Source organism: Clytia hemisphaerica, unplaced genomic scaffold (assembly GCF_902728285.1).
Source record: "Clytia hemisphaerica strain Z4C2 unplaced genomic scaffold, Clytia hemisphaerica genome assembly, whole genome shotgun sequence".
Lineage (NCBI taxonomy): Eukaryota > Metazoa > Cnidaria > Hydrozoa > Leptothecata > Clytiidae > Clytia > Clytia hemisphaerica.
The window spans coordinates 3,248,463-3,319,940 of NW_027103528.1; the positions used below are offsets into that span (position 1 = coordinate 3,248,463).

The 71,478-nt window shown below is 35.6% G+C and overlaps 4 protein-coding genes and 1 long non-coding RNA gene across 5 annotated transcripts; 3 read left to right on the forward strand and 2 right to left on the reverse strand.

Moving 5' to 3' along the window:
• Positions 1-503: 503 nt before the first annotated feature.
• Positions 504-7,049, reverse strand: LOC136799568 (uncharacterized). The gene is made up of 7 exons (XM_067056291.1): positions 6,496-7,049; positions 6,112-6,295; positions 5,690-5,844; positions 4,773-4,914; positions 3,336-3,535; positions 2,458-2,664; positions 504-2,222 (listed from the first exon to the last, which is right to left on the reverse strand). Exons 1-7 carry the CDS (start codon positions 6,566-6,568, stop codon positions 1,330-1,332), a joined length of 1,854 nt encoding a protein of 617 aa, XP_066912392.1. The 5' UTR covers positions 6,569-7,049; the 3' UTR covers positions 504-1,329.
• A 16,043-nt stretch (positions 7,050-23,092) lies between these two features.
• Positions 23,093-29,136, forward strand: LOC136799569 (trypsin-2-like). The gene is made up of 6 exons (XM_067056292.1): positions 23,093-23,474; positions 26,854-26,973; positions 27,349-27,420; positions 27,627-27,848; positions 28,069-28,319; positions 28,577-29,136. The coding sequence occupies exons 1-6, from the start codon at positions 23,399-23,401 to the stop codon at positions 28,910-28,912; spliced, it is 1,077 nt and encodes a 358-aa protein (XP_066912393.1). The 5' UTR covers positions 23,093-23,398; the 3' UTR covers positions 28,913-29,136.
• A 9,998-nt stretch (positions 29,137-39,134) lies between these two features.
• On the forward strand, positions 39,135-41,988 carry LOC136799570 (uncharacterized). Its single transcript, XM_067056293.1, has 2 exons — positions 39,135-39,203; positions 39,571-41,988. The coding sequence occupies exons 1-2, from the start codon at positions 39,197-39,199 to the stop codon at positions 41,880-41,882; spliced, it is 2,319 nt and encodes a 772-aa protein (XP_066912394.1). The 5' UTR covers positions 39,135-39,196; the 3' UTR covers positions 41,883-41,988.
• Positions 41,989-43,711: 1,723 nt separating this feature from the next.
• On the forward strand, positions 43,712-48,559 carry LOC136799575 (uncharacterized). Its single transcript, XR_010845536.1, has 3 exons — positions 43,712-43,793; positions 44,234-44,386; positions 48,461-48,559. It is a non-coding gene; the product is annotated as an uncharacterized lncRNA (long non-coding RNA).
• A 750-nt stretch (positions 48,560-49,309) lies between these two features.
• LOC136799574 (uncharacterized) lies at positions 49,310-52,473 on the reverse strand. The gene is made up of 6 exons (XM_067056294.1): positions 52,369-52,473; positions 51,938-51,989; positions 51,252-51,398; positions 50,879-50,980; positions 50,299-50,482; positions 49,310-49,634 (listed from the first exon to the last, which is right to left on the reverse strand). The coding sequence occupies exons 2-6, from the start codon at positions 51,980-51,982 to the stop codon at positions 49,342-49,344; spliced, it is 771 nt and encodes a 256-aa protein (XP_066912395.1). The 5' UTR covers positions 51,983-51,989; positions 52,369-52,473; the 3' UTR covers positions 49,310-49,341.
• Between the last annotated feature and the right edge of the window lie 19,005 nt (positions 52,474-71,478).

Here is a 71,478-nt window from a genome sequence, read left to right on the forward strand (position 1 = left end):
ATTTTAAACATAAGTGATGAATTATTAAGTTTTTGATTATACACATGTTTTCGCAAAAATATAAACATTGATGATTCACTCCGTCACGTGTATGTCATACAACAATGGCACAATATTGTAATATACACGTTTTTTTTTTATAAGCAACCTTAACTTTGCTCTGAGCCTGGAGTTCCTTATTTTTACAGAGAATTTCGGCTTCAAAGTTCCTTATTTACATAGCTGCTAAGTTTGGATAACCACCTCTTACTTTTCCTTAAAACTTGTTTTCTTATTCTCAGCCTGAGCAGTTCCTAAACAATTCCTTATTTTTTGGACCATTTTCAGCCTCGAGTTCCTTATAAACGTGTTCCTTATATAAAAAAACGTGCAAATAATCAAACATAAAATCCCATTCCACAAGCTTCTGCACACGAGGGCCTTTTCGTGACAGAAGTCTATTCTAATAGGAAATAGAAAATATATTGGGCCGGATGAAGAAGGTGAAAGCAGCCTAGTGTATATATGTTCAATTCATTTCATTTTTCACTAAATTTCAAAAGGTCATAATTCCATAATTGTATATGATTATTAAAGTTAAATATTTTGAAAGTGCAGATGGGTATATAAGATTCATTAAAAAATTATAGTAGAATCATCTCCTGTACATTTGAACGGGTAAAATTATATTTTGTAGTATAAAATGTCGTCTTTAAATAAATTCAATTATTTCACAAACCTAAACCCCACCTAACTAATATGTAAAAGTCCTCAAACATAAAATGTATATTCGTTTAAAAAATTTAAAAATTAAAACTACAGTAATCAAATTGTAATTCTAATGGTGAATTGACCAAAGGCGGAGGGGGCAATGACTTCGGAGACTGGCTGATTGAGTTGTATTACAGTACAGATCTTCTCTGGTATTGATTTCCAGAAAGACAAAAATGGACTCAAATGACCAAAACTCAACCCCTGAAAAAGAAACCGACAAGCAATACGTGTTGCTGCCTCAAGTTGCTCAGATGGCCACTTCCATTTAAATTACGAGTATGGCATTGGGTTTCAGCCTAGAATCGAAGATATTATCTTTGCCGCTTCATATTTGTGAAGTATTTTCTCTTGATAGCCCCAACTGTTAAAATTGACCATCAGGTCAACAGAACTTTTTAATGAAATATATAAAACTACACATAAAACGTATAAAAATTATTAAAAGTTATGAAAATTAAAAAGTTATATTTTGGCCGCAAAAACCTTCACGAGAAAAAGAAACTCTCGTGATAGGTCGAAAAACGAAAGATCGCGAAATTATATATTTGAAGATTTTTCACGAGCACATTGAATGACTCATGAAGGGGAATTAGTATGATGTACACTATCAACATTAACAGTTTCATTTGCATGAGAAGGTGAAACCCCTTCTTCGCTCCTCAATCTAGTCCTCCGATTACCGCTAAAGTCTGGTGAACTAATAGGTGATCGTGCTATAGAATTACAAATAGCATGTCTTGCCAAATCAGAATAACTTCTCTCTTTCGCAGAGCCATGTCGTCTGATTTCCGGTGATAACCGGTCAAGGTCTCTTTCCGGATAAAAATCAACACCAGGTACCTCTAAGAGACTAGGTGGTCGTTTTCTTCGAGGTGACGTTGACGCTTGTTCACCTTCGGAATCTGAGTTTATGGGAGCGAGTCCGGAAGTTCCGGGTTCCAGACCCGGTATTGTTAACCCCGAACGTTTCCGGCGATTTTCATGATCACTTTCTTCGGTTTCTTCGTCCGAATCAGAATGAGAAAGAGTTCTATGAGCTTTATGTATAGTCGATAATGAAGTCCTTTTAGACCTGGAAGCCCGATTCTTATTACGTGTATCATTTAAAGGAGTTGGAGAGTTTGCTTCAGCAGCATGATTTTCTGCCTCTGAACCTTCTGAAGTCACGGCTAGATAAGAAGGTGGATTCCCGTTTTCTCCGACCAGTTTTGAGCGCGACCGCGACCGTGTGGAAGGTGATGTTTGTACGGGGAACCATTCGTCTTCGCTTTCCGATACCACATCGTAAGAGGGAGTCGTGGGAAGAGGTAAGGTAGCCATTTCTATATTAGCAGAGTTTCGTCTACTTATATCGTGTTCATTGTCCTTCCCAGGGTATTTTGGCGGTAGTACAGTTGGAAGGTGTGGCGAACGAGACATGATGGGAGAAGCTTGAGGTGTTGATGGGTAGTCTTCAGGTGCTGCCAGTACTGATAAAGGAAGAAGAAGATTTTAAACAATCAGTCTTTCTAAACCGTCATCGCTGAAAGGGATATGAAAATGTTTCAAAATCGATCACAAAATTAGTTGTACCGATGAGTGCATACTTCAGGTATAATAATAATGAGAAATTCGGAGACTTAACATTCACATAATGATAACAGAGAAAACTATAAAAACAATAGAGGTCAGATACCTCTCTTCAAAACCTCCTGAAATTCATACCTTTATTATAGGACGGGGGTGCAGCTCTTTGAATGGCATCATCAACGTCATTTTCGTTTCCTTCTTCAATGTTTTCCTCGACGTCATTCGTAGGACGTCCCCTGGACCAGCGTTTGTACAGAACTGAACATAACATCAAACCGACGAAAACACCAAAACTGATGGCTCCAAGAACAGCTGCCACTGACTGTAACCCTTCAAGATCTCCTGGAAATAAGTGAATTTTTCAAAAAGATTTTACGTTGAACTTTCATTATAGTCTAAAGCTAATAAAGCTAGTCTCCAAAACTGGAACAACTTTTCGTTCGCTGTAGCACGTATACTAAAAGTTTGTTAATTGAAGGGGCCAGTTATGGAAAGGTTTTAGTTTTAAAGGAGACTTCACTGTATCTAGGTAGTCGTCATTAGGCTTATTATCAAATAAAACTATGGCATTCAGTCAGCTTGCTATTTGATTTTATATTGTGCACTTTTTACGACGAAGAACCTTTTGTTTGACATTGAACGAATGATGGTTGCTCCATTTCCTGGAGTTGCTTGGCTACTAGCTTAAGGATATAGGGTGTGCTGTACATTTTGTTTATGTATTATAAGAATAACTAAGAACTTCCATCCTTCTAAAAATAACAGTACAGCACAGTCCCTAGACTGGAGTCGTTTATCATAAGTGTTATCCAGTAATATAGGTGTTATTGTATGATGTCACCATAACTGTTATATGGTAATATTAGTCTTCATAAACTGTAATAATGTCCTTAAGTTTTCCTTGTCATACCGATTTTTAGTCATCTAGTATGCTGGAAGAGTCGAAGTCCCAAAAATATTTATTCCTCGTGCGTCCTTATAAGCGTTTATTTATTAAATCAATAAAAAACTACCTTCCTTCTTCTTGCTTGTGAGCAGTATTTCAAAGCCGTTCGTGGTAGCACCATCCCTTGATTTGAATCTGATGATCAATTTATTTTGAGAGGTTGTGTAAGAGGTGAGTTCGGTACCACAGTGTGGACCAGACGTGTCCTGTGACTCTGGGTCCTCAAAATCTATGTAGTCAACGCACGATGGTGGGAGTTTCAATTGCCTAAATTTGTAAATGATGAACAGATATTACAATGTTTGAGCTAAAATATGGGAGAGGTTTGACATTCATTTTGATGTGAAGCTTGTTTGATCTTGTATGATGTTTTGTTAATTGATGCCTAGGGTAGAGATTGAAATATCACGTACTACTGAGAATTGCCGACTTCTCATATTTCTTATACAATATAAACATCTTTAGAGAAGAGAGAAAGAGAAGTGAACCCTCCGAATCATTCGGAATGGGCCCTATCCCTGGATAGATACCTACCCTAGGATAGGGAAATTACCACGCTTACTAGACACCGCTAACCCTGCGCTCGCGACACGTCAGAGTTATTGGTGTATAGACGACGATACTCGAAAAACCCGATAGGACATACATCTTCGCAGGTGTTAAACCTATGAGTATCGTCACCACACCACATGCGATGCCTGACATACTCCCCCATACTCTCTTATCAGAATGATGGTAGCCAGTTCCCCTCACAAGGCATGGGTCGACCCGGGCGAAGGTACATGCACTTGCCAAGTGAATCATACTTTAATGGGATAAAATTTCGCGGGGATTAAATTTCGCGGTTGGGCCTATCCGCGAAATTCAAAAATTTCGCGGGGATTAAATTTCGCGGGCGGCACTATTGGGTGGCAAAATTTTCACAATTTTGTATCTTTATACTGTCAAATCATGCATATTGGTTGTTGAAATACCCATTATTTGCACTTCTTTGATGCAAGTAACCATTCAAAAAGTATTTATTTGACATGTTTTGAGTTTTGATTAGAAATATTCGCGGATGAGGCTTTTCCAAATTTCCATTTGGATTTAATTTCGCGGATGACACCCAAATCCGCGAAACCCGCGAAATTTAATCCCCGCGAAAGTTTATCCCATTAAAGTAGCACCGAGTGAGAATCGAACCCTGACCTCCTAGACAGGAATCAAGGTTGATAACCACTACACTACTACAGTTAATTATTGATAACTCAAGCGATTTTTAAATCGTAATTTCGACTACAAAAATAATCTCCTGAATGTAAATTTTGGAGAGGTAGAATCTTTGTTAAGCATACCTTCAATTATATTCTTTTTATAGAAGAACTATGACCATGAAAATCGGTCATAGAAACAAACAAAGAAAAAAGAATTAAATGACGTCGTCCCAAAATTGATGATGTCGATGCTACCCCCTTCAGGGTAAATAGGGTTAAGGCTTAGCGATAGTTAAGTACAATCTTACAGGAATTCAGCTCTGATGTAGTAATTGTCATCCTCGACAGAAATGTGCCAGTCGCAGTCACAATAATAGTCTTGTAAATCGTTTGGCTTTCGAATGAGCTTCGAACCATCTACCGGTAATCTGATTTCGTTGCCACAATAACCTTCAAAATAGAAGCAAATTAAATTAGAATAAGATTTTTATAAGGAAGATCTATGAAATGATTATAAGGGTTAATCGCACGATGGGTTATTTGGCACGCCCTCAAAGAGAGCAATTAATCGTTAATTGCATCCTGTAGAGAGCTCTCCAATGCCGCGCCAATGTTTACAAAATTGATTTTAATGTTTTTTCTTACGTTTTTTTTTGCATCGAACGTTTTAATTGCATTCGAAATTTATTTTGTGAGAAAGAAAATCAATAAACAACAATAAAAGAAAGACATAATAAAGAAACTCTCAGTGTAATTTCTGTAATTTACTTTCCTAAATGGGAAAAAGCAGTGAAAGCCATTGTGCGATTAGCTCGTAATCACATAATAACTCGTACAATTCGAAAACTGCACTCGTGATTTTTTTGTTTTAAATTTTCCTCGTCCTTTCGGACTCGGAAAATTAATAACAAAAAAATCACTCGTGCAATTATATTCGAATTGCACTCTTTATCATGTGATTACATATACTTAATGGCTAACTGTGTCCAAAGAACTAAAATAAAATAATAGTTATCATTTATTCACAGTTCCTAGCTGTGTTTAAAATGATGTGAATATTTACTTTTCCTTTTCAATGTAAAGATCAACCTAAAATTTGATATAAAACTTTGAATTTGGTTCAGTGGTCAAAAGTTGTAAACTTTTGAAGTTACATAAAATTTTTTGGAATTATAAAAAAACAGGTTTTAGGGTACAGTATCAGTAATCAGACTCATTTCTCTACCTGGTTCACACTGGAGTTGATATTTCATATTCAAATAGAAACCAGGTACATTTTTCGTCCAATCAAGCCTGAGTTCCCAGCTTCCTTTCATCCAAATCGTATATCGTTCCTGTTCATACTTAGGTCCACACAGGTTGAAACATTCGCCACTGTTCCTTTAATAGGGAAATCATAAAAGTTAAACGCACTGAAACATCTTACAGGACGAAAGCAAACAAACAAAGGAGCGTACATTATTATTGGGTGAGAGCTGGTCTTATAAATAACTAAATTGACCCAAATGATAAAGTATGTAAATATATCTGGATTCATTTACATAAATGAGAGAGTGCAGTAGAGAATCAGATTAACTTGAAAGGTTACTCTCTGCCTCAAATTTGGACCCTCTTGTTTATTAAAATTTGCCACGGAAATATACTAACAGTGGAATATTGCATAATTGTAGGGTAATGTCTTTGTTGCATGATAAATTGAAATGGAAGAGTTCTATGAGAGTTTGAAGGGTTCCTTGTCTCTCCAAACGCCAAACTTTTGGTGATGACTCTGTTTTTAGCTTTGTGTCATCAAACTGTATTACATCACTTCGACTGTTGAGGTAAGTTTGGCCTTTAACAAATTAAATACATAAATATAATTATAACTTAAATTAATCTCTTTTCTCTACAAGAATGACTTCAGTGAAACATAGAGTTACCTACAATACTGCATAAAATAACCTTTCGTTTGTATTTTATTGTTGTTGGGATCAAATAAAATAGTGAGTGCTCCAGACTAAAATAAAATAGCATCAAGATAGCAATTTTTACCTCCAGTAACAGCTGTAATAGAAGTCAACAAAAGGAAGCGTAATACAACATTCAATGACATTTTTGTTTGCATTTGATAGTCTGACTGTTCATCAAGAGTTTATGATCGATTACTACACTTTCCATTTAATTAAATCAAATCAACACTGTGATTAAATGGATGCTTGTGATTTCTTTCCGTTAAGTCCTGTTTGTGATTTAAATATGAGAATTGAAATCTTCCTCAATTGTCAGTTTCGATTGTCATTCGTCTACACACAATTTTCAGCAATACACACTTGAAAAGTCTTTATACAGGATGATTTTCTTGTTTTCAATAAAAATGTTTCAAATGTTCTTCGTTCTTTCTTTTAAAAACAGATGGCAGTGTTGTTCTGTAGGCTTTCTCAATTCTCCATCTACATTGTCCAACTGGTCGAGTCTATTTCAGTTGTCACACTATGACTGGGAATTTTCAACAGTTCTTTTTTATTTGTTTCATTTTTTTTTCGTCGAAAAATCGTCTTCTTGTGAGAGTTATTTTTTATTCGTTTTCGTCTAATAAAATTTGAACTGAAAATGAAAAAGATTCAATTTTTGAATTATGTTTATACAAATATGAAATAAAGGTAATTATAAACTTACAAATATCAAAGATAAAATTAACCAAAAAATAAAAATATTTTACTCAACAAAACCTAGAGGATAAATTTGTTAAGCATACCATCATCCAAAAATGGAATTTTCATTTTTCTATTAGTATTTCCCTGTACTATCCCAGCAAAAAGATTTTGGAATAATCTTACCTTTATTTTCACTCCAAAATGTCCCTTTCAACAAAATGTAATGTCGATTTCATTCACAAATATTCTATATAGTATTATATATAGACTTGGAAGATTAAATTAAAGATAAGGTTGTTCTTAAAACGCTAAATGAGACTGTTTAAGTAACCCACAAATTTCGAGCCGCCATGTCAACTCTTTCTTTAATTCGAACTAAAATGTTCCTTGGTCCCATCCATAGGCGGTTACACCATGTCAAACTCATCAGAGGAAGAGATTTGTAATTTCATTGTCTTTTAACGAGCGTTGCACTCCTTCGCATGTTTCCGACGTACTGGCTCTATTTCCTTAAATCCACCAGTGCCATCAGCTAGAAAGTGGTTTAAATTACTCTCTGTAACCCGAATCTTTCTCTTATTCAAGGAAAATTTTTGTTCCAATGAAGATCGAATTAGAGAGAGAGTTGGCTGCAGTATTTATTTATGGCTGCAGTCAGTAAAAATCAAAAACATAACCCTTTATTGGGGATAAACACATGTCGTGTATAATAACTTATAAATCATTTTAGCAAATCAGGTAGTTGCATATCAAATTGATCTCAAAATAGAAATTTTAAACTTCTTCTTATAAAATTAATCTAATGCACATTTCTCTTAATAAAAATATTGCATTGTATCATTCATTAGAACCATAAACTGGGATAAAACTTGTAGCAGTGGCTTCTCTTATTGAATAAAAAATTTAAAGTTAAGCTTTAAAATTCCCCAACTTTTTATACCAAAGTCCCCCAACTGTCCATACTGTCCCATAGATTTTTATGCGCCTTCTATTTTTGGGCCTCCAATTTTCGGGCCTATAATTGTCCCACATCTTGTCATTTCCGGAATATTTTTTGATGAAAATGATTGTTTTTGGTGAAAAATATATTTAATAAAGAGGGTAAAAAAAAGACAGAAGTTTTAATCATTTTTAGTACAAATTTTGACCACATCACATCTTACACACCAGAGGTATCTTTAACATAAATAGAGGACTCGTTTCTTAAAAAGAGGGCAAAGATGATATTATTCATACACATTTATAGTGATAACTAATTTACACATCCACACTGTTGCACATTCAATTTTTTTCGCACGCCTTTTACTTTTGCGCATGTTTTCTGCCCAATATAAAAGGTGTGTACAAATAATGGGATTAAAAAAGGTAAGAAGGAAAAAACGAAGTTAAAACAAGTGATACTTTTATGGACCTACCTGGTTATCAAACTAATCATTGAACATTGAAACAATGAAACACATAAGACATTTAACTGGTCAAAATACAAAAAAATGAAAGCATTTCTATTGGGAGAAACTATCAACACTATTGAAAAAGATTTTTGAAAAATAACCTCCATGACATTTTCATCTAAAAAAAAACTAATAAAAATAATAATATGGCTAAGAACATTGATATATGCTTATTAATAGTGATTCTTATAGATAAACATGCATTTTTTGAGCCAACAAAATCTTTTTGCAAAAATCTGCTTGAGCCATCTTTTACCTAGATGATGGTGCCCTACTTTCATGCAAAAAATCAGAAAAAATTAATGATATTTCTCACAAAGTCCAAAATACCTGTTTTTTAGCTGTTTTTTGGCCCAAATTTGCCCCAAAATTTTTTTTTTCAAAAAATCGGGCTCCGTCACATTTGCCACCACCATTCCTATGATTCAATCCTGCGAAAAGTTGGTATATAACAGACAAACGGATGAACGGACGGACGAACAGACGAACACAGGTTAATTTATAGGACCCCCACCCCACCGGGGTAGGTCCAAAAAATAAATTTTTGTTTATAGCATGATTGACATAACCTTTCTTAATGTTGACAGGTTTCCAAGTGCCGGGGGGTTGCCCAGAGACATTGACTAGGAGTCCTGACTTATCACTAACCCTGGGGTTTTGATGCCCAACTTATGGTATTGTTAAACGTTACAGGAGTGCACAAATGAAATTTAAAAAAACATTGAACATGACAAGAAACATGTTCATAAATGGTGAGAGAGTCTTATTCGTTTTAAAAAGTGTGATTGATCACAAAACCAAAAATCAATAAAACGTCCTGGTGTAACATAGTTCTCCGAGCATAGTTCATGGGTCAGAAAATAATATAACTGTAAGAATTCTTAATTTTGTTGCTATTTTAGCAAAAGACAGTCCTTCGATGTCCTAAAAGTTGAATTAAATCATTGCTTTATGATAAAAACACATTAACATGATGTATAGCTTTAAATAAGTGAGGTAGGATGTTCCTAAGTGACTAATCTTTTGATAATTTGATAATTCACTAATACACTGGATATTGAGCATGTTGATATAATGTATATAAGTTATTGTACCCAGTATAGTAGCTATCCCAGACTTTATGTTACATTTTTAAAGGACAAAAGAGAATATCCTTCTGCTGGTGCTGTTGAGAATTACCCTCTCTTACCTATTATCTTAACATTGAAAAAGTATCAACACTAGACATAATTCATTGGACCCTATATCTTACACTGGACAAAAATGTGCAGGGTTTTTTCCAAACAGTAAGCAATGTCACCGTTGCTACTTTTGAATTGAGTTTCTCACAACCTATTAATGAGAGGTAGTTGTAGTATACTCTGTAAATCTTAGTATTCTATAAACCTGACTGCCTTGGACACAAATCAAGTGAAATGATAAAGGTCTTTACAGCACTATACTTGATAAAAAGTTTGGTGGGATGCTAGTGTGATTAATTGTCTGGGTCCATGCCTTCTTCACAGTAGTGAAAAAGACCTGGACTTATGTCAGTGGCGTATTTAGGAATTTTGCCAGGTAGGTCAAAAATTTGAAGCCGAGTGGTTGCAAGTCTGGTTCTTGGAAAGTATATTTTCCTTGCAATTTGCGTTTATCATTTTTCATTTCATCGCTATCTGAGTTATTCTATGCAATATTCCACTCTTGTTGTATCGCACTCGTACTTTGCAAATTATGAGAAATTTTTTACTCAACAAATACCCTTGTCTCACGTTTTGACTAGCTTTTTACGCTAATTAACCGCTTGTGGTAAAAAAAATAGATACTGATATGGAGCAATGTCTGTTTCCCCCAAACAAGAAATATAGAAGAGTTATAGTTGAGTTTATAGGCCTTATATATCCCTAAAATTATTTTTTATCTTTTGAATTGAATAGGAAGTAACTAAATGGTGTCAAATCATTTCAGATATTCATTTCGCTCACAACAACAACCAAAAAACAGGTAAAAACAAAGTTTTAAAAGACTTTGAAAAATGCTTCATTTTTGCTAAAAAATAACCATTATTTTAGTTCAACTTAAAGCAGTGACAACTGGTGCTGATGCTTAATACCCTGACGATCAATTCTTAGCAATCGACCCACAAGAAGTAAAGCTATAAGATCAGTTAAGACGTGAAAGTCACTTTGACTTTCACAAAATTTTAGACCAAACTCAAAAGTTAACTGGGTCGCTTCAGCCAATTTCAGCTCTGTAAACTGAGCTTCTCTCAATAAAAACTGTGAAAGAGATAAGCTAGGAAATGTGAATTCAGTATTGTTTTTTTATAAACTCGACAGAGAAGCTGTACGTAGCCTCATAGCTATTACCCCGATTTTTTCAGAAATGTTGCTAGGTCTTTTCAGCCATTTCTAGCTATGTCTCTTGGCTTCATATTATCTCTAAATGAAAGGCGGCCAGAAATATAAGCAGTCATTGAAGGTCATTACATGTGAATTTGTAGAAAAGTTGAGCTCGGTAATAATATGATCCCAATTTGCTAGGGCGGAAGGGGTCAAAAAGGGTGTTTCTAAGTCACTCATGCGGGGCGATATGGGTCGAGCGGTATTAGATAGGTTTTCAGATTATCAAAATAAAAGCCTCTAAATAGCGAAAGGTTCACGCGCAAAACATTAGGGAGGTAAAACTGCGGAGATAAATGTTAGTCTAAGTTTTAACTGCCGCATGCATAAAATTGATAAAGTTAATACGCAAGACATGGCATCCGAAGGAGACTATGTATCATAAAAGGAATAAGAAAGCCTGTTTCACAATTTTTCGTATTTTTCAATTTCTTGGAACTTTGTCACTTGACCTACTTGACCTACCCTAAATACGCCTCTGTATGTTGTACGTTTCAGTCTCAAGTACACCAAGTTCATATTTTTTTCTGATTTTTGAAACTTTGTGAGTTATTTTCTATTTAAGATAGCGGATAAAGAAGTGTGTTGATTCCTGTTTTTGCAGGTTTGTAATTTCACTTTGAAACAGCCTAAATTCACAATCTACCTACTTACCGTGAGTGGTCCTAAATGCGACAGCCCTGCCTAAATCCAACCCCCCAAATAACTGCTATGAAAAAAAATTCTATGTTTACAAACAACATTCCCTCTCCAAGTTGAACAATATAAACTATTGCAAGAAATCTCGAAACAAAACATCTAATGAGATGACTATAATGTCAAGATGTCAATTAATGTGATCAAAAAAATAATTACCTCTATTATTCTGAATATGTTGCTCGTGTTTAAAAAACGTTAACAATTTTGTAATAAAAAATTATTAATAAAGCAATTATTGTTATCTGGTTCAATTGGTTCACTGTATCAAATCTTTCAGTTTAGTTGACACTTTGGTATCTTCATTGTGTCACAGCGAAAAATTTCTCTTTACTTTAGTTTGTATCTTTGAAAGACCCCATCGGATTTAGGCAGGGCTGTCGGATTTAGGACCACTCGCGGTATAGTGTGTATTTTATAGACCTATATATAATTAACATGTACCAGCAGGGTAGTAAAAGCCCCACAACCCTAGGGGTACCCCTACCACCAGGGCCTTGAACCCTATATTTTCTTATCAAAAGCTAGTTCCCAACCCTTTTTTGACTCTCGGGCTCCAACCCTGACCCTAACTGATCCTGGCCCTAACCATATATAATTGATTTCCACCCGCACTGAATAAGGAAAATCAGCGGAAAATATGATGTGGACGGATGACGCGAATAGAACAATTTCTCAATGGCCGCCTAAACTAAAAATCTACTTTCACCTGTACTGTAAGCTGGTCTAATATCGACATCCCTTGTCTAATTCCCACACCCTTAGAGTGAGACAGGAATAATATGAAAGCTTGAATCACTGATTGAAAAAGGATTATTCCTTTGTGACCATTAAGCAAAGGAGAACTTTTTTGACCTTTCTATCAATTTCCGCTGATAAAAAGGGTGTTGTAATTAGATGAGGGATGTCGACATTGGGCCATTCCAGAATTTGTCTGTAACAGGGGGCGGACAACACAGGATTTCCGAGGGCAAAAGTTTTCACCAAAATTTCACCGTGCGAGTACTTTGATTGTTATTGATTACTTTCGATAACTTTGATAACCATTGATTTTTCGATAACCAGTTGATTAAATACCGTGAAGTCGCGTAACTTGCATCAGTGGAGGCTAACATGCATAGCCCTCAAATGAATGACCTGTCTGGTCCTTAAAATACAAAGTTAAATCAAAACAAAAATAGTACAGTAGAGTAGAGTTGCGAGCAAAGCTGCGTAGTTCATTTGTTTTGAAATTTTGCTGCTTTAATTGGTCAGTCGTTTGAGGGCTATCCATGTTAGCCTCCAAGAAACCATAAGAATCACCTTCAGTACTTCCCGGCCATTTTGAGTGTGCTCGCCCTGGGTTTCCTCAAATAACCCGCGCATTCTGATTGGTCGGAGAAAGCGAAAGTGGTTTTCGCGCGTAAATCGCGGGTTTTTATTGGATGAAATAAACTCAGTATATATATACTGTGAGTGGTCCTAAATCCGACAGCCCTGCCTAAATCTGATGGGGTCTTTCAAAGATACAAACTAATATAAAAACAAGCCTTTCGCTGTGACGCAACAAAGATACCAAAGTGCCAACTAAACGGAGAGATTTGATACATTGAACCAATTGAACCAAATAGAAATAACAATAATTGCTTCTTATACAAAACATAATTTTTTATTGCAATATGTACAACAGCAGTAACAGCATCATAAAAAGTAATTATTCTTTTACAATTCACACTTTTTAAATTACATTAATTGGCATCTTGACATTACAGACATCTTGTTAGATGTTTTGTTTCGAGAGCTCTTGCAATAGTTTATCGTTCAACTTGGAGTTGTTGTTAAACGTTTGTAAACATAGAATTTTTTTCATAACAGTTATTTGGGGGGTCGGAATAAGCCAGGGCTCTCGGATTTAGGACCACTCACGGTAATGTGATCAAAAAAGTGTGAGTTGTAAAAATAATTACCTCTATTATTCTGAATCTGTTGCTTGTGTTTAAAAGGTTAACAATTTTGTAATAAAAAATTATGTTTTGTATAAGAAGCAATTATTGTTATTTGGTTCATTTAGTTCAGTGTATCAAATCTTTCAGTTTAGTTGACACTTTGGTATCTTCATTGCATCACAGCGAAAGATTTGCTTTCATTTTAGTTTGTATCTTTGAAAGACCCCATCGGATTTAGGCAGGGCTGTCGGATTTAGGACCACTCACGGTAGTCTCATATTTTATTGGACGAGATAAACTTGGTTTCAGATTCCATCGCTTTGCTACAGGAAACATATCCGACACAATGGAGGAAGGTATTCAATATGATTGAAAGTGATTGAAACCAGACCCGATCAATCGAACTTGTCAAACTAATCGAACCATCGAACCACTGACCTTTATATACCCTGGACCAAGTTTCTCAATCCTGGCCAAGCAAAATCTTTGATCGGAGTTTATTGAAAAGTGGTACCCTAATGACGGCACTACCGTAACTTGGTCTAATGTCGACATCTCTCGTCTAGGCGCTGTGGTATAGTGGTCATTGACCTTGGTTACTGAACAGGTGACTGAAGTTCGATTCCCACTCGCAGCGGTTCACTTGGCAAGTGAATGAACCTTCGCCCGGGTCAACCTATGCCATGTGAGGGGAATTGGGTAGTCAGTCCAAGGTGCTGACGGGGCGCTCATTGAAAGCGTCTATAGTTGCGAAAATAGGCCTCAAAGCCTCCTGCAACTCAACCAAATAGAAATAGAAATCTTAATTCCACACCCTTTTCTAGAGCTGAAAAATGAAAAAAAGATTGAAATTATTTTTCTTTGCTTGTGGTAAGGGAGGATAGATCTTTTTTCAATCACCAATTCCAACTTTCATATTATTCCTATCTCTAAGGCGGTCATCGAAAAAATGCTATGTTCGCATCGCAACGGGTGTTAAAAATGCATGCGGGCGGACGGGCGGTCAAAAACATTCCCGGGTTTTTTTTAATCACGCCAGTAACTCAGGGGCGGGTGGTAACGCGAGCAAAACAATTTTTCGATGGTCGTCAGAGCAATTGAGAAAAAAGCTATACTTTAAAAGAACAAATTGCTTTTCCCAGATTTTTTTCCGCATCTCCGCAACGGAAAATCAGCGGAAAATTTGATGCGGGCGGGATTTTTCGATGACCGCCTAAAGAAGGGTGTCGAAATTAGAAGACGGATGTCGAGATTACACCAACTTACGGTGTACTCAATAGCAGTGTAAATGCATCGAGAGCGCTAGATCTATATACTTTCCCTCTAAAATTTTTAGTGATGTATATACAGTGAGGCTGGAACTTCAATTTTTGAGGATTACGATTTTACCAGCTTTTTTTGCCTCGCTAACCCAAATCTCGCAACCTCTTTACCTTAAGGAAGATCAAAATTAAAGTTTTTTCAGCGTTCCAAAAAGACGCATAGCAGAAATTTTTTCATCTTCACAGGATCGATTCTCAACAACAAAATACATCTTTTGGTCTTTGGGTTTGTTTCTGACGATTTTCCTTCAAAGAATATCGATCACTTTCCTTTTCCCCTTGAGCGCTTGAGAAAAAAATGATTAGCTCACGTTCTCGCACGGGCGAGAAAGATGAGGCGGCAATCTTGCACTGAGGGTGCTACTTAGTTTCCGCCCTAATTTGCGCCCACGATAGAATGGTCCAAACACGGGGGTATTCCAATTATGATAAACTATGTTGTTCTGTATAAGTGTTTTTTTTCTGAGAGATACAAATAGTATATTTAATATTATTAAATTATTTATTAAAGTATTTTCGAGCGCAAATTTAAATATATGGTTAGTTCTGTTTATTCCTCAAACCCCGGGAAAAGTTTTTTTTGCCGACTTAGCTATTTTACAAATCTCGGAAAAGAACTGCCATAGGAATTCCGATACATAACCCGAGTGGTTAATAGACCTTTTTTCAAAGAGGCCACCCTGTTGAATAATTATGTAGTCCAGCAGAAAAACAATGATAAAACCATGCATAATTATTACAATATGCATGATACAGTAATTATGAATGGCTCTATCATTGTTTTTATGGCTGGACTATATAATTATTCAACAGGACGTCCTCTTTGAAAAAAGGTCTATTTCGGAAAGGGCTTTCAAGAAAGTCATAATCATGGTCAGTGCATCAACTAATCGAACTTAGCTGGGAGACCCGACTTCTCTGTCTGTGTGGTTTCAAAAAAATATCAAAGTATAGACACAGTATAGTAGCCGGGAATTATACAAGATGCAAGAATCAATCGCAGAATTTGATTGGCTAATATTTTATTGTTATGATTTGATAAACAAAAGTATGACGTCAAACAGCTCTATTGTTTCAAGAAGTGGCGCGAGCTTTTGAATTGTTTTGAAAAGCTAACGGTTTTTTCTTTTGTGATTTGAAGTGATTTGAATTGAGTCAATAATTCCATACTCTGTATTTCAGTGAAGTTGTTGGGATTTGAACAGGATAGAAATATTTTTGTAACAGAGTATGGTCTCCAGACTAAATCGAACTTGAACATCAAACGATTAAAGTTCGATTTAAAAAATTAATCAAACTTAATATCGAACACTCACAATTTTACCGGAAATTGGAGTACGATTAGTTCCATCTTTTATGATTAAAAGTAACAAAGTATTAAACAACATACGATACGTTCAAACTCTGAACTCTTACATTTTTTTTGACATTTGGTGAAAACATAAAAACAGCCTGTGAAGTTATCGAAACAGTGTCGGGTCCAACTGTACAGTGTTTGAGTTCTTCAAAGATCTCACCAGAAACTTAGTACATATATTACGGTCAAACCCGACTGAACAGAATAAAAGCGCTGGCGCCCGCGTTCTATGTTTTTTTTTAATTACGTAATCTTATTCGACGTGCTTTTTGTTGACGTCATCGAAATCCCGGGGGCCTGGAATGTTCCCGAGTTATTTTTTCCCGATTATTTTTTCCGAGTTATTTTTCCCCACAAAAATGATAACTTGTGTTTTTTTTAGCTTATTGACTCGAAAAGTGAAAGGCACTCCCCCCCCCTGCACCGCAAGCATACACTTTTGAGAAGACCCCCCTCCCCCCTTAGTGCGTACGTACTATGTGGACGGCCCCAATCCTGCCGTACTATTTCAAATTTATCGTCCTACTCCAAGATGGGTCCTAGATGCTAAAGGTCCCTATTACCGAGTTTATGTATGATGTGTTTTTTTATCTGACGGAGACGGCAAGGTTCTAATTTCTCTAGATCCCGACTGACTGATGACGACGGTAAATTAGCACTTTTACCGGGTTATTCCAACTTGATTCAGTCACTCTACCGTCCTTCAAAAGTTCAAATACATAAACTCGCAATTGATTTCAAAGCCTCAAACCGAAAGGGCTAATTCTGATAGTCCTGGATATGGGAAATGAAGCCACTTATTTTACCAGCCAAAACACGTGACACGTGTTCAGATGTTTTTCAAACAAAATTTCAAAATCATAATGCTAAGTAAAACTTAAGGCTTCACTTTAACCCCTTCGGGGGCTTCATTCAAGCTAAATGGTCAGAGTCGTTGAATTTGACGTCAATCTTTTACAAATATCTAACGTTCATGCACCCATTTTCGATATCTCGCATGGAAAAAGTATTTACAAAGATGGATAGCAAATGTGCAGAATTGTATGCGTCTGCAAATCAAATCACTTCAAAAGAAATAAAAATGAATGATCTTCGTATTAAAAAGAATCAAAAGTTAGAGTTATTGTCTTTCAGAAAGACATTCCTTTGCAACCTCGTTCCCGTGTATCCCAAACTTTATTCACGTTACAGATGGACGCCAGGAATATTATCTACCTCTAGCCATAAAGACAGCGACAGCGATAAATTAGTAGATGTTTGCCTTAAATATTGGCCAGGAAAGTTTACTTTTAAAACAGGTGATATCAAGTCCATAATCGTCGATGGAAATCGTACCTATCGACCATCCTCCGCTGGCTACCAGCCCTGACTTCATGCCTTCCAGCCATATCGGCCCACTATTTTGATAATCCTCCTGATCCCAGTTTAAACCCCGCCAATTTGTTTCAAGGCTGTTTTATTTAGTATCGTCTACTCAGGCCCTTGCTATCTATCGATCCATGAGCCAAGGTATCTGAAATCGTTGACTTTTTTCACTACTGCGGCGGCTCTGAAGTTCCCGTACGTATATAGGGTATACTAGTCAATCCTATATTGGAGTCCCATCCAGGGTGTCACACACGCGACAACGCGTATCAAACTGTCTTCGTGTGTCTGATGCGAAGAAAAAGTAGCAGCCTTGAAGGTCCATCTAAAAATGAAATCTTCAACCAAGATTTGGTCGGTATTTAGAATAACAGATTGAATATAGAGCTTTCTTTGATTTCATGCAGCATATTTTTCGAAATCTGCCGATGGATTTTGCTTTATATGGCGTTTGTGTGAAAACCACTGGCCACTGGCTTCATTTTCCTTCCAAGAGTTTCAACTCTACCCCTTTCAGGATTATGAGCTCGTTTGCTGTTTTCTCCTCTTTACTTTACTCCCTACTATTGGAAGGTAGAACAGGCTCAAATTCATTGGCGAGAATAACTTTATAATAAGTTTATCCTAATTAAAGAATAGAAATAGAAATCAAAAAAGGCCTAAACTTATTGAAAAAAATAATTTAGCACAGAGATTGCCTTGGCGTCCTAGAACCATCAGAGAAAAACCGAAATCGAATCCAAAAGTTTCAATGCGAACCATCGATGAACCAATCCCAAATAGGAGCATTTGGTAACGTGATCAAAAGCTAAGCAAATCGATTTTTATCTTTTGTTATTAACAAAGGAATAGCTATCAAAAAGTTAGAAAAATATGCTTCCAGACCAGAGTTTTTATACGGAGTTTTATATGTGGAAACCTATACAGACAGGCTAAATTAAACACCGTTGGAAGACCACTGAACGAAGATTATCGATTTACCGATAGACCCTCTGCATGGTTATTTTAAGGATTTCAAGTAATCGGTTTTCGTCGAAATTTGATATCATTTGTTAAGAATTTGCCATATTCAAGTATATTTTATTAGCGGATCAACCCAAAGAGGGTACTTTGAATTGTCTGATTGTTCATATGATAGATACTTTGTCAAAAATAATGACCCTTGAGCCAGTCATGATTTGATTTCAAGATCGATTGTAATAATGAAGAAATGCCACCCTTCTTGACTATTGGCTAAGATCATATTTTTTGACAAAGAATTAAGAAGTTTGTCGCAATAGCAACAAATTCAAAATATTTTTGCGCAAAATTTGTCGGTATTTCTGTTAAAGTAATCCACTTGGCAGATTTTGTGGACTTAACATTCTACAAATTGACTTTGTTATTGTCTTTGTATACTTAATAAGTCGCTTAATTGAGGAACACCCAGATCTTTTGACCCGGTTTGACGTTTTGAGAGGAGGGAGTTTAGTGCAAAATATTCGCTAGGCCAGGGTGATACTCGATGTGGACCTACCGTAGGTGCGGCCTTCAACCTAGACGATTTTATCGTCCGTTACATACCCTGAGTATCAGAGGTTAAATTTTCAAAGAAAATAGTAACCTCTGAAGACAAATAATAGAAATTTTATCGCGCATGTGTCAATCTAATCACTGTAGAAAATATCAAAGATGAAGAGCAAATATTAGCATATTAATGTCTAGCAGACTGTATCAGTATGCAGTTTACTATTTACGAATTCCCCAGAAACCTCCAAGTGTAGTTAAAATGAGTTTATTTCGAAAGAAATCTTTTACATGATCCCCAAATGTATAACAGTAATTACTAAACTTTTAATTATGGAAATGTCACTTTAATTGAATCGAAATAATAGACAGACTTTATGTTATGATTCTCTATCACTGACTCTTTTTACAAAGCATTGATGACTTTTTGTAAGTTGTGTTTTCAACGACGGGAATAAAAATATCGACTATGACGCTCATCCAAGATCTTGGATGGTCGTCATGGTGACTCTTGTCTTCGCCGATTGCGCGATGAATAGAATCTCGATTCGTCGGCACAGCGTAAATATATGATTTTGAGCTGTGCTTTTCACGGTATCCGTTACAGTAATAGTAAAGGCGGGAAAATATGGTGGTATGGCGTTATGGTGGTGTACGGAAAAACATCGGTGGTAAGACTGGCAAACTCTACCCGCTGTAAACTCTTTTCGGCAAAAAGCTCATTTGCGAATTTTCTTCGGCTTTGGGCTGATTTCTTAGATAGTGTCTTAGACCATAGCATAGTCATATTCAACCTTGCCAAATTGTACTATGCTATATGTCTGATAAGGGTCAAAGACTGAGTCTGATCCTGGTCTTATCAATTCAGTTCCTTCATTTCGCCGTTTTAAGTTCTGCTGCGGTTGCGCAGGTGAGTAAAGTAGCTTCCAGTTTATGTGACAGGAGTGTTATTTCTCAAATTACACTCTTGTATCACAGACCCAGTGAGGCCCCCAACTTACTGAAAGATTTGGTCAAAATCTTGTCCCCGGTGGAAAAATACTCTGTAATTTCAGCCCCACTGGGAAATGCACTCCGAGACAGCCCCACAGGATTTTTAAGCTTAAAATAATAGAACTTTTATACTAATTGGGATTTTGAGAAAAGTTCATTCCCGCTGTAGAAAAAAATTCCACCGGGGCTGTGAGACAGGGGTGTCAAATTTAACCATGCACTGCAAAAAATCATTTCTTGTTAGAAGAAAAAAAATAACGAGTTAAGTAAAAACTTACTTAAGATGAGAAATATTTTCTATTCCGATAGGTAAGAAAAATTTTCTTAAAATTCTTTAAGATAATTTTTCTTATACCATTAAGAAAATTTTTCTTATGTCAAGTATTTTTTACTTAACTTTATAAATAAATATTTTCTTGTGATGAGAAAATATCTTCTTTAATTTTCTTAAATCAAGAAAAAGTTCACATAAATTATCGGTAATAGAATACGCTACTATTTATAAGAAAAAGGAAAATATTACTATAAGAAATATTTTTATAAATTGTTAGAGCACCAGATAAAGTAGTTGGAAGACCTGGAATTTTATACACAACATAAATAGATTTTCATTTTCATGGATAGTCACTCACTTTTCACTCTATCATACAGCTGAGCTTATAAAATATTTATGGCTGGTACTAAAAACAGCACCGTTTAAAGTACTTGAAAGTAGACGACATCCATGAATTTTCCTGAATACGCTGTCTCATTCTTTCCCATTTTTACCTTCATACAGCTAAGCGAAAATCGTTATGGCTGGTACTACAAACAGCACTGGTTAAAGTACTTGAGAGTAGACCACATCCATGAATTTTCCTGAATACGCTGACTCATTCTTTCCCATTTTTACCTTCATACAGCTAAGCGAAAAATCGTTATGGCTGGTACTACAAACAGCACCGTTTTAAAGTACTTGAGAGTAGACCACATCCATGAATTTTCCTGGATACGCTGTCTCATTCTTTCCCATTTTTACCTTCATACAGCTAAGCGAAAATCGTTATGGCTGGTACTACAAACAGCACCGTTTAAAGTACTTGAGAGTAGACCACATCCATGAATTTTCCTGGATACGCTGACTCATTCTTTCCCATTTTTACCTTCATACAGCTAAGCGAAAATCGTTATGGCTGGTACTACAAACAGCACCGGTTAAAAAGTACTTGAGAGTAGACCACATCCATGAATTTTCCTGGATACGCTGTCTCATTCTTTCCCATTTTTACCTTCATACAGCTAAGCGAAAATCGTTATGGCTGGTACTACAAACAGCACTGGTTAAAGTACTTGAGAGTAGACCACATCCATGAATTTTCAGGGATACGCTGACTCATTCTTTCCCATTTTTACCTTCATACAGCAAAGCGAAAATCGTTATGGCTGGTACTACAAACAACACCGTTTAAAGTACTTGAGAGTAGACCACATCCATGAATTTTCCTGAATACGCTGTCTTACTTATTCCTTTCCATTTCCTTCAATAAAATTTGCTTAAAGATTTGCTTTACATGTATCAGCTTATAACTGTGGTATGTTATAGCTTTACAGGCAAAAAAGCAATAAATAAACGATAAAGTAACAATGAAAGAAAAATACTTATCTTTTAGGTTTTTGAAGACACGTGTTCTCGCACCGCGTGCTTTTTTGAAAATTAAAATTTTACACTCAACAAACCTATATCTTCTCATAGAATTTTGGTACTATCTTTTCGTCAATTTCCAGAGAAACATTTTTTCAAATGTTTATTCGAAAGATAAAAGAAATATGTTAATAGGAGTAAAAGCCTATTGTTAAAAATACGCTTGCTATTGATTTTCGCCCTTTTTAAGAAAATTTAAGAAAATTAATATTGTAATTTTCTTAACATAAGAAAAATATTGACAAAATCTTTACAGTAAGATTATTTTTCTTGAGCGAAGAATTCAGTATTTCGACTTTTGAAAATTCTAAGAAAATGAAAAACATTGAAATGGCGTTTTCTTGTATTAAGACTTAATTCCTTATTGGGAGTTTAACTTTCTTGCTATAAGATGTGTGACTTTCTTTAAGAAATGATTTTTTGCAGTGCATGAATATTTTTGGAAACTAATTCAGAGTGATAAAGGAAACGTATAAAAACCATTTGCGAAGTTTTTCAACCTGTTTAGAGGAAATGTCTGGACGATATTTCAAATATAGCTTAAGATATTTTTCCTCTTTGACGCATGGTGTGAAAGGGGGCTGGTTAAAGGAGATCCCCTGATGTCTGATACGTTTGCTCTGTTACGCAATTACAGTGCAGGATAGTCTAAATCAGTAGCATTTTTATTTGAAGAAATTTTCGGTCTATCGTGCGTGAGGCGTATAGAGTGATTTCTTCTTTTAGAAACAAAAATAAGAACTTTTTTCCGTTTTTGGAGGGGCATATAGAAAATATTCATTAACCTCTTTTTCACTCGTCATTGTAATAGAAAAACATTCTGAACAGGAAAAAAGAATTATACAACTCTTTACAAAAAAGCCTGAAATTGTAGGATGAAGGAGAAATATGAACAAAATAACACCCTCCTCACCCTACAAGACTTTAGCACCATTCGTGACTGGCAATAAACATGTAGGTCCAAAATTCCTCTGTTTGGACATACTTATCTTTTAATCCTCTTTGTGATTATCCATCCCATTCACGCTTGTGTAGTAGTCTTGTTTGTTTGTTTTCCCTAATACTCTAAACACTTTCAATGTCCTTAAGCCGAACTTGTTTTTTGTTTTTCTTTCTTTGAAGAATCAAGAGGAAAAATCGAGTCATTGAAGAGGCACATAAATATAAAAAATACCCCACATCAAAATCTTAAGCTTCGGATTAACGATCATAATAAACGACACGTTCCTCTTAGAAAGATCAAATCAGCTGCTACATCATCAAGAACAATCATATAGTATTAAAATAACATCATTGATAGGTAGATACTCGAAATAAAGGAAAAATACATGCGCCCGTATCTTTCTTGAGTCTCTTAAAAGAATTGACCGCCACGCGTGATCGGTGGGATAGATAAATGTCACCGAAAGAGTTTTTTTTAATAAGAAGATGAAATGATATAAAAAGGAGGTCCATTACGCTGAGGATCGAAAATCAATCAAAACTTTCAATCTTGTCAAAATTAGCAGACAGATCGGATCATCAACTTGTTATCATTGTTATTTGACATAATTTTTCAAAACGAAATTATTTTTACTTTTGGATTATTACGTTTATTAGCATTACTGCATTTCCTAAAAACGCAATGACATATATCTTTGGTAGCATAAAATTGTTGTTTTTCTTTCTGGTGGCAACCACGCTGTGGCATAACAGTGAAGGTATGTATCTTGTTATTGAGTGACTGCCTACCTGATTGACTAGTCTTTAGCTTTGTCGACCAAATTTCATCTTGGTGATATACTTTATTTTGCGATTTTTCTTTCAACGCTTAGAGATAGACAATGAAGTATGTATTGCAGATTTTTTTTCTATCGAACCAAAATGGGTTTCATTGAGTTTGGCTATTCAATTGATAAGCAGCAGTCTAATATCTATTTCAGTTAGCTTTGTTATCAAAGAAGTCAATTATTAGCATGACTTGGCCCAGGAAAAAGGTTGTCTCATTGTTTATTGTAAATTTCAACCAAATATTTCTCTCAGCATTCGGCATTGACAATTAGTTCACTATTTGCCCAGGAAATTTACACCGGATCATTGAGACAGGCGGGATGTATATATTTCATGTCTGGTTTGCAGCACGGTTCGACAGTCAGATTACCCCTCAGATAAAAATGTATAGTGGTCTGTCTGAATACACTTTGTCTGTTCCAACATAAACAAATACATACTCAAAGATTGGTGATCAAAACAACCTTCTCAACTTGATACGTGTACTCAATGGGTTTTTACCGATTTGTTTGGCAAAAATCTTTACATAGATTGACGAACAACCTTTTTGATGGCTCTCTAACAATACATGGATTTTATGGACTTTAGATGGACATTGTTTTTTGATATTTCGCACTAGTAGGAATTAGACCATTTCAGACGTTACGGTTCCGTATCGTTCCAAAACAAGTGTGAACGTCAAAAAAACGTCAAAAAAAGATGTTAAAAAGCAAAACAGATTGAAACGGTTTTGCTCCACTATTTTCATCGGAACGGAACATCTCCGTTTTCTTGCTCCGAAACGTTTCGAAACCAATATGAACACTCTCGATTTGTGACGAAAACCATACCGGAGCTGGCTATACGAAACCGTATCTGAACATGGTCTTTGCAAAACGTAAGGACGCGAGGACGCGAGTGAGATGTTGATGAAAACACCCCTGTCTCAGTGACCCGGTGCAGTGTTTTGACCTAATTAATGCAATTATTGACCAGGTTAAGACGATAAATTTCTTATTTTTGTTCAGGGAGGATTTGAATCTGTTTTGACCGGGTTTACTCATTATTCTACCAGTTTTTGGCAATCTTTCCAGGGTGGATATGTCTGGGTTACTGATACAGGGGTGTAAGAAACGTGACAAGTTTTCCACGTAATGTATGTCTATGATAAGAATATGGTTTTTATTATTGAATGCACTCATACGACATTTCCTAAGTAAACACTTAAAATTGCCACCCACTCTAGTCTAATTAAAATTGTTCTTTGGTAGCGTATTTGTCGACAATGTTGCAATCGAAGTAGATCTGGCAATAGGCAAATTTCTTATTGAAGCCCGTTTGAAATGATAATGATGATGATGTAACTTATCACGAATTTTGTTTACGGAACGAAGACCGGAACATACCGGAAGGACGCCGGTCATAACTTGTTTGTCGCGAGATGGACATGAAAGTTTTTTATGCGCATGAAAATATTTTTGATGTCACGAAAGGTTGACATAAAAAACTTTGTTTATTTGCTTTTTGAGGTAGTTTTCTCTTCTTGTTGTTTTTTAATTAAAGAACCTTTGCTTAACTGTAAGCATTTTATATTGATCTTAATTTTAAAGAAAAAATCGCCATAACTCAGAAAAAATATTAAAATGCATCACATCTTTGAACATCCATAAAATTCACTAAGGTGAAAAAATCGATCATCTTCTAAAATATGAAATGCACATTGTTTCAAAGTTTATTGGACAATATGAACATTAGATGGACAATATATGGACACTCTTTTGTGCTTTGTAATCAATGCCTTTTCACAGCTCCAAAAGGGATATTTTACTTACATATAAGATCATAAAAACATTTTATTTCCTATAAAAGAATTTCCTTGTTGCATTTTTGAGTTCAATAACAATTTTATCAAAAGTTTTTGTTCAAATATTAGGATTTGGTTAATCTCCGTATTATTGAAAATAGTTGACGCGACTGTCTTAAATGTTTGTGTGGCAACATTATGAACATTAGATTATTGGCCAGGACAGTTTTGCCTTTGACCTTTATTTAACCTAAATAAATTTTAGATTCTTTTGCTTTGCAAAACATACTTTTAGGATAACTTTTGTCTCGTTCCAGGCCCATTCTTTGGTGGTATCTTAGGTATCTATTGATCAATAAACGTAGAACATGAAACAAGGTCTACTGTCTCAATGACTGGTCGAAAGATTTTACGCAGTACACGAATTATATTTGTGAAAGCTTAAAAACGCAAGTGAGTTAGTTATAAAAAGTCACATTTAAGATGTTTTGGTTAAAAAACATTCGGCCTAATGCAATGATTTTAAGAAGTATGCCGTGCTAACATCCCTTAGCCATTATAGTTATAAAGCAAACTAACGTTTTTAAAGAAGTTAAAAAACACTCATTATATGGTACCCGATGTAGAAATTTGCTCCGACACGCTTTGTTCTAAAGGTCGGACATATTTGGATATATTGACCCGCTCTTTTAGAGCTTCAAAGTAGGCGTCTGCCGATACGTCATCGGAATATCAGATAAAAACACTCTCATCGACATCAATGTACAGCTAGTAGTAGGGTGGTCGGTTGGTAGATCCAAATTTCAGATCCCCAGTGACATTAAATTCAGCTCGCTTAGAATCATCAAGGGGTCTCGGAGCGAATTCTAAATTGATTTAGGAGAATTTTTTAAAATATCATTTGTTTCTTCGATTGTAAATCAATTCACACAAATCAATGTTATGTAACCTTCTACAGTAACAACTTTTCCTACCTTAACCTCGAATAACTTGTCTCGCCAGGAAAGCTGAATAAATCTGTGCTGTTTGTGGAGCCTGGATAGTGAAAGCTGAAGGCTATTTTTAGTCTCACTTCTTGCTTTAAATTCTATTTGATTTTGATTGTCTGTGTGGTCTGTCTATGGATTGTGATTTTCAAATATACATACAAATTCCTCTTATACTATGGACGTTGAAAGGATATTATTTCCGTTTGTTCGATGTTCTGCGGGAAAGAATATTGGTATCCTGTTTCAAAGGATGTCCTTCTACATCAGGGGAAATTCTATGAAGGCTGTTCTCACATTTTTTACTGGCTGCAACAGATTTCCTCAAGATTGTCTAGTGGGTAAAATTTTGAAAACTTTCTTGCAGCCTCGTCCCCGTGTATCCCAGCCTTTATTTATGTTACTGATTGAAGCCAGAGAATACCCAGGGTATTATCTAGCGCTATCAGTGAGTATCAAAGCTGATAATGCGCAGGGAACGAGGTTGATTTTCTTGTAAATTTATTTCTTTCGTTATTTCTATATTTTTTTCGTTCGTAGGTTGTTCTGACAGGCTTCCCATACAATATTGTTCAAGTTACAAAGTGTTCTGTGATAGTGCCGGTTTCAAGGATTATTTAGCGGTCAACTGCCCCCTGACCTGTAACAGATGCAAGAAAGGTAAGTTAAATATTTAAAAAAATTAACTTTTGTACACAATATTACAGAATTCATTTTGGCGAATTAAGAAAATATCTTATTTTGGGAGAATTTGATTTTGGCGAATGATCCGTCATTTCATAATTATTTTAGCCGAGAAAGGAGGAAGAAGGGTTTGTTTCAAGAAAGAAGTACGAAAAAAATTGAAAAAGAATTAAAATTCGACTAGTTATAATTTTTTTTGAATTTTTGAGAAATTTCGCAAAATTTGCCAATTTGCCACTGGATTTTTCAATAATTAGATGTATTCACCCAAAAAGTCACAGTGATTTCTTTATTTTTCACCGGTTTTAAAATTTTCCTAGCTGATAATTTATTGGTTATTTATATATGCAGGTCAAACAACGACATCTCAACCTATTAGAACTACCAGAAGGACCAACACAATACTCCAAGAACCTGGCAGAAGTATGATTTTCAAACTAAGTTTTATCTAATATCCTGGAAAACCTTTTGTACAATTTTTAAAGCTCCGAAACTTAGTACGAGTATCACTTGATTTCAGCAAAACAGATAGAAAAGCTTTTAATCAATGCTGTAGTACCAGTTTATTCTCCCACATGTTTTTCATTTGTTAATGTTAAGTCAATCGTTTCACTCTATTTTTATTATAGAAAATGTTGAATCTTGTGGAAGTACAAAACCGGGCTACACTAAAATTATTGGAGGGCGTAACACCAAACCAGGAAATTCACCGTGGCAGGTGGTATTGAACAGAGAGAATTATTCAAAAGGGCGTTTTTGTGGCGGTGTTTTGATCTCACAAGAGTTTGTTTTGACTGCCGCCCATTGTTTTGATAATCAGAGGAATTTCTCGAAATACGAAGTCATTGTCGGTAAGCATTGGTTTCTATCTTTTCCCCTTTTTCATACTTGAAGACTCCCTTGTTGTCTCGATTGTCTCGATTGTCAAATGCTGTTTAAATCGTTTCACCAAGAGTAGTCGATTGGTGTGCATTAATACAACCAGAAGTCATTAACATAAGATTTCAAGAAAAAAAGAAGTTAATTAATTTAGAGCGGGGTTCTCTCATTTATCTTATCTTTCAAATGTAGGTGTCCATGACTTGAACACAGTCAACCGCTGGCAACAATCCTTCAAAATACAGCATGTTTTTATCCATCCAAAATACAGCCAATCGGGTGTTGACTACGATTCCGCCCTTATCCAGATCAAAGGCAAAGTCCGATACAACGATCGTGTCCGGGCAGCCTGTCTTCCGGATGAAACTATGAATTTTGACGCTGGTACCATGTGTACGATTTCGGGATGGGGAAATGTGAAAGAAAAAGAAAGTGGACCCGCTGTAAGTATTATGAATATATCGTTTTTATCGTTAGATGAATTTTTTAGGGCTGAAGTTTTAATTACACAGAAAGAAGTATTTTTTTTAAATAAAAGAATCACAATGCTTATTCTGCTCCTAATAGCCTGATTGTAACATATTATTTCAAAGGTTTCATGATCTTAACTTAGCTTAGTTATAAACTGACCCTTCAAGATACACTTATGAAGAACAAGTGGTTATGATATTAAATTGTCTTTACCAATTTCCAATAACAGATTATGCAAACAGCGCAAGTTCCATTGGTCAATCGCAAAATATGCAATACAACCTTCCATCAAAAACACAAGTACACTGTCACAAGCCGTATGTTGTGCACTGCACACCAGAATGGCACCATCGGGCCGTGTGATGGCGACTCTGGAAGTCCTCTTGTTTGCAAAGCTGTGTCCCCAGACTCGGGTGAAGAGATTTGGTACGTTTGGGGCACCATATCATGGGGTCTAGGTTGCGCAAGGAAAGGATTATATTCAGTGCATGCCAATGTTAAATATTTCTTATCTTGGATCAATAGTACTGTCTTTCCAAAGAAGCGTTCTGTGCTGACAACATGACGTCATGATAGAAAGGATGCTGTAATGTAGCCAGATGTGACGTCATACGATATCATAGCGTTTGGTATGTAGCAGTGCTATGGTTACAGATTTAAGATGTTAGAAATTGTGACCAATGCCGAATGGAAGATATAGACAATACGTGCTACTAAGAATAGTTTGATCAAGATAAATTGGTAATGTGATCAAAGGTTGACAAATAAATCCTTATCTGTAATAAATACAAGATTACATGATGCATGATAACAGATGATTTTGCATAGTGAACATTGTATTTTTCGTCAAAATCTTTTGAATTTATCAGAATTAAATGATGATGGGAGTTTACTGATGTTTTAGTCAGTTGAAAAAAGATTGAAAAAAGATGTAAATAAATTATTTTAGATTTAGATTTTGCCATAACAAAGCGAGTAATGAAAATCGCTACATTGGAATTAGACTCCTTGTTTTTTAATTTTTCTCTAGTGCCAACTGAAAGGAAATCTTCCAAAATTTCATCTCCATCTAGAGATGAGGCACTACACATCCGTGTTAATTCAATGTTTAAAAAGCTTGTAAACTAAAATTCATGAGCAAGCATACGATATGACTCTTATTTAAAAACAAAACCTTTAAGACGATGCTCAGACGTCACGGTTCCGTATCGTTCCGAAACGAAATGGTTCCGAAACAAGTGTGAAAGTCAAAATTCAAAACATCAAAAAAGAAAACGTTACAATACAAAGCAAAACGAATAGACCTTTTCATAAAGTACGTTACGAACATCACTTATCTCTTTTTGAAATTATTGCCATGATGATTAACTCCCAGCGGATTTTATTAAAACTACTTCCTATTCGTAAAAAATCATTAAAGGGAAGTAATCACCCTGGTAATTGTTTGAATACGAGGCAAGTGATGTTCGTGACGTAATCTATGAAAAGGTCTATTGAAACGGTTTCGCTCCACTATTTTCATCGGCGCGAAACTGCTCCATTTTCTTGCTCCGAAACGTTCCGAAGCCAATATGAGCATAATACTCTCGACCGAACTTTGGACCCTTAACGGGACTAAAAGGGAGGAAACAAAGGAAAATTTTGGGAATTTTACGACCCTTAGCGGGACAAATTTGATAAATTTTGACCAAATTTCGATCTTTCAGGGGTAAAAAGTTGAAATTTTCCTATTTTTCCGACACTTAGTGGGACTGAAATTTGATTTTCTGATTTTTCCGACCCTTAGCAGGACTTTGGAAGTCCAAAAAAGGTACCCTTAAGGGCGGCACATACCGTACCCTCCATTTGCCTAAGTACCCCCCCCCCCCCCCCCCCCGGGTTACATAGTCATTATCGAGTCATTATATATATTTAAGTAGCATTTTTTAAACATGAATGTTCATTATCACTACATATAAAACCATTTAAAAATAAAAAGTGGCTAACAAAATAGTGAAGATTAGAAATTTAGACATAAAAACTCAGACTCGTAAAAAAAAAATGCCTACATTACATTAATACTGATTAATAGGTTTTCAATTCTCTAAACTCAAAGTTACTTTAATGTCTTTAATCGATTCCTAATTACATAATGCAGATAATGGTAACTTTTGTTCGGTTTATCCTCCTCATATGTCGTATGGTTAAACCTGACAAGTATTAGCAACAATACCATAGTGCCATATATCCTGAGTTTAATTCCCACGTCTCAGATTAGATAAAGTATGAGGCCCTAGGAGGTTGAGGAAATAAGATAAGCAGCCAAAGTAGAAAAGGTACGAGAGGTTTTTGAAAGTGGTCGAAATGGACTGATCTAGGTACCAAAGGATATGAGCAAACAAGAAGTTAAAGAAACGTAATTGTGCGGTGATGAAACAGTATATTTCGAAACGTAAACAAGAATGCCGAAAATGTATAATAGAACTTGGGATGACATTGGGGATGCATCAAGATATATATAACTGAGAGCCTAACCCGTTTTGACGACGGGTGTCCTGTTTTCCTAGCCTGTTTTGATGACAGGTGTCGCCCCCTAGCCCCGTTTTGATGACGGAGGTTAATATAAACAGGGAGGTTGCCCTGGCGAACCTTAACACCGTTGGGAATACAGTGTGCGAACCTAATCCAGATCTAACTGGATCCTTCACCTTAGGGGATGTATCTAAGTAACTGCCTACTGACTTGCCAAGGTTACGTAGTAACCCAACACTAAACGTATCATGATGCATCCCAAATGACCTAATCTCTGGTTAACACAGCCTTGCCCAGGGGAAACCATGAGATCAGGATCCGTCGCAGCAGCAGTCACCATGCTCTGATGAGAACGCAGTTGATATATAACTAAAAGAGAAAAAAAAGAAGAAGCAGAGAGCAGAACCGAAACTACAAGGGGCAAGCAGGGAGAGGGTGGGAGGGAAAGATTAAAGTCGCAATCAATACAGGCTCAGTTTGAAGAGGGCTTGACACTAGAATATATATAGGCAAGGGAAGAACAACCGGCAGCCGAAATATACTATTTCTTAACCGCCTCGGCACGGTGGCGGGATGTACTTCATTCGACTTGGAATTAACCTAAGCTAAGGTTTAGCTCCAAATTAATTGGAGGGCTTGGAGCTGTGCCCGGGAGCTGTGATACTCAAAGGTAACAGCATAACAGAAGCCAGGCAAAATTCTGATGATTTGGATACTATATCCGCATCTTTGCGGTTCTTGTTCTTTTCGCGCCAAAATATCTTATGTACTTTCACTTTCAAATCAAAATGGTAGCTGAATGTGAATGAAAAAAACAAAATGCAGGATGTGTGTGTTGATAGTTGTCAGAAAATTAACTTTACTTTTCAAAATCAGGTAAGATGTGAAAAAGTAACTATATAGCCTGTCCAAAAATGCCAGATGCATGAAAAAAACTGGGCCTCAGACATGGCATGGATATGGTCATCATAGACCTTTTTTCAAAGAGGCCACCCTGTTGAATAATTATGTAGTCCAGCAGAAAAACAATGATAAAACCATGCATAATTATTACAATATGCATGATACAGTAATTATGCATGGCTCTATCTATATTGTTTTTATGGCTGGACTACATAATTATTCAACAGGACGTCCTCTTTGAAAAAAGGTCTATTACACTCCGATGTCCGACGAATTCAGCAAAATTCCTCAAAAAAGAAGCTTGATTGGACTGTAGGATGTAATTTTCAATAAATCACTGTTAACTAATAAACTATTCTGGAAATTGCGGCTTGGACGCCGGATATCTCCGATGTAGATTTGAGATTTGAGATCTGCTGCCTTCAACTTTTTCCAGTTAAGTTGGCGCAGCTCCGGCGTAACATTTCCCTTCTTTCCAGACTGGCTAATAAAGTCTTTTTCAGAAAATTAGGGAAAAACTCTTTGGGAGAACGCGCACACACAAACCCTTTCCAGCCAAGACACTGCCTGCCCTGAACTTGAAAAGTCTACAATACACCTTTTCCATAATTCTCTAAACAGATGTGCACCCATTATTTTGATGACCATTTAAGAATAATATGACCAAGTGGTGTTTATTTATGTTATTCTTTGTACCGTCAACTGCTCCAACTTGGGACGAGTGTACGCAACATGGGACTTGTTGATATCTGGCCTGTATTTTCACTTACTGTTAAATCTCTTTGACAGCAAATTTGTTTTGATAACTCCACCAAGTTTATCAATCATACTTTCTGTCATAACATGCAGTTACATCAAAATGCCTCAAAAATATCAATATGAAAATTGCGTAATCAGAGAACGTATGTCTCGCTCATTATAAAAAGGCCGAGACAAACTTTCAATAGTTGGATTGTAACATCGAGTTAAGTCTCTTTTGTTAAGTCACCAGGGGGTAAATAAAACAGACCTTGATACATTTATCGTTCGTTTCAACTTGACAATTCGTTTAAAAACTCATCCTCCTAAATATTTGGGATAGGTAAAATATGTACAAAGAAATTCATACTTTTCCAGCCCGGCGAAAAAGAAGCGAACAATAAAATATAATTACCCTTTTCAAATAAACCTCTTCGGTGGCGAGCATAGTCTACTCTGACGTAATTGTAAAATTTTATATGATGGGAGTTTGACATAGTAATATAATGTTGTTTTGGGAATTATGAAGTTCTCTGGAATTTCAATTGCATTTATTCAGGTTGATTTTTTATGACTTCTAATGGTACTTTTTCTAATGAGTTTGATTACTCTGTTCTCACACTTATGTCTTTTTTTTTTCGCGTCCTTTTCCGTGATTACTTTTATTTATATTTTTAAAGACAGGTAAGAAGGCATATTGATGTAACTGACATGTCACGATAACTTTCACTACATTTCGCTAAATGCTCAGAGCGCGACGGCCCATTTTCCCTTCTAACCGACCGATCTAATTTTCGCACCGAGTGGGATTCGAACCACCACCAAAAAAAGACCTTCGGATTCGGAAGCCAGCGCTCTATCCGTTGAGCCATCGCCGCACAGCAGAAACCTGCAATTCATAACAAATTAAATAGAACGGACAAACCTCTTATATATAGGTGACACTCCCAACCCTACCGGTGCCCCTAAATTTAGATCTCCTTGTATAATATCGAACTAATGCCAAGTCCCCTTGCATGATATCAGAGGGTTTTCGGTATTTTGAGGCATTGATAACCTCTTCATGTTGAATTTTCTTTTCTTTGTCTAGTGCCCGTGCTTTTTTTATGTCATTTTCAGTCAAAGCCTTTCTTGGAAATTTGTCTTTCTGTCCGTCCCTGGGAATCCAAGCATTAAACTTTGTTCACAGCCTAGTTTATGATATTTTTGCTGCTTGTTTAACGCTTGGCGCAGGTAACTCGCCTGCAGGAAGATTTTTCCCTGCAATGCAGGTTCGGCCTGATTGGCCAGCTTTAGGCATATTACTTAGCAGTACTTTCGCGCACATTTTGATAATTTTGATGCGCGTGCATAATTTATGGAAAAAGCTGACTCTGTAAAAAAAAGGAAAACAAATGAAAATGAAAACATAGATTCATTTCGAAACAAAATGGCTGTTGACTGGAACTCTAAATACATGTGGCTGATGTTTTGATGTGGTTTTTAGTAGTTTTGAAAGTCTTTAAGAGCTTGTGAAAGAGTTTTTATGGTAAGTTGATTATGTGTGTTTGGCTGGGTTTCCAAAGTTCGGAAAGTCTGTCAACAAGAGCTCACACACAGACTGTTTATAGCATTCTGTATCAGACTAATCTACCTGCACCAAGCTCTATAATCTTAGAACTTTGTGAAGTGAGGTATTTTTTGTTTTTTCTAAGATTATGAGCTTGGATTCCCAGGCTAGGTGAGGGGTCTGTCGGTATGTTTTGAGCGTTTCCTGTAAGATCTCTGCTTCATTCGTTTTTGAGTGATGATTTATCTTCATTGATTTTCCCACGGTTTTAATGTATGTCTCAGCTGGATTTGACTAGGAAAATGAGCGGATGAGAACCTTGTTGCAACACCATGGCTTTTAGTAAACTCCTCCATTTTTCTGCTATTGAAAGGAGGACCATTGTCAGATATCTGATTTTCAGGATATCCATATTCATCATAGATCTCTGCTAGTGCAGGGATAACTTTTTCAGCTTTAGTTGAGGCTACGAGCTTTGATGCTGGGTATCTTAATCCCAGATCTTGAACAACACAACATGCTTGGATGATGGCATGGGACCAAAGAGTTCTACGGCCACTGTGTCCCAAGAGTTTTCAGGTACCCTGTGACTGGTTATAGGTTCCTTTGTCTTTTTATCAACAAACAATGCACAATCATTGCAAGAACTGACAAAACTTTTCACCTTATCGTACATTCCATGGAAGAAAAAATGGAACCTAAGTGTCCTTTCAATTCCACTTTGTCCTGGGTGAGATCCCTAAGTGCTAGTTCAATAGCTAGTTTGTGTAGTGATTCTGGAAGAACAATTCTATCATCCTTGAGTGTTATTCCGTTCGCCATAACGGTTAGTTCGGACATGATAGGTCCAAATCTTTGAACCTCTTTGGAGACGTTCTTAGGGATTGATTGATAGCCCTTCCGGAGATTTTTTTGAATCTGACTGAGTGTTTTATCATCAGCGGTTTCCTGAGAGATTCTCGCTAGTGAAATGTGATCAACAACTTGTGTCATATGGAGTATGTATAGAAGGTTTATTGAGGTCATTGTATTCTTCTCTCTGGCCAATTGGAAGACTGGAAAGCTTTCTCGCATGATGACTCATGTCTACTTGGTTAAGAGACCCTTTCTGGTATTCAACAAAAAAACGGTTTGTCTTGATGATTCAATTTGAACCAGAACGCTTTCCATTGAATATGTGGACCAAGGGCTTGTGATCAGTGCTCACCTTGATAAGGGCAGGCAAACCTACAACATATTCACGGAACCGTCTGAGTCCAAAGTCAAGGCTAGCAGCTTCTAAATCCAACTGAGGACAGTGTTTTTCAGAATCATTAGTTGTCCTTGAGGCTAGAGCAACTGGTTTCGCTTCTTCTAAAGATAGACCTTGTGCTAGAATTGCGCCTAGACTCGTCTTGTGGCCATCCACAACAATAAATCCCATCTTCGTCGCCAAGAATAATATGACCAAGTGGTGTTTATTTATGTTATTCTTTGTATTTAATTGATTGACCCTGACTCTAAAGATAAGAAATATACAAAATATATTACATTTGGTCTCTAGAGGTAAACAAACCCGTTTTTGCCTGTGTTTCCTTAGAGAAGTTGGTTTTTTTAGTGTACACAATACCGTGAAGTCAGGTAACTTGCATCAGTGGAGGCTAACATGCATAGCCCTCAAATGAATGACCTGGCTGGTCCTTGAAATACAAAGTTAAATCTAAACAAAAATGGTAGAGTAGAGCTGCGAGCGCAGCTGCGTAGTTCATTTGTTTTGACATTTTGCTGCTTTGGTTGGTCAGTCATTTGAGGGCTATGCATGTTAGCCTCCAGTGATGCAAGTTACCCGACTTCACGGTAGTCAGCTACAGGCTTTTTCTTTTAGGCCTTGCTCTTACTCTATAGGCACTGCTATAGGCGGCCACTAGTAACCATCACAGAAAATTAATTTTTTTGTCTAAGAAGCTTTGAACACCAAATTTTGCTTTGAAAAAACAAAAGCGCCCCATCCTTCACACATTTTCATTTATAACTCAAATTTGATTCCAGAATCTTTCAGAAAATTTCAAATTATATACTTCCATTATAGGGTATATAATACTTTTATATAAAATTAATAAGAATTTAGAAAGCCAAATTTAAAATCGAGTACGTCTCGTCACAGATTTTTGCTAATGTAGATATTCAAAAATTTAACTTAACACATGGTCAGAGCTTGTTTTCTCCACTATTTGAACTTAAACCTTCTCAATACATAAAATTATCAAATGTAATTTCCTTACAAGGTGTGAATCCCAGAGTTACCGTAGGTGTAAGGCTTACACCTATTAATTAAAGTCTATCCAGATATAATTGGCAGTGGAAACAACAAGCGTTTGTAAAAAAGATAGGTTCTTAGAGGCCCACGGCGCGCCTTGAACCTCAATCCTTTAATAAATAAATAAATAAATAGCATAAGTAGAAAAAAAGCTTACAGAATGTCTGTAACTTTTGATAGTCAAACACAATTGGAAAATGTTTTTTTGCTTGTATTAGACAATCAAAAGCGCCATATTTGAATGTATTTTTGGTTGAGAAATTCGCTATTTTTAGCGGTTAAATTTGTGATTGCAAAAATTGAGCTTTTTTCTACTTATGCTATTTATTTATTTATTTATTTATTAAAGGATTGAGGTTCAAGGCGCGCCGTGGGCCTCTAAGAACCTATCTTTTTTACAAACGCTTAAAAGTTGTTATAATTTTCTTTAGGTACATTTTTGTTCTGGGGCTTCCCCTGACTTTCATTTGAGCATTGAGCTCGCGTGCTCTCTTGCAAAATTCTTTGATCGTCAATCGTTTCAAAATTGTGAGGTCTTCTGTTGCTCGATAGGATGTAGGAGGGCCTTTGTATGTCGTGATGGTTCTCAAGACTTTGTTCTTGTCTTCTTCATTTTCGAACACTACCTTGATTGGTCGATACCTCCCTTCCTCCTCTCTCTCTTCCGTGAATACTCCTCATCCTCTGTGTGTTTACGATTTTTATGTTCTTGATACCCACTCGGGATCCTCCAAATGTTCTTTGATTCCATGGAAAATTAGGTTGCATGCTGTGGATCATTGTTTGCCGACTGTTTCACTTCGAGTTATTTTCTCCACCTTATTTGATTGTTTATTCACCTGTTTGGATACAGCTTTAGCATAACTAACCTCTTTCAGCTCTTGCTTCTTTTCGATTATGATGTTCTCGATCTTTGTTTCTATCTTCTTCTCGAGTATGCTCATCTTTGCTTCGAGGCTTTCTTTGATTTCTTTTGTAATAACGTTGACGTCTTTTGATTTCAGTTTGGAGATTTTTTCATTTTGTACTTTCATGATGTTTTCACATGCTTTAATATCCTTTTGAAGTCCTTCGATTTTGGTGTTTCTGCATGTTTCAACTCGTTCCATCAGCTCTGGTAAGATCTTAACACAACTTTGACACTGGAAACTTCTAGATTTAAACGTTAAGCAAATCTGTATTTGGTAGATTGGTAGCTGGAAACAGTTATAATGAACATCTCGGTGGCACTTCCTGCAGGTCAGAGTGTCTTTCAAGCTGCAATGCTATAATGCTCATTTTTACACTACCTTAGGTTAAGAAGGTTGTCAAATTTCAAGGCAAATAGAAAAGTTCTTCGGAAGATGTGGGACCCGAAATACCCCTTGGTAGCACTTTTCTGTGAAATATCAAATCTCCAACTTTTTACTGAAAACAGGGGTTATGCCATCTTTTTTTGAACAGTGGAATTAAAAGTTGTTAAGTGTTGCTAAGTGTTGCTGCATTGGTATTATTGGTATCATTGATCATTTCGAAACAAAGTGGAAATTACAATTTGATTGTTTTTATTGAGGCGATAAACATATTGAACTTATATATTGCCTTTGTTATTTTTAAATAATTAAAGAACTTTGCTAATTCCCAAAACACTAAGTACAGTTTGGCTATGAGGTCATTAAAGAGATCGTAAAATGTGTTATGTTCGAAAATCTGTTTTATCATCACTACTCCCGATTTTGTTCAAAATTTGGAGAGTTGATGTTTCACAGAAAAGTGCTACCAAGAGGTATTTCGGGTCCCATATCTTCCGAAGGACTTTTCGGTTTGCCTTGAAATTTGACTACCTTCTTATTAACCTAAGGTTGAAATACCGCTGGTGTAAAAATGAAGGTTATAACATAAGTAGAAAAAACGCTTAATTTTTGTAATCGCAAATTTAACCGCTAAAAATTGCGAACCAACCAAAAATACATTCAAATATAGCGCTTTTGATTCTCTAAAACAAGTGAAAGAAATTTTCGCGATTATTTTTGACTATCAAAAGTTACAGGCATTCTTGTTTCCACTGCCAATTATATCTGGATAGACTTTAGATATAATTAGGTATAATTAATTTACCTTATAATTATCCTTTGATGTTAAGATTACCCATTGTTCTGATTTTCATTTTGAGTCTCTGTTAGAATGTCAGGGATCCAAAAATGTTCTCTACTTTTCACCATAAAAATGGTCGGGTCTGTAATTTTTCAAAATGTGAGAGGAAGGAAGACAAGATGGCGACAGCACTCAGTAAACAGAAGTTGATTTTAGTACTTTTTACAAAAATTACTACAGTAACTAAAGCTACGGAGCAAATTTAAACCTTTTTTTCTTTTAATGACTGTTAAAAGGTTGTATTGTATTCTCACAAATTAAAGCAATAGGCTTCAGATATTTGGGCAAAAAAGGGGTATCCCACAACCTAGCTCAATTGGGGTAGCCGATTGGCTACCCTGCTTTTTAGACCAAACCGTTATATTTTGAGAAAGAAGGGGCGTGTATGTATCTTCAATCAACAACAGTATAGCAAAAACGAATCAGGAGCTAAATTCTCAGCCTAAGAAATTAGGGTAAACATTGGTGAAAATGAAATCTCATGTTCCTGGGGGGATGGAAACGAATATTCATGTCTAATATAAGGAGAAAAAACCCCTCTTTAACTTGAAACCTTCAATAACCACCCTGAAAATATTAGGAAATGCTCACTTTATACGTCTCCTTTGAAAATTAATTTTTTAATAGAGATCTTTAAAAACTTTCGTTTTTGTTTCAGAAAAATATTGAAGATTTTTTTCGAATAAAAAGACTTGAAAAATACTACAACTATAAAGATTATGTTTGGTAAGTTTAATTTGAGTTGTCCCGAAGGGATCCAAAATTTATATATGTGTGAAGAAATAAGAATTTTATTCACTCAGAAGATTTGTGTGGCAGAGCAGTTGTATACATTTCGTCCTTATTGGGACTCATCAGCACACTGCATACTGCACTCTGGCTGGCTAAATCGATTTATCTCTGACGACCACAAAATCACTTTAGGTTTGAACTGAGACAGTGGACAGTAGGGAAATTCTCTACGTGACTCTTTGCAGACTTACTAAAAGTATATATACACTCTGCAAGAACTTTATGTATGTCTTTACCTTTCAATGTGGCGAAAACAAATTTTTCTGATGAAGCTTTTTAAATATGATGCTCTGTCGTTTAGGAAATCATTTTGGGAGACGGAAATCATTCCACCGACACCCTTCGGAAGCCAACCTACCCTCATGTATCATTCATGATAATCATTATGTTAATTGGTACGATAATCGATACAATAATTATTCCAGAGATTTTTGGGGTTTCGACCATGGACCATTGACTGCTTTTACCTGCTCATTCTCATCTAATAACTCTAACATCTATAATGTGTGTTTTGCCCTGGAGGAGCAAGTATCATCATACAATGCTAGTAATTCAACAGGATTCGAATCTGTGGCTGCTTTTTATGAATATGATGGTATAAAGGAAGAACCTAAGAAACGTAAAAAGGAGAAGAAGGTTGATGAAGATGCTTGGAAACTGAACCCCATTGTTCAGGCAATAATGAAAAGAGATGAGGAACAAGCAGCCGCGAATCCCAAGGCCATTGAAGTAGTTTCTGATGGCGATTCCTGGAGTACTGTAGAAGAAGAAACAGTTTGCTCTTCTGGTGTAGGGGATGATGATGAATTTGATGAATTTGTTGGTGAAATTAAAGAACTTAACAGCTTTGGTGATAAATCAAATGACATTGACAATTATCCAACAGATGGATATAGGAGTGGTGGTGGTGTTTCTCTTGGGATTGGTTTGAATGATGATATTGAATGTCAATTGTTAGATTCAGATAGTAGTTCTGATGAAAATGTGGACACTGAAACTAAGAAAACCGAAAGAAAAGATACTGCATCTAGATTTATTAACGGTATCAATTTAGATACGTATGATGTCGATTCTGGTAAAATTTTCAGTAGTGTATCCTGTGATATTTATCAGAGAGATTTGGATGCCAATGCTTCTGAATCCAATTCTGGAGATTCTGACATCATTGAAATGGGTTGTTTTGGTAAAAATGATAACATTGACTATGAACAGAGTACAACTGCTAAGAAAAGGCGGATTTGTTTCAGTAATGGTGAAGCCAAATATGAATCTGATGATGAGATAAATGTAGTTAATTGCAGATGTAATGGTAAAAACTATAAACAACTTAATGTTTCCAACAAAGTTAAACCTGGTGACCAGGAAATTGGAGATTCTCCCGGAAACAATTCCAATGAACAGGAACTTTCAAACAAATCCTACGTTGATGAAATGAATTATAATGGTATTGGTGATATTGATAATACCGATGAAGAAGACAGTTTCGATGAGGAAAACGAAAGTGAAAGTGAAGAGCCAGAAGAAGAATCTGATGATTGGGAAAATATGGATATGGATACATATTGCAAAAGGATCATGGGTGATTTGATATACCCTGTCACTGTATTTATTGATAACACACCACTTCCTTTACCACGATTTTCTAAATGTCAACGTTTTTTTACTGTACTGAAAGCCAAGACAATCGATGGATTGAAATGTATTAAAATGCTTGAAAAAGACCGTTTGGAAGATGGGAAAGATGCATCGGTTGAGACTTTTGTGTTGCCTTGTAAAGGTGAAGGTTTTGTAACCCAGAATGATGTTTGTATGTTGGCTATAGGTGACTTATATGCAGTTACTGCCAGGCGAAATGTACATACTAATGATACTTTAGTGTTTTGGAAAGTAGCCCTCAAAAGATGGACCAAGGATGAAATGTATTTGAAATATAACTGGACGTTGGAACCAAATGATTATTTTTCTTCATCTGATTTTGGTGCATCGAATCGCCTTCAAGTGATTGATTATGAGTTTTCATCTAACGGGCAATGCATTACTTTATTGATGCAAAATGGTTTCATTTTCACTGTTGATATTCAAAGAAAACATCAGGTCTGGCAAGTGTACCTACCACCAGGTGGCGATCGAATGGTCAAACAACTTACCTTACATCCAACATTGAACGCTACATTAGTATTTGCAATGAAAAACGAATGTTATTCACTGGATTGTAGCTCCAAATCACAATCATGGGATATGATTCAATCAGTCATTGAATTACCAAGAGATTACATCATCAATTACATCACCTTTTCTCAAAGTAGAGATCTACTATCCCTCTGTACTGGCCCTGAAGGAGACGTGTTCATTTATTCAGTAGATAAACACCAATATAATCAACTTTTTAAACTTGAACATGATACAGTGGCATCTGCAATACACTGTGATTTTTCATGGACGTCTGAAGAACTTTTAGTGTCTTATGGTGATGCTGACTATCGAATCTGGCAATTGCCAAAGCATCTTAAGTTGAAAAAGATTGCTAGAATTCAATTCCTAAAATTAGTTCGTGGTTGTCATATAAACCAGTTGAAATTACCAAATTCATTGAAAGAATATTTACTATTTTAAGTATCTTTTACAATAACGTATGCTCCGGAGTACTTTTATGAAATTTGTTTTCTCTCTGTTCTTTGTCGAATTTTTTACTTTTTGGATTATCTTTTTTCACTTTTTCACCAAGATTTTGAATTAAAAAAAGTTATCTTGATAATCGTAAGGATTAATCTCAAGTATCGCTTTGAAATCTCAATATACCGACCACCAAGCAGTTATTATCAACCATACATTTATAAATCCCGAAGCGCTAGATGTCGTGCTTTATACCATCGCTGGTAAAAAAAAAGTGAATATCGGAAAAAATATTGTTGCTATTGTTTTCGAAAAACCGCGAAGCTTCTGATTGGTCAAGCGCTGAAATTATATTGTAATGTCACGTGACCTAGGTAGGATTTCCTACCTAATCACGGCACACTTTTCAGCTAAAGTACGCCATCTAGCCTTTCGGGCTTTATAAATCTATGTGATAAGTGTATTTTTATTTTCACTAAGAGCATCATATCATGTGCAGTTTGAAATTTAATGCTCCCATCTGAAGAATGCACTTTCAACCAGTATAACTCGGAACTTTTAATCCTGTGAGATAGAACAAATAATGCACTTCAAAAGACCCATTTTAGAGGTGATTTTCAAAATCCTAAGAATATTTGTGTTTCGTGGAATTTAATTTCGCGGATTTGTTTAAAAACCGTGAAATTAATAGTATTTTGACTTCTTACTTTTAGGTAAAGTAGGGTTGGGAAGTTGTACATATTTCAAATTTTGACAAATAACTTTGAGGGAGAGGCAAGTTTATTAGAGACCTGATAGTATTAGAATTTTGGAAACAAACTTTTCTCTTGGAACGAAGAAAACTTTTCTCTTGGAACGAAGAAAACTTTTCTCTTGGAACGAAGAAAACTTTTCTTCGAGAGAATATTTAACATTTGACAAACTTCAATTGTTTTGTACATATATGCCTCACTTTTGGATCAGGTATTGTCACTGGGTGTCATCAAGGCAGGTGTGTATGATATTAACACTGCATGATCCCGCTATTTTATATTTTAAAGTTTGAAAATACATTATAAAAAAAAATTTAACTTCAGGTATATATTTTCATTATTTCGACTGTATTCATTTAAGTTTATTTCGAAATAAAAATTCTGTCAAATTTGCATATATCAACGGCAGATCCATTATTTTACAATTGAAAGACCACTGTCTCACAGCCCTGTGGAAGTTTTTCCCTCAAGTGGGACGAAAATTTCTATCGAAATCCCAATGGAGAAAGAATAAAAAATCCAGTGGGGGATGGTTTTGAGGTGCAATTTTTTACATGGAATTTCGAGGGATGAAATCAAATTCAATTTTCCAGTGGGCTGAAATTGTTGGACATCTTTCTCACCGGGGACGAAATTTCGACGAAATTTTCTAGTGGGTTGCAGGTTCTACCGGGTCTGTGACACAGTTATATCTGTTTCGTCTGCTTAATGTGCTATTGTAGGAAGAATCATTTGCTGTTAATGCCTCAACACCCCCTACAAAGTAAAATTTTACTGATTGCTTTACCATCGCTGATAACCCTTGAAGCCATTTTTCGATTCGTCTAACAAGTAATCCTTGGATTTTTACCAATAAAACGTGTCGGCTACATTTCTTAGATGACTCACCTCCTCAACATGGGAATGTAAGGTTTTCTGCAATAGCCTGGTGATTACGATGTATGCCTTTCTCTTGTTTTTACTCATCTTCAAATCATATTCTTTATTTATCCTTAGAGAAATAAAGAAAAATGATAGATGGCTAATAGCAATACATGTATCGGACGATGGAAAAAAATCCCAAAAGGGTAGAAACAAATTTTATTACTGATTACCCTCTTGGTGTTCCAGCACTCGACTATATTTACACTTCCCTACTTTTTCAAACTTTAATCATCAGGTAGGTCCAATCAGCATTCCTTTATAAGAGACAGTAAATTTTTTTATGAGACTCAGCTTTTCTTTATTTTTCTTTTTCTTTTTTGCCACTTTGAGCCTCAAACTGTTCTGATCCTGTTCTTATTTATAGGGTTTTACTATTTTTACCCCTAAATCACTTGAAATTGAGTAATCTCAGGCGCAACGGTATTCTTAAATTGTTCTTATTTTTTGTCGATTTTTGACCCAATGGGGTTACAAGGGAAATTTGAATTTGTGATTTCTTTTTGGGTCCACTCACACCATCGCGCCGAAAATATCCTTTCAGCACGCTTTTAGAAATCATCGATCACGTCATCACCCCGTCATCACGTCAAAAAATAGGCCCAATCACGTTATCAAACAAACTGCTAGGGCTTTCTTATTAGATTGTGCTACAAATATATATCTTCCTATTTTCAGAAACAGTCATTTGCAAAGAAATTAAACCAATGGAAATCAATCTTTCGTGATATTATTATTGGCATTTGTTGATGTTTTTTGTTATCTAGCCCCCCAATATCTGGACATGAAAGTTTGAGATGTTTGTAAAACAATTATGGCCGAGGATGTATTGTAAGTACCATTTCATTATGTTTTAATGGCTCATTAAATGGCCCTTTTCGGCGATGGCGATTTCACCTTTTTTTGAGATGAAGAAACCATTGAGTAGAATCACTAACCTTCCCAGGCAAGAAAGAGTGAAGCCACTCTTTCCCATCCAGGACGCGCTTAAAACGCGCTGCAATCATGACGACGGATTTTTTTTGAGGACTGCATTTTTTTTAAATCTAGCGATAGATTTTACTTTCAATCCGGCGTTTGTGTAAAAACCATGCGCGGGTGTTCTGTATATCCAGGAGTCTCGAGTCTAGCCCTTCTTGGCTTGGAAGTCAATGGAAGAAACTCATTCATTGATTTACACTTATGTATAGATATATAGATAGAGTCAAAATCTAGAACTCTTAAGGGCTTTGACCATAGTGAATTTTTAAATATTTGCCACTTACAAAATATAATTTTTTACTTGATGTAGCCCACAAAACTGTGTCATGTTATACAATTATCCGTGAGTCTGAAAATTTAAGAATCACAATGAGAAAATTTGATGAAGAAGAAAAAGAAGACTTTTGCGAAGAAGAGTATTTCAACTTTGAAGAGCTTAGTTTCGGCGAAGAAAAAACATTTTTAAAAACTTTCTGCGGTAAATGGTGTATCTTTTATCGAACTAAAATTATTTTTTCGGAGAATTTTTCTAAAAGCTTATTTGCTTCAAAATCTTGAAAATAGTGCTTTTTGACCAATTTTTCATCCCAATTTTTCATAGAAGAAAAGCCATAACTTTTGATGCATTAATTTAGAAAAGTTTTCCGAAAAATCTAAAACAGTTCAATTCTTTGTGGACAGTTTGAAAAAACTTCGAAACAAAAAGGTTAATTACCCATTAAAACTTAGCACTTTTTATAAATGAAGGTGATGCCACATATTATTAACGTCTTTTTAAAGTTCATAACGTCGTGAACTTAACGGAACCTGGAGGTCCTATAAATCAACCGTTGTCCGTTCGTTCGTTCGTTCGTTCGTTCGTTCGTTCGTTCGTTCGTTCGTTCGTTCGTTCGTTCGTTCGTTCGTTCGTTCGTTCGTTCGTTCGTTCGTTCGTTCGTTCGTTCGTTCGTTCGTTTCGTTCGTTCGTTCGTTCGTTCGTTCGTTCGTTCGTTCGTTCGTTCGTTCGTTCGTTCGTTCGTTCGTTCGTTCGTTCGTTCGTTCGTTCGTTCGTTCGTTCGTTCGTTCGTTCGTTCGTTCATTCGTTCGTTCGTTCGTTCGTTCGTTCGTTCGTTCGTTCGTTCGTCCGTCCGTTCAAAATGGCAATGCCCAAAATGTCAAGGAGCCTGATTTTCGAAAAAAATTCTTTTTCGGTCGAAAATGCCGGAAATATGCCGGAAAAACTGTTTTTTTTGGCATTTTCTCGAGATTTTATCATAAGTCTTTTCTGATTTTTTGCAGATTTTCATTGGATTTTTTCCTTAGAATATTTCTTTGTTTTTTCACACAAAAATATTATTGATAACAATGCCCACCATCAAGCATGATTCAATTGAGATTTCTGTTTCCTAAAAGTTTTGAATCTTTTTTTTTTCAATGACCATGGTCATACTGTATCTCAAAGCGTTTTCTAGGAATCTTATGAACCTTCAACTCTTATCGATTAAATTTTAATTCTCCCCTTATAAGTAGTTAGTACCCTGTCACTTTTATGGTATTTTATAGGGTGTCAACTCCTAAAATTACATGGTTGGGACAGGCTGGTGTTGGAATAAGAAGAGATTTTAGCGTAGATTTAAAATGTGTTTTTCTAACACAACCCCTGGCGCCACAGTGGAGTATTCTTTCATGAATGGCCCATTTCTCTAATGCACAATTTTTTTTAACTATGGGAAAATGGCCGAAAAATGCGTTGTTCGTTTTCTCAGCAATTTTGCACTGCACTGTAACCCCTATTTGAATTTTAAAGATAGATGTATATGATCTCCCTTCAACTTAAATATTTTTTTACTGTGAAAACTGAAATTATTTATTACCATCATAGTACCTTAAAGCAAAAGGTATTTAATTTCGCGAATTTTACACTCCCTTCGGGAAATTTTTACTCCCCTGATAGTATACCAAAAAACTGGCATAGATCACGATATCAACGTTCGGTTTCCTAATCTTTTTTTTTTCATGTTTATCATGAATAAATAACAAAAACAATATGGAAACTCTTACTGTTATTTTGACATTTAAATTGAATTTAAACTTTTTTCTTGAGTGCGATTTGCTTGGGTTAGAAAATTGAGAGATATTTTAATGGCCCAATAAAAGTTCTAGTAAAAAGGCATCTTTCTTGACTATACTGATTTCGAACCCCCCCCCCCTTTTATATTTGGACCCCTCTATTATTCGGGTCCTTAGAGTAGAATATTTCAACAGGAAAATGAAGATAAAAAATCGCTACAGTGGAGATAGCATTCTTTGATTTTTCCCCGAACGGATGAAAATGTTCTTGGCGTCACCAGCGCAGGGGTACCAGTTCATTAAATGTATAATTTCATAGCAATGAAATCTGTTTGAAAACGAGGACAACAATAAATTTATGCATCTCGAGAAGAGTGTATTTCTGAAAAGTCTTCTCTCAAACAAAACATCTTCGGAGACCTGGAAGGTGATGAATAAAATAATTCATCCTCGTTTGAAACGAATGAATATTGATCCTGATGAAATCAACGCCTTTTTCAATTCGACAGCTGTACGCACAACAGCAAAGAACCCAGAAAAACTATCAAATTTCTTTATTCGCAACTTACCTGATCACCAAGACAATTTCCATCTCCGTCCTGATGAGGTATCTAAAGCAATGTTGAAATTAAGATCAGACTGTTCGACCGGTCACGACAATATACTGTCATTTATCAAACCAGTTTCAGAATATCTCGTGTGACCCCTAATCCACATTATTAACAGCTGTATCGAATCATCAATCTTCCCAGATGACTGGAAGATAAGCCGCATATGTCCTGTCCCGAAATAAAAGTCAATGATCCGCAATCACTTATTGATCACAGACCCATCAGTATTTTGCCAATATTGTCCAAAGTCTTCGAGAGAGTGATACTCTTGTCTCCCGAATAGACGCCCCCCGCTAATTGTTAAATGAAAAAAAATCCATCCCCCGCTCTTATTAAGACCCCCCCCCCCGCTAGTTAAATTCGAATAATTTAAAATTTTATTACAGTGTAGATAGACCTTAACCTTGTTAAAATTTTCCTGTTTGTTAGTATTGGTTCTTATTTTACGTGTTCATTTGTTAAAGTTTCTTTTTTTGTTGTTGACATTGATATCAGTTAAAAAAAACTCTGTCTTCGAATTACCCCCCCCTCTTATTTCACCCCCCTCCCCCGCTCATTGACCATTATATTTCAGCAAATGATCAAGCTATTTCTTATAAAAAAACACGCGTATCTGGGACTTTTGGCAATGGTAATTCATACAATAACAAAACAGTCTTCGCACGCCAGCTTGTAGTGCTGATTCATGCGCATGCGCACTACTGTGAATATTGCTGATTTAGCAATCCCTGATTTGGCCGACAAGAACCTTGAATAATGTTTTCAAATTTGATTTTTACTCGTTGCTATGGTCATAAAGAAAAATAAATAAATTTGTTGTTCTTATAAAGTGACGATGAGATGTACTCTCTGCCGATTTCACTATGCGAACTATAATGCGAAACCCCAAAACGAAGAAATAAAGAGAAAGCTCCGATTTTAGAAAAAAAGCCATTTTGTCGTAAAGCAGAACAAACATCTTGCCGGTTAGCCTATTAGCGAGGTAACGCAAGAGGATACGTGGGACCTTAGACGCGTATAGGTCGGCCTGTACATAATTCGTATAAACAAAACTTGTAAATGAAAATTTATGTACAGGACCACATTATACCGTTTAAGGGCCTAAATATCATTTTGCGTAACCTCGAAATTATCGAACGCGCGTCTTTTTCATGCTATCTCGAGACCTCCTTCTTTGAAGAAAACTTCTCGCATGATTTCACGAAATACCAAATCTTCTTATATAAAATTTTGAGGTGCCTTTTATTTCCCTTTTTATTTATAGCAAGCAACAATTTCCAGGTACCGATCGCAGATTTCAGTGTGGAGGAAGACTTATTTAGATCAGTGAAAACTTTGCCATCAGGAGAAAACAAGAAAAAAACAAGGTTAGTTCATAAGAAGTCAATACGACTAAAATTGTAAGAAAATATATTAAAGTAAGGAAGACTACAAGAATATAGCGTACAAAATAACCCCCGTCATAGTGTGCACCCCCTAGGATTTAGGGAAGGAGTTTATTTTGTTTTCTGACTTGGAGTTGGAAGTTCTTTACAAAGGAATGTTGTTATGTTGTTCTTTTTTTAAGGGAGGGGCTTCCAAGCTAACTGCCCAGTAATTCCTCTGTTATCGAACACAATTACAACCACTGAAACCCATTGTTTTTAGCTGAATTTTCCATGGAGTGAAAATTTTGTTTGGAATTCTTTTTTGGAGTATCAAATATTTTCCAGTGTTGCATGTGGTTTTTACAATTGGACAAACTGATTATAATAGTACCATAGTTCTGAAAGATCTTATGCCCACGAAATATTTCTTCCCCATGGAAAGTCATGGTTCACGGTGATGTACTTTCCAACCAATAAAATTAAATCACTTCTAACTCACTAAAAGATTTTGTTTACTGAAAATTCATAATTAATCTTTAGTAAGTGTTCTGCCCCCCCCCCCCAGCTCTGACGTCATGCCGTAGCGAAGAATTTGCGAATAGTCCTGCGAAAAAGAATACACTTTTTTTTTATAACAACAAAGTATATAAGAACACAAGGCTTCGAGGTCAAAAAATTAAGAACAGGATTACGAACATTTGGAAGCTTTGGAGAATCAAAATCATTGAGGTTCTAACTCTTTGCAATCTTGAGAAACCAAAGCATATTTATTGCCAATTTACAACATACATTTATTTCTACAGCAAATAACATTAGCTCGTGTGTGTTCAGGAATGACACAAGCGTGACGTTCGTTACCGGCTGCTTTGCATGTCAATGTCTCGAAATGAACATTGTTGCCACAGATCTTCCAGTATTTGATGTCACATCGAGTTTTGATCATGTCAACTCTTTTTGCGTTCCAACATCTGACCAGATCATTCATTTGCTCTGTCATTGTTGATCCGTCTTGGCAAGCCATGAAAGAACCGACGTGTACATCTCTTCGTTTTGAACGTGTGGAGAAATGTTCTGAAGATAGAGATAGATACACGCGTTTTTATGAGAATTTAGAACAGTTTTAAAGGACAATAATGGACTTTATATAAGAAGAAAATACTATTTAAAAGAAAAAACTTGCATAAAACAGCTATAAATGACCATTTTCGATGAGCATTTTAAGAACAATTCATAGAAAGCTTGGATGAAAAAAATCCATTATAGTGTGATCTAAGCTTGTCCTGTACAGATTTTAAGTAAATAAACTTTATCTCTACAAATACAATATTCCTTACTGTAAATAAGTAAGGGTTTTACTGGGAAATGTCACCCCAAGTCAAAGTGGTCAAAGTAACAATCGAGCTAGTGAGGTCTTCTGCTCATCTTGCCCGAAATTCACTTACACTTTTATAAAAAAAAAGAAATTTAAAAGAGTACCTTAACGGTAGAAAACTCGTCGGTAAAAAGTGACGAAAAAATCGCTTGGTGACGAAATTTTTTACCGACGAATTTTTTTTGCCGACGAATATTTTTGCCGACAAATATTCTACCGATAAGGTATTTTAGCAAAAAAAGTTGGCAAGAAGTGACGAAATTATTGGCAAGTGACGAAGTTTTTTGCCGACGAATTTTTTTTGCCGACGAATTTTTTAACCGACGAATTTTCTACCGATGAGGTACTATATTATTTACATACGTTTGATTTTTTGTTGCATGAGTTTTTCTGCTTGTTGTTCGGAATAAAATTCAACATTGAGAATTTTATAGTTTTGACAGAAAGTGATCACTGCTTTGGACAGGGTTGATGTATCCACTTCGTCCTGTGCAAACATGTTCAATTGATTTACCAAGAACTTGTTGCTAGGGAATTTTCCTTTTACCTATAAAAAATGGAAGACTTATTTTCAGATGACGTATGCAGGAAAAATCGATGTAAGCTAAAAACAACACCCTATGCAATGCCATAATGCGAGACAAAGTTAATCGGGGTTAAATTACATTCGAAAAAATATATACGGTCAACTCGGTCCAAAAAGGCTTACTTTTTACTTTACTTTCAGTTTGGTTCTTCAAATCTATTGCATTTTTAGATTTGTTATATTTTAATCCCAATCTTCCTTGGTAACAATAACATTTTTTCACTGCACTGGGTTAATAGAAACAACTTTTTCCGGTATGTTGTTTACTCTGGAGTGATTTAGATCAAATATCGAAGAATATCAAAGACAGCTGATGAATTTGCTCGGACCAATACAACCGATGTAAAAGTAGCTTACCATTTCAAATCCTTTCTCAACGGAATCCAGAGTTGGTTCATTTTTCTCCATCGGGTAGACATAACATCTTTTTTGAACAACATCTTTCATCACATTCAATCTCTAAAAAATTAGGAAAACATATAGAAATACAAAATACAACTTTAGACGGTTTCCGTAAAAAAGATTACGTCATGGATATCATGAATAGAAAATTTGAAAAAATAGGTTTATTTTCCGTAACAAGATAAAATACGGGGAAGTGCTCGACGCACAATCCCGAGCCAAGCAAAATAGCACTCCATCGCAGATTTCTGGAAATTTGGAAATTATGGAGAGACCATTACCATTAGATAAAGTTTCAAAAGGAGTTTAGTTTAACTTTATATTTTACCAGATTGTAATCTTTTAAGAGCGTCATAGCCGAAGTGTTACTATGTCGTGGTACATCATACACAATGACTCCAGTTTTCTTGAATATATCAACTTTTTCAATATATTTTGAACCGTCTTGTTCGAATTCCAAATTGAAATGGTTTGCCTAAAATATAAACACGAGAAAATACTGACAACATTTTGTTTTACGACAAACAAGATTCCTAAGAAACGCAAACACAAACACAAGCCTACACCAGAAAAACGAGGTTTCAGAGTAAAAAACATAATCATTTGAGGACTCGGCCCGGAGAGGACTAGGGTCATTAGCAACCGTACAGCGGGGGAAATAATCCATTTGTGTTAGCTCTAGCTTTCTGGGTTGATTTCGCGTGGGGTGGAGCACCACATCTAGCCACATTCCATTTACTCAATGACTTTAACTGCAATTTGATTTACATGTATTTTGCTAATTATTCGTTAAGTGGAACGATGATCGTGACCTACCTACAGCCTTTCGAGTGTAAGTTATCGACTGAGATATAACTTGCCACGCTTTTGGGCGTCCTAGCATTACCGCATATATCCCGTTAGCGTTAGCAAGCAGGAAAAAGAGTTTTACTCCTCTTCAAAATGTCCCACTTGCTCACAGTACAAATGGAAATGCGTTTTTAAAAGCAACTGGTGAAAATTGCAACAACTTACCGAGGCTGTGAGTATCACGGCAAGAAGAATCGCGAAAGTTCTCATATTTGTCCTGCAACAAAAAAATAAAAATATTAAAATATTGCATAAAAATCTAAAACTTGAATAATATCATTTAAAAAAAATATGTTTGTAATCGTTTTTATTCATTTCAAAATTTCTTTCTAAAAACTAGGTATAAAATGTTCTTATATATGTTCTAAATTTTACTATTAAGTAGCAATTTTCAAGATTTTTCTGAGGAGGTTTTCATCAGAAGGCCTAGATTGTTCTTAGCACGTCCCGGAGGACGTGTAGTATATATATTCCGCTTGATGTGTGAAAAATATTGCCTATGTAAACATTATTGAAGATTTTGCATAAATTCAGCTTGAGCTAGAACCATTATAGTCTAGGAAATATAAGCTTTATGGCATAAAATTAATAATTACCTGAAGTCTTTTCAAATGGTGATTGATAAATCCAAATAAACTTGAACGATGGAAATGTAAGAATTATCCTGGCTATTTATACACATCTATCGTGTCGTGTAAATAGACCATTAACTTGGAGAACAATAGGTTTGGTATTTGGTGTTTTTATTTGCAAAGAATCTCTTAAACTTTTATGTGGGTGGATTCTTGAGATATCCTTTAAACAGCTGGTTAAAGTCCTCGAAACGCTATCAGTACATAGGTTTGCTCTTCACTCGATGCTTTCAACACATCAATCAGTTCTTTCGATCAAGAAACAACGTTGTTTCAACATTGTTTTAACGTCAAAATAACGTTCTGAAGTTGAAACAACGTTGTTTGGACGTCAAAACAACGTCATAGGCCCGCTGAGTTTATAGGCAACAGCTATACATACAAACGTCATGTACAAACATTTAATACATTCGTGGTTGGTTTTTTATCTCTTCAAAAATTTTAAAAGCCTTCCTAGTTTTTTAACTTCTCGGAAATTTGTTTACGGCTTCTTCATCGTATAGAAGGGACATTTCATTTAAAGCATAGGTTCTAAGTACATGTCGATTCATTTATAATACTAACCATGAAACACTTGTTTTCACTCAAAGAGTACGTAACCCTAAACTTTGAGTGCAACAGAGGGCTCATTTTTGTTACCACTAATTTGCTGAATCAATTTGTTCTATTTACTTATGAGCCGTTGAATGTGACGGAGTTATATTAAAGAAAAGGGTTTGAGCCAAAACGGCCCTAACGCTTTTCAGAGCTCGTAGAGATTTTTATCGTTAGTTTTTAGAGGGATTATAGTAAATTTTCTTTAAAAAAATACGTTTATTTTAGAGTTTATAGAATTGCTAAAGAGACTTATTTTTAAACCTGCCTTGATGTTCTATAAATTGACCTACACTATTGGACAAAAAGAATTTCGGACATGCAAAAGTGAGGAAAATTTTGTCCGACGAATAATTTAGTCCAAAAAAAGTATTTTAGGCTAAAATTTGCGTTTTTTTTGGACAAAAGTTACGAAAATATTCGTGGGTGACGAAAATTATGTCCGACGAATAATTTAGTCCAACGAAAAATTAGTCCGACATTGTTTTGTCCGATTAGCTATATCCATCTGTTCGCGCGTGCACGCCCTAGTTGCACCCATTCGTCAAATTTGAGCATGGATTCTTATTTCGCCAATCTTTGGGTTAAATTTTGTATTTTTACCATCAGTGATTTTCGCGGAAATGCCTTTTTTAGAATTTCGTGAGGACTTATCACGGATAAGGTCAAAATTCGTGAAATCTGCAAACTCCATTAGGACAGAAATCCGAAGATTAAGTGTTTGAAAAATAATTAGTAGTAACCTAAAGATGCGCGAGGTTGACCAAAACAGATAAAAATAAGGCACTAAGATTTTGGAAATGCCAATCTTTCAAATCCACGAAAGCCGAGAAGTGCCATCGATTTCATTATTATTGCGCGGCTAAATCATGAAATCGCGCAGCAAATATTGAAATCGTGCAGCAAATATTGAAATCGCGCAGCTAATATTAAAATAAAAGATACCACCCAGCAGCGTTATTCCAACATTGTTTCAACGTCCAAATAACGTTTTGACGTTGAAAAACGATCCATACCTACTTGGCGATTGAAACTTAAGTTTCTTCAACGTCCAAATAACGTTCTGACGTTGAAACAACGCTGTTTGGACGGGTCAAGCTGAAGATTTTTACAAGTTCTTTGTTGACTCTGTTGGTCGTGAAATGTTGAGACAAATGATTTTATTACTTTTTTTAAAGAACGCGTCATCCCTATTGTTTAAAAATAAGCAATCAGTTAAGCATCTTGCAAAAACTCCAGCTCATCCCGTTTGGACGTCAGTGCATCGTTCCCAATGAAGTATAAGCCCAAAGGGCCTTGAGCGGCTCGCCTGGTTTTTACACAAATGACAGATTGAAACTAAAATTTGCGGCTAAATTTCGAAAAAAATATCAATCGTAAACAAAGGAATTGCTACAATCAAGGTCACAATATTTTGATAATTTTGGTTATTTTAACGTTTTTCAAGATTTAAAGTTCCGGCGAGAAAGTCGATTTTGGGCTGTCTCTTTAATTTCATCGAAATTTTCAATTCGGGAGGGGTTGGCAGACTTACAGGCTATATTCTGAGCCTTATTGGACTATTTTTGAACTTTTGAATGCTAAGATCCTAAGGTCCTAAGTCTTAAGTCTCATGTTAAAACTCAGAGTTAAAACTCTACCCTTCCAACCTACTTTAGAGCACTTACAAATCGCTTGTGGTTCAAAAACTTCCCGGTGTATTTCCCTTTTTTCTCAAATATTATGACCTTGATTGTCTTTGAAAATTAAAAATGCCGATTTCTGCTCTGCGGGGGGTCTAAAATTAGGAGAAAACCCCAAAAATTTGAAAAATAACCCTTTTCCGACCATTTTGAGGCATTTTCATTAGGTCAAAATCAGTTTTTGGTGAAATATTTCACTTTTTGATAAGGTCCCGTTTATGGAAATCCAAAAATGCCAATAATTGAGAAAATTTTCAATTTTTTAAAAGTTTTTGACTGTTAAATCGAAGAAAGGGATATTTTTAACCGGAAAATATGCCTTAAGTTTGAAATTAGACCCCCAGCAGAGCAGAATTTGGCATTTTTTATTTTCAAAGACAATCAAGGTCACAATATTTTGATAATTTTGGTTATTTTAACGTTTTTCAAGATTTAAAGTTCCGGCGAGAAAGTCGATTTTGGGCTGTCTCTTTAATTTCATCGAATATTTCAATTCGGGAGGGGTTGGCAGACTTACAGGCTATATTCTGAGCCTTATTGGACTATTTTTGAACTTTTGAATGCTAAGATCCTAAGGTCCTAAGTCTTAAGTCTCATGTTAAAACTCAGAGTTAAAACTCTACCCTTCCAACCTACTTTAGAGCACTTACAAATCGCTTGTGGTTCAAAAACTTCCCGGTGTATTTCCCTTTTTTCTCAAATATTATGACCTTGATTGTCTTTGAAAATTAAAAATGCCGATTTCTGCTCTGCGGGGGGTCTAAAATTAGGAGAAAACCCCAAAAATTTGAAAAATAACCCTTTTCCGACCATTTTGAGGCATTTTCATTAGGTCAAAATCAGTTTTTGGTGAAATATTTCACTTTTTGATAAGGTCCCGTTTATGGAAATCCAAAAATGCCAATAATTGAGAAAATTTTCAATTTTTTAAAAGTTTTTGACTGTTAAATCGAAGAAAGGGATATTTTTAACCGGAAAATATGCCTTAAGTTTGAAATTAGACCCCCAGCAGAGCAGAATTTGGCATTTTTTATTTTCAAAGACAATCAAGGTCATAATATTTTGATAATTTTGGTTATTTTAACGTTTTTTAAGATTTAAAGTTCCGGCGAGAAAGTCGATTTTGGGCTGTCTCTTTAATTTCATCGAATATTTCAATTCGGGAGGGGTTGGCAGACTTACAGGCTATATTCTGAGCCTTATTGGACTATTTTTGAACTTTTGAATGCTAAGATCCTAAGGTCCTAAGTCTTAAGTCTCATGTTAAAACTCAGAGTTAAAACTCTACCCTCCAACCTACTTTAGAGCACTTACAAATCGCTTGTGGTTCAAAAACTTCCCGGTGTATTTCCCTTTTTTCTCAAATATTATGACCTTGATTGTCTTTGAAAATTAAAAATGCCGATTTCTGCTCTGCGGGGGGTCTAAAATTAGGAGAAAACCCCAAAAATTTGAAAAATAACCCTTTTCCGACCATTTTGAGGCATTTTCATTAGGTCAAAATCAGTTTTTGGTGAAATATTTCACTTTTTGATAAGGTCCCGTTTATGGAAATCCAAAAATGCCAATAATTGAGAAAATTTTCAATTTTTTAAAAGTTTTTGACTGTTAAATCGAAGAAAGGGATATTTTTAAGCGGAAAATATGCCTTAAGTTTGAAATTAGACCCCCAGCAGAGCAGAATTTGGCATTTTTTATTTTCAAAGACAATCAAGGTCACAATATTTTGATAATTTTGGTTATTTTAACGTTTTTCAAGATTTAAAGTTCCGGCGAGAAAGTCGATTTTGGGCTGTCTCTTTAATTTCATCGAATATTTCAATTCGGGAGGGGTTGGCAGACTTACAGGCTATATTCTGAGCCTTATTGGACTATTTTTGAACTTTTGAATGCTAAGATCCTAAGGTCCTAAGTCTTAAGTCTCATGTTAAAACTCAGAGTTAAAACTCTACCCTTCCAACCTACTTTAGAGCACTTACAAATCGCTTGTGGTTCAAAAACTTCCCGGTGTATTTCCCTTTTTTCTCAAATATTATGACCTTGATTGTAGATTCAATCTGTCGTCAAAAATGCGGCGCATTTTTAAGGATTCACTTTTTCTTGCCTGAGAAAGGTTAGAGATTGGACTCTACCCTTCGGGCTTTAAACTCAATGAGCGTTCCATGTCTGCTGGAAAAATTACAAAAGAGAATCGGATTATTTTTTCGTTAGGTAGAGTTTACACTAAGCTTTTTTTATTTTCTTGCATTTTCGTCAGCAAACTAAATAATTACTTTTTAAACATTTGCGAACTGTGAGCAAAATATACATTATGTCGATAGAAAAACAAATTGGCAATTGGCATAAGCGTGGTTTTAAATTTTTTTAAAGCTAGTAAAGTTTTATCCTACTGAAAAATTACTTCGTTGAAATCTGACTAAATTTATAATTTTTTTGCTAAAACTATGGGAAAATGGCCAAAAAATGCACTGTTCGATTTCTCAGCAATTTTGCACTGCACTGTAACCCCTATTTGAATTTTAAAGATAGATGCATATGATCTCCCTTCAACTTAAATATTTTTAATGTGAAAACAGAAATTATTTATTATCATCATAGTACCTTAAAGCAAAAGGTATTTAATTTCGCGAATTTTACTAAAATTGCACAAACAAACTCTCTACCAACTTCATCTAAATCAAGTTTATCCGTTAGATTTTTATGGATATGGAGCAAAGAAAGATTGTTAAACCGTTTTGGCTTCATTTTTGAACGTAGCAAAGTCTTCATCCTGCGTGCTGTAGAAAAAGATCTTTCAGGTGTGCACGAAGTAGCAGGATTTACAAGGAGAAGCTTGACGGCATAGACGATATGTGGCATGAGTTCTCGTAGTAGGGGGAAATTTGTAAAATTGCTCGATTTTTTTTTAGTCAAAGCACTTGTTATACATTTTTGGAAAGCTACTCTTAGGTGCCAAATAAACGGGCCCCCCCGCTTGTTAATTTTTCGAAAATTTTCCAACCCCCCCGGACCTTATTAGGACCCCCCGTTTATTAATTTTTAGAAATATTTCCTGCTGTCAAAGAGAAGGCCCCTTATTTTGCTCTAATGGCCTGATTTTAGCCTCTATTTACCTTATTTTTGGGTTTTCAGAAGTACGACTTCCAACCCCCCCGGCAATTAGGTCCTCCGTTTATTAAAATCTCAAAAATTTTCCAACCCCCCGTTTATTCGAACCCCCCCGTTTATTTGGCACCTAAGAGTAAGGGGTAGGGGAATCAAAATAACTTGGGTGCCAATTTTTTTCGGTCCTTGGTGTGATTTTCGGACAAATACGACGGTCTCAGGCAAAAATCATAGCGTGAAAAGTTAATGAAAACTTTAGCTTGAGAAAATGGAGACTTGTTGTATATTTTTGGAAAGCTCTCAAAAAATTAAGATTACCTTAAAGGAAGAAATTTTAACGGGAATTTAATTTGGCGGATGGCCGAAAAAACTAAATTTGGCGGGGATTTAATTTGGCGTTTGCTGAAAAAGAAATTTTGGCGGGAACTTAATTTGGTGGATTCTAGCCAAATCCGCCAAATCCGCCAAATTTTCTTTCCGCCAAAATTTCTTCCTTTAAGGTAGTGATATATTGCGAGTATAGGTGATTTCAGTACCTAACTCGAGATATTGAGCTTCCGAAAGCGCAAAAACTGGACAAAACAGCTGTTTCTGGCTGAAAAAACACTGTTTTTAAGGATTATATTAGCCCTCCCTTTTTCAAAATTTCTCTTTTCTCTTTTTCTACTTTTTTCTAATTTGTTCTTATAAAGAAAGTGATTTCAATTAGATGTTCTTTCAATCTTTTTCAAGCAAAGATTCAAAAGATTTTACCGACTCTAACAATAACAAAATCAGGTCATAAAGTCAGTGTCTTCAAAGATAGGAAGAGGCCCCTACCTGAAAAAAAAAGGATGATAGTTTTCTGAAATTTGAACATCTCTTTGAATATCTCTAGTAGATTTTCTTAGCATCCCGCGATCTAACCCACCCACCCTATACAGTCAGAATGACGCTGGCGTGGGAAGATCGATATGTGAGTGGCCCCTAATCTAAAAAATCTCTTTTATTGTTAAATTAAAGTATCCCTGGGGCTCAACGTCGAAAGGAAAATAAGTGCGCGGAACCACCCCCATAGTTTAATACCGGGATGACAAAGGTTTGTTTTTAGCATAACGAAGACAAACTCAGGAGGTAAGGTAAATTGTGTTTTGACTTTTTTTGACCATTTTCGGTCAGCCTGCTGAGCTTTCAAATCCGCTTTTTCCATGCGCTGGTAGAGCGTCCATTAAAAAAAATTGTTTTCCTGATTTCCCCCGATTGGAATATTGAAATTATCGGGTTTAAGCGATCTCTTCAACTCTAATCGAAAGGGTAAGAGTGTTCTATTATATTTCTGATTGGAATACACGTGTGATTTCTTATTTCGATTTTATTGTAGCAAGACAAAATAAGTATATATACTCACAATGCCTTGCTTTTTAAAACACTTCATGAAGGAGGCGCAAAAATGAAAGTGGAATGTTTTGAAGCTCACAGTGTCCAAATCTCTGCTAAGTAATCCTTTTCTGTTAATTTTCACTTAAATCTTAGCTCTAAATACTCTTTTAGATCAATTATATAAAACTTATGACAAATGATTTTATTACTTTTTTTTAAAGAACGCGTCATCCCTATTGTTTAAAAATAAGCAATCAGTTAAGCATCTTGCAAAAACTCCAGCTCATCCCGTTTGGACGTCAGTGCATCGTTCCCAATGAAGTATAAGCCCAAAGGGCCTTGAGCGGCTCGCCTGGTTTTTTTACACAAATGACAGATTGAAACTAAAATTTGCGGCTAAATTTCGAAAAAAATATCAATCGTAAACAAAGGAATTGCTACAATCAAGGTCACAATATTTTGATAATTTTGGTTATTTTAACGTTTTTCAAGATTTAAAGTTCCGGCGAGAAAGTCGATTTTGGGCTGTCTCTTTAATTTCATCGAATATTTCAATTCGGGAGGGGTTGGCAGACTTACAGGCTATATTCTGAGCCTTATTGGACTATTTTTGAACTTTTGAATGCTAAGATCCTAAGGTCCTAAGTCTTAAGTCTCATGTTAAAACTCAGAGTTAAAACTCTACCCTTCCAACCTACTTTAGAGCACTTACAAATCGCTTGTGGTTCAAAAACTTCCCGGTGTATTTCCCTTTTTTCTCAAATATTATGACCTTGATTGTCTTTGAAAATTAAAAATGCCGATTTCTGCTCTGCGGGGGGTCTAAAATTAGGAGAAAACCCCAAAAATTTGAAAAATAACCCTTTTCCGACCATTTTGAGGCATTTTCATTAGGTCAAAATCAGTTTTTGGTGAAATATTTCACTTTTTGATAAGGTCCCGTTTATGGAAATCCAAAAATGCCAATAATTGAGAAAATTTTCAATTTTTTAAAAGTTTTTGACTGTTAAATCGAAGAAAGGGATATTTTTAACCGGAAAATATGCCTTAAGTTTGAAATTAGACCCCCAGCAGAGCAGAATTTGGCATTTTTTATTTTCAAAGACAATCAAGGTCATAATATTTTGATAATTTTGGTTATTTTAACGTTTTTCAAGATTTAAAGTTCCGGCGAGAAAGTCGATTTTGGGCTGTCTCTTTAATTTCATCGAATATTTCAATTCGGGAGGGGTTGGCAGACTTACAGGCTATATTCTGAGCCTTATTGGACTATTTTTGAACTTTTGAATGCTAAGATCCTAAGGTCCTAAGTCTTAAGTCTCATGTTAAAACTCAGAGTTAAAACTCTACCCTTCCAACCTACTTTAGAGCACTTACAAATCGCTTGTGGTTCAAAAACTTCCCGGTGTATTTCCCTTTTTTCTCAAATATTATGACCTTGATTGTCTTTGAAAATTAAAAATGCCGATTTCTGCTCTGCGGGGGGTCTAAAATTAGGAGAAAACCCCAAAAATTTGAAAAATAACCCTTTTCCGACCATTTTGAGGCATTTTCATTAGGTCAAAATCAGTTTTTGGTGAAATATTTCACTTTTTGATAAGGTCCCGTTTATGGAAATCCAAAAATGCCAATAATTGAGAAAATTTTCAATTTTTTAAAAGTTTTTGGCTGTTAAATCGAAGAAAGGGATATTTTTAACCGGAAAATATGCCTTAAGTTTGAAATTAGACCCCCAGCAGAGCAGAATTTGGCATTTTTTATTTTCAAAGACAATCAAGGTCATAATATTTTGATAATTTTGGTTATTTTAACGTTTTTCAAGATTTAAAGTTCCGGCGAGAAAGTCGATTTTGGGCTATCTCTTTAATTTCATCGAATATTTCAATTCGGGAGGGGTTGGCAGACTTACAGGCTATATTCTGAGCCTTATTGGACTATTTTTTGAACTTTTGAATGCTAAGATCCTAAGGTCCTAAGTCTTAAGTCTCATGTTAAAACTCAGAGTTAAAACTCTACCCTTCCAACCTACTTTAGAGCACTTACAAATCGCTTGTGGTTCAAAAACTTCCCGGTGTATTTCCCTTTTTTCTCAAATATTATGACCTTGATTGTAGATTCAATCTGTCGTCAAAAATGCGGCGCATTTTTTAAGGATTCACTTTTTCTTGCCTGAGAAAGGTTAGAGATTGGACTCTACCCTTCGGGCTTTAAACTCAATGAGCGTTCCATGTCTGCTGGAAAAATTACAAAAGAGAATCGGATTATTTTTTCGTTAGGTAGAGTTTACACTAAGCTTTTTTTATTTTCTTGCATTTTCGTCAGCAAACTAAATAATTACTTTTTAAACATTTGCGAACTGTGAGCAAAATATACATTATGTCGATAGAAAAACAAATTGGCAATTGGCATAAGCGTGGTTTTAAATTTTTTTAAAGCTAGTAAAGTTTTATCCTACTGAAAAATTACTTCGTTGAAATCTGACTAAATTTATAATTTTTTTGCTAAAACTATGGGAAAATGGCCAAAAAATGCACTGTTCGATTTCTCAGCAATTTTGCACTGCACTGTAACCCCTATTTGAATTTTAAAGATAGATGCATATGATCTCCCTTCAACTTAAATATTTTTAATGTGAAAACAGAAATTATTTATTATCATCATAGTACCTTACAAAAAGGTATTTAATTTCGCGAATTTTACTAAAATTGCACAAACTCTCTACCAACTTCATCTAAATCAAGTTTATCCGTTAGATTTTTATGGATATGGAGCAAAGAAAGATTGTTAAACCGTTTTGGCTTCATTTTTGAACGTAGCAAAGTCTTCATCCTGCGTGCTGTAGAAAAAGATCTTTCAGGTGTGCACGAAGTAGCAGGATTTACAAGGAGAAGCTTGACGGCATAGACGATATGTGGCATGAGTTCTCGTAGTAGGGGGAAATTTGTAAAATTGCTCGATTTTTTTAGTCAAAGCACTTGTTATACATTTTTGGAAAGCTACTCTTAGGTGCCAAATAAACGGGCCCCCCCGCTTGTTAATTTTTCGAAAATTTTCCAACCCCCCCGGACCTTATTAGGACCCCCCCGTTTATTAATTTTTAGAAATATTTCCTGCTGTCAAAGAGAAGGCCCCTTATTTTGCTCTAAATGGCCTGATTTTAGCCTCTATTTACCTTATTTTTGGGTTTTCAGAAGTACGACTTCCAACCCCCCCGGCAATTAGGTCCTCCCGTTTATTAAAATCTCAAAAATTTTCCAACCCCCCCGTTTATTCGAACCCCCCCGTTTATTTGGCACCTAAGAGTAAGGGGTAGGGGAATCAAAATAACTTGGGTGCCAATTTTTTTCGGTCCTTGGTGTGATTTTCGGACAAATACGACGGTCTCAGGCAAAAATCATAGCGTGAAAAGTTAATGAAAACTTTAGCTTGAGAAAATGGAGACTTGTTGTATATTTTTGGAAAGCTCTCAAAAAATTAAGATTACCTTAAAGGAAGAAATTTTAACGGGAATTTAATTTGGCGGATGGCCGAAAAAACTAAATTTGGCGGGGATTTAATTTGGCGTTTGCTGAAAAAGAAATTTTGGCGGGAACTTAATTTGGTGGATTCTAGCCAAATCCGCCAAATCCGCCAAATTTTCTTTCCGCCAAAATTTCTTCCTTTAAGGTAGTGATATATTGCGAGTATAGGTGATTTCAGTACCTAACTCGAGATATTGAGCTTCCGAAAGCGCAAAAACTGGACAAAACAGCTGTTTCTGGCTGAAAAACACTGTTTTTAAGGATTATATAGCCCCTCCACTTTTTTGCAAAAAAAAAGAAAAAAAGAAAAAGAAGAAAGGTGGTAGCTTTATTATTTACTCACCAAATTGGAACCGATATTAGAAGCGATAAAACACCCCCTCCCCCGGTTTCGCCGGCCCTACAGAAGGGGTGCTAAGAAAGAACACTGTACTTTTGGACGCAAATTTTCTGTGCTTCAGAGGGCTGGAATATCATTAACCGCCCTGGTTAGAGTGTGATAAATTGCGTGGGTTGCGTGCCTTCGTGGGTCGGGAAAAAATTCGTGGGGCCAAAAAAAAAATTTGTGGGTCCATGAAAAAAATTCGTGGGTCCGAAAAAAAAATTCGTGGGTCCATGATAAAAATTCGTGGGTCCATGAAAAAAATTCGTGGGTCCAAAAAAAAAATTCGTGGGTCCATGAAAAAAATTCGTGGGTCCAAAAAAAAAATTCGTGGGTTCACAAAAAAAATTCGTGGGTCCATGAAAAAAATTCGTGGGTCCAAAAAAAAAATTTGTGGGTTCAGAAAAAAAATTCGTGGGTCCAAAAAAAAAATTCGTGGGTCCAAAAAAAAAATTCGTGGGTCCATGAAAAAAATTCGTGGGTCCAAAAAAAAAATTCGTGGGTCCATGAAAAAAATTCGTGGGTTTTGGTAAATAAAAATTTTATGTATTGCATTTAAGCATTTTTTTCGCGTAAAATTTCAACATCAAGATCAAGAACAAAAAAGAATTTGAAGAAAAGAAGAAAGACAGATAAAATGATTTCTCGTGTTCTTGTACACAAAATATTTAGGTATGTGAATTTTTTTTTTCGACTTCTTTGACTTTCAGAAAATTCTTATTCATAAAAAAATGTCGTGCACTTTGTATTTTAAACTGTATATATAAAGAAACTATCAAAGTAAAGGAAATATTTTTAGATAAACACGAGGTTGAAGGAATTTACTTTAGTTAAAAGTTAACAAAAGAAGAAATATTATGTGTCAAAATATTAATAATGCAATTTTTACTATTAAACTTATTTCATGCAATTGAAAAAAAAGATTTCTTCCCATTCCTTTCACCAACTTAGGGCTCAAATTACGGATTAATTTAATGGGCATGGGACAAATCGCGCGAAATTGGTGTTGTGATTTTTGTCATCTCAGAGAAGAAGTCATTGCATTGTTTTTTCGCGCGCGTTCTATTTTGTGCCAATCAAATTGCGTCATGCATTCGAAAGATTCGAAAATGTTGCAATCAAAATCAAAACAAAAACTTTCATTTGAGACTTTGGCTTTTGAAAAGAACACATTGAGCTTTTCAAAAAATAAAACCTTATCGTGCTTTAATTATTACTCTCATTCTCAAAAATAAAACTTGAGAATGTTGTAGAGTTGTGGAATTAATTAAATTGAGATTCGATTGAAAGAGGTATGTATGTATAGAAATGGAATGCTTTGTTTGCTTCAGTTTTCACAGTAGACTTTCCTGCCTTCGAAATTCTGTTATCGAAGGCAGCCTTTAATTATCTGAAATTTATTCTTATCAAATGGTGATTCAATTTTATTTTTTTTGTGAACCCACGAATTTTTTTTTTGGACCCACGAATTTTTTTTGTGAACCCACGAATTTTTTTTTTGGACCCACGAATTTTTTTCATGGACCCACGAATTTTTTTTGAACCCACGATTTTTTTTTTGTGGACCACGAATTTTTTTCATGGACCCACGAATTTTTTTTTTGTGGACCCACGAATTTTTTTTTCGGACCCACGAATTTTTTTCATGGACCCACGAATTTTTTTCATGGACCCACGAATTTTTTTTGTGGACCCACGAATTTTTTTCATGGACCCACGAATTTTTTTTTTGGACCCACGAATTTTTTTTGTGAACCCACGAATTTTTTTTTTGGACCCACGAATTTTTTTCATGGACCCACGAATTTTTTTTTTGGACCCACGAATTTTTTTTGTGAACCCACGAATTTTTTTTTTGGACCCACGAATTTTTTTTGTGAACCCACGAATTTTTTTTTCGGACCCACGAATTTTTTTCATGGACCCACGATTTTTTTTCCGACCCACGAAGGCACGCAACCCACGCAATTTATCACACTCCCCTGGTTATAGGGCGATAACGTCATTTGCGGCCCGCTCGGAACTTTATTGAAGTCGTTGCATTGAAGCGAAAAGACTAAACTAACGTCAGAAAAAAACGTTGTTTGAATGTCCGATATGGATAATAATAGTAATAGCGTTAAGCAAGCTTTCGTTCGTTGTTGTCATTAATTCTGCCCTTGCAGTTTGATTATTAGCCCTCTAGTGCCATTTGCGCAAATGACACTCTCGGGCTAATAACAAACTGCGCGGGCAGAAAATAGCAGCAACGACCTCAAACTGAACGCTATTGTTATATTTGCCGTCAAATAAAAACTGGGTTGCTTCCTGGGTTGCTGTGGAGTGTGTCGAAGGCAACCAAGGATTGATAGCTAAGATGTGAATTGAGCGAATGATTGGTGTGATCCACCAACGATACCATGACTACCATCAGTACTGGTGAAAACAGATTCGAAGATTGATAGTCCGCTTGTCATTTGAAAGATAATATGTGGATGAAATTTAAGATATTCGATACCTATCATTATGTCCACGTCACCTCTAACTGATTTTGGAAGTTTGGGTAAGTGTGATTGATCACCATGGAAGGCTTGAAGGATTGTTGATTCGGCTTCACCAAGTTGATATGTAGGAAAGGTTTGAGTGAGTTTGTCTAGGCACAATCCAGTCATTGATGCGAGTTCACCATTTGCGAGTGGGATGTTGACTGTGTAAACACCATGATTAGATAATGTTGTTGCTCCTCCAATACCACTGATTTCGAAGTTTCCGTCACTGAATTTGACTGCATACGGTCCAAGTCTTTCAACAGCATTCTTTCTGATGACAAAGTCAGAACATCCATTGTCAAAAAATACTGTGAAGATCTGGTTGTTGATGGTGATGTGCTGAAGAAGATAGATTCCAACCACGCTGGACTGATCAGTGCTGTTGGCCGTGAAGAATGATAATTGGATGTCACGTGAGAAGCTTTGTAGTGAAGGATTCCTGTTGATGAAGTGTAGCTTGAATTTATTGAGAAGATCCTCATGTTCTTATGTTGTCTTGTGCTCTTCACATACAAGCACATGGTGTTTGACGGTGTATTGTTGGTGAGACGGATGCCTGCATATGAAATCGTGTTGACATTGACCATTTTTGTGCTTCGGATCTTGTCGTTTTGCCCCTGGCAGGAGGCATTGATGGCACAGTCCCTTCTTCCAAAGTGTTGTCAAACGTTCAGCTGGTGACTTTTCAGCAAATTCTTTACACGCAAAGTATTGAATGACCATGGAACCTCTTGGTCCCTTGGTTGGCACGTGTTGGTCCTGACATTTGCCATCACAGAAATGACATTTTGGTTGAATTGATGGTCCAATCGATGGTCTAGTTGATGGTTGATGATTTAGTGATAGTGGGTGATAACCTCCTCCCCCGAGTGGATGTTTCTTGGGTTGTTTGTCCTCTTGAGGATTGACCAATGCACGTTGCTGTTGAACTTTGGCTTCTTTCTCCAAGAAGTCAATAAGATTATTCCATTTTTGCTTCTCAGTCAGATCAAATTGATGAAAACCAACGTGTAGATCTGGAGTCTCCAATATTGTTCAGTATTACATAAATACCTTTTCAAAATCTGATTTGAAAGTGTAAATATCTATTTTGGACTCATAACCAGAAAACTTTTGTAGGTCCATTCCCAGTCTGGCTTCATCGAAAGATTTGAATTTGATAACCTCTCTAGTTTCAATAGCTGATTTGATCTGTGATGTGATGGTTATCTTTTTGATTTTCACATTCTAATGTTCGTCATTAATATTGAAAGTTCTTTGTTTGAAACAGGAAATTTGAGAAGTCTTTCATACCTGTCAGCAACAGTGTTCAATTTCTTGTCGAAGATAGGTAGTTCAGCTTTTATTTGTAATAATTCTTGATCATCAAGATTAGTAACATATCGATATCAAGAGAGGTTTTCAGTTCATTAATATGATGTCATTTGCAAAAAACATCATAGCTTCAAGTTCATTTTCGAACGTTTGGCGTTAGCTTGATCGATATGAGCTTTTGCTGTCAAATTGAAGTCTTTGATTGAGTCAAGTGCATGTTGAATGCTTGGCTGTATCGTCTCATGTTGTGTAGGTGCAATATTTAATAGGGTCTTATTGTTTAGCTCGAAGCCCTTTTCTAAGTTTTTTCAGTTCTATAAGTAGATTATTGGTATCCTCAATGGAAGTATTTTGGATAGAATGCTCATGAATTAAATCAGCGACTTCATCGCTACAAATTTCAATTTCCGATTTTAGTAAGCATACTTGACTAAGTTTGTAAGAAGGTTTAATATTCTTGGGAGAAGACAGAGGTGACTGGATCAAGGGTTTGATCAGTCCAGTTGAAGTTCCATCATTTGATGTTGACTTTGCTTGAGATGAGATGTCCGTTGTGGACTGACGTGTTGAAGATAAGTTGTCTAATGTAGACAGAGTTTCAGGTGGTTTGACTGTTGAAGACCGAATTTGAGATGGGTCTTCGGCTGTAGACTGAATTGACGATTGGTCATCATCTATTTCAAACTGACGTTGAGTGAATGTGCGGTCTGTCTCTGACTGATGATGTTCCACTTTGACGAGCTGGTTAGGATTTTCTGTTTGCGACATGTCCTCAGGTGGGAAAGGTATTTTTCTACCGTCTGACCCGTAAACTGCAAAGTCAAATCGTTCAAGGTTTCGTCTGGGGCGTTCCGTCATGGAACGTCAACGATAATTATGAGTGAACAATCGACATCTGTTTGAATGTAGTCGGAGAGGGGCAATATAGCATTGAATTGACTAAGCAACGATTTGTAACATTTCTGATGTGTTCAAACTGAAAATATAAATTGAATGACTAGTAAATAAACTGAAAATATGACAATGCTTGAAAAATGACAAAGTATGAAAAATTGAATAAGTATGAAATTGATTGACTATAAATTGATTTATTGAAGAGTAATTCTAATTGATTGAAAAAATAAGCTTTGATTGAGTAAATAAAAATAATTAATGTTTGAGTAACTAAAAGAGAAAAAATGAAAAATCCAAGTTGGCCGCCAAGACCAAGATGGCTGACCTAATCCTAACCTAAATGACTTGAGGCAAGGACAGACCTGAATGCAAACAAAACAAAAGTAAACAAGAAGGCTTACCAGCTGCCATACAGAATCTTGCTGAGAGTGTGAAAAGTATGGCTAAACTGATAGCTGAAGTGAACTTGATAGTGATACCATTCCAGAAAATTAAAGTATAAAAAAGTAAAACTTGATTTCTCTTGACATCCTGACTTGACCAAGATCAGGGAACAACTAAAAAAGTGTCCTCAAGAAGAAAGGGTGGTAAAAAAAGTGAGGCATGGGTGTGGTGTGATGTGAAAAGTCACCAAAATGTGCACTAAATAGTGATGATGTCATCATGTCAAAATCAAAACAATAATAAATATGGTAACCTAAAAATGTAATATTTTAAATCCTATATTTTGATATTATATTACAAATTTTGTCACGTGATCAAAGATCTCCTAGTGAGAGGACTTATGGGGAGCTTTATGACACTTAATGCCATGACATGACATGACAATTTATCACATGTTATTTATTTAGAATGCTACTATTGTATTGTTTAGCCTTCTGTTTATACTGAATATCGATTTGAATTCTCAAATTGATCATGATTTGATTGACAGTTGACCAGTTGACTTATTTAACATGCAAAAAAGACAAGGGTTTTCCTGTCTATCGTTTTCTTGTTTTGAAAAAAACAAAACTTTTATGTCTTGTATGCAAGGCAGAAAAAACGGAGAGGTGTTGCCTATTATTAGTCGTTGCCTTTTATTACCTACAACAATAGATTTTCGAAATTAGGGTTTAAAAATCAAAATTACCATCTACCACTTTTTTATTGACAGATACTTACTTGTATTCATTACAGCCGAATAAAATATCGATAGTGAAAGTATGGTGAAAGCATAAAAATAGTGAAAATCGATTTTATATCTATATAAAAACAATATTACATACAAAAAGCAAAATAAAATTTTATAACTTTAAAGAAACTATAACCCATTTTCTTGAACAAGATATTCTTTTGAATTTTCTTTGAATTAATTCAAAGAGAAATCATGAAAATACATGAAAATTCTCCTTTGGAAATAAGTGAAAATTTTCCTTAGAAAATACATGGGATTTTCCTTAGGAAAAACATGGAATTTTCCATATCAGGAAATACGTTGAATCTTCCTTAGGAAATACTTTAATGGGATAAAACTTCGAGGGGATTAGATTTCGCGGATGAGGCTATCCGCGAAATTTGAGCATTTCGCGGGGACTAACTTTCGCAGATGAGCTATTTTCAAATATTTAGCGTGCACAATTTCAGCGTAACTTTTCGTAGGAATTTTCTCTTGGTCCGTTGTAGTCTTTGCATTTATAGTTTCTTCGATTTTGTTTACGAGTTTTGTTTCCAAGACGGAAAATTCTGTTTTGATTATTTCGGTTACTTGATTCTTCTCCTTAAGATATCCTTGACATCTTGCTTGCAGCTCCTTAACAGCACAGCTCAGCCTCCTCTCATTCTCACTAATGTTTTTGTGGTTATCGGCGCAGCTTTTGATTCTTACTGATTGATTGATTATCTTTTTATTCAGTTCTTCATCGATTGAGCAGCAATTTATACACTGGTATTTACGATATCCTTTATTCAGGAACAGCTTTAATTGATACGTTGGAAGTCCAGTGTACTGTCCTCTGGCATTTTTGGCATTCAATTCTCATATTATCGTAATCTTTAATACAGTTCTTTTCCGTGCATTGGTCGGCGTCATTTCCATTTTCTTCCTTGTTAGATGTTGCAGCAAGAGAAGGCATTTGTTGACGAAATTTGGTCGTTTTTTCATATTTTTTATTTTTTATTTTTATTTTTTATTTATTTTTTTTCTCAAAATTATCCTTCAATTTTTGTCCCCACTGAAAATAATCAAATGAACCAATCCTCACTACAAAAATATTATTCTATTTTTCCCACCCCCCCCCCACAAAATTTTCTGACTTGAAATCCCCATTCATAAAAAATATGTGAATATCAATCCTCATCGAGTTTCAATCCGTTATTTTTATCCCAAATGACTGAAAAAATCCTACCGGGTCTGTGAGAAGGGGGTGTTTGGTTACGATGTCCCGCACATTTTTTCTCTCTAGATCTAGTAGATCTTACATAAGGGAATGAGGAAGTCAGAGAGGGATGTTACGAACTAGACAATATAAGCTTTAATCTTGCTCTTAAGTAATACCCTATCAATCAATGAAAAGATATTGCTACTCTCTATGTGAAAATTTTGTATGAGAATTATCATCCATTTCTCTACTCTACTTAATGGTATTACAATAGGTTTTTTATAAGAAATTTCTTGATTCTACTTCTCAGGCTTTAATGTTAATCAAAGTTAACCTAGTTGACAATCGCTTGTAAAAGGCTTACTAAAAGTACTCTTATATTTCTTTGGGCAAATACACACAAGGGCTCAAATGGCTTAGAATAAACAGCCTTTGTAGAATCATGCTCCATCTGAATTTCGTCATTGATGTTTCTTACAAACAACCTAGTTCTGTCTGCCTTAATCATTTGTTATGTTGTGACGTCAGTATGGTAGTTAAGTCATTACTACGCATTACAGAATGACGAAATATGAGATTATTCTATCCGCATTATTTTTGTGGTATCGTCTTTTGTGTCCTTTATTTCAATCCATTGATTTTTCGACTGAAGTACTGCATTGTATTGACATTATGTGTGTTTATGGGACAAAGATGACTGATATACGATAGACTATGAGTCGATTTTCAGCAATTTGTTTTGATTACGTTTCGTCTTACTGTTTTTCTTCCTACTTGCGCTGATAATATTAATACAAGAATTATGATTATTTAGGAATTATTTGTAAGAAGAATTCATTTAGATTGATGGTGTGCTAAGCAATGGCAATGATAAAAAAATGGTACAAATGCAGATAGATTTCTTTCAGTTTTTTTCACTGGACTCATCGGCCTCATTGATGTGTGCACCGTTATCCAGTGGACTTTCAGAAGAAAATTGCTTTTCAAAATTCTGGGGGGGGGTTGCTAATGTTTTTGTCAGTTGAGTGAAAATTATCCGAGTCAAATAAGCATGTAAAAGTTTCATTTTCTAGAAAAGATTTATTAAGCGGTTTATATCAGTACTTCCCAATACAATTAAAATTTTATTAGAAAACAAGTGGTTAGAGTCATTATTTTAAGAGAACATTTTAGCCGAAAATGATACGATTCATTGCCAATTATTTCAGGGACCATGAGCCTTGTTTACTAGAGAACTTGGTTTACTTGTTCATCTAGTCCCTCGCTTTTTTTTATGACCTTGCTGTTGATACAGCTAATATAGCGTGTACTCGAATGACTCTACTATTTATCCTA

Coding starts and splice junctions, on each gene's coding strand:
- LOC136799569 (XM_067056292.1), top strand. CDS start 23,399: ATGACATATATCTTTGGTAGCATAAAATTGTTGTTTTTCTTTCTGGTG. Junction 26,974..27,348: donor CTGTAACAGATGCAAGAAAG/GTAAGTTAAATA, acceptor TTATATATGCAG/GTCAAACAACGACATCTCAA. Junction 27,421..27,626: donor ACTCCAAGAACCTGGCAGAA/GTATGATTTTCA, acceptor TTTTTATTATAG/AAAATGTTGAATCTTGTGGA.
- LOC136799568 (XM_067056291.1), bottom strand. CDS start 6,568: ATGCAAACAAAAATGTCATTGAATGTTGTATTACGCTTCCTTTTGTTG. Junction 6,296..6,495: donor TATTACAGCTGTTACTGGAG/GTAAAAATTGCT, acceptor AATTTGTTAAAG/GCCAAACTTACCTCAACAGT. Junction 5,845..6,111: donor CAATTATGCAATATTCCACT/GTTAGTATATTT, acceptor TCCCTATTAAAG/GAACAGTGGCGAATGTTTCA.
- LOC136799574 (XM_067056294.1), bottom strand. CDS start 51,982: ATGAGAACTTTCGCGATTCTTCTTGCCGTGATACTCACAGCCTCG. Junction 50,981..51,251: donor TCTTAAAAGATTACAATCTG/GTAAAATATAAA, acceptor CTAATTTTTTAG/AGATTGAATGTGATGAAAGA. Junction 50,483..50,878: donor TTGAGAAAGGATTTGAAATG/GTAAGCTACTTT, acceptor CATTTTTTATAG/GTAAAAGGAAAATTCCCTAG.